This window comes from Camelina sativa, chromosome 16 (assembly GCF_030686135.1).
Source record: "Camelina sativa cultivar CO46 ecotype springtype chromosome 16, ASM3068613v1".
Taxonomy (NCBI): domain Eukaryota; kingdom Viridiplantae; phylum Streptophyta; class Magnoliopsida; order Brassicales; family Brassicaceae; genus Camelina; species Camelina sativa.
Window position 1 is genome coordinate 17,270,354 of NC_141895.1, and position 70,849 is coordinate 17,341,202.

The 70,849-nt window shown below is 34.5% G+C and overlaps 7 protein-coding genes and 2 long non-coding RNA genes across 18 annotated transcripts; 3 read left to right on the forward strand and 6 right to left on the reverse strand.

The window, feature by feature from the left end:
- The first annotated feature begins 8,505 nt into the window (after positions 1-8,505).
- Positions 8,506-9,429, forward strand: LOC104750490 (zinc finger protein 6). The gene has a single exon (XM_010472290.2). It carries the CDS (start codon positions 8,611-8,613, stop codon positions 9,208-9,210), a length of 600 nt encoding a protein of 199 aa, XP_010470592.1. The 5' UTR covers positions 8,506-8,610; the 3' UTR covers positions 9,211-9,429.
- Positions 9,430-9,884: 455 nt separating this feature from the next.
- LOC104750491 (uncharacterized) lies at positions 9,885-12,350 on the forward strand. 4 transcript variants are annotated; one of them, XM_087491487.1, is made up of 6 exons: positions 9,885-10,216; positions 10,569-10,783; positions 10,872-10,998; positions 11,090-11,293; positions 11,404-11,625; positions 11,754-12,350. In XM_087491487.1, the coding sequence occupies exons 1-6, from the start codon at positions 10,085-10,087 to the stop codon at positions 12,045-12,047; spliced, it is 1,194 nt and encodes a 397-aa protein (XP_087347613.1). In that variant the 5' UTR covers positions 9,885-10,084; the 3' UTR covers positions 12,048-12,350. The 4 variants fall into 4 exon arrangements, with proteins under 4 accessions (XP_087347613.1, XP_010470593.1, XP_010470594.1 ...); XM_010472291.3 differs by having other exon boundaries at positions 10,591-10,783; positions 11,401-11,625; XM_010472292.3 differs by having other exon boundaries at positions 10,591-10,783.
- Positions 12,351-15,731: 3,381 nt separating this feature from the next.
- On the forward strand, positions 15,732-16,745 carry LOC104750492 (uncharacterized). The gene has a single exon (XM_010472293.3). The coding sequence runs from the start codon at positions 15,869-15,871 to the stop codon at positions 16,517-16,519; it is 651 nt and encodes a 216-aa protein (XP_010470595.3). The 5' UTR covers positions 15,732-15,868; the 3' UTR covers positions 16,520-16,745.
- A 52-nt stretch (positions 16,746-16,797) lies between these two features.
- Positions 16,798-20,501, reverse strand: LOC104750493 (uncharacterized). The gene is made up of 5 exons (XM_010472294.3): positions 19,606-20,501; positions 19,412-19,473; positions 17,801-19,315; positions 17,616-17,721; positions 16,798-17,539 (listed from the first exon to the last, which is right to left on the reverse strand). Exons 1-5 carry the CDS (start codon positions 19,763-19,765, stop codon positions 16,917-16,919), a joined length of 2,466 nt encoding a protein of 821 aa, XP_010470596.1. The 5' UTR covers positions 19,766-20,501; the 3' UTR covers positions 16,798-16,916.
- An 18,232-nt stretch (positions 20,502-38,733) lies between these two features.
- Positions 38,734-43,300, reverse strand: LOC104753646 (disease resistance-like protein DSC2). Its single transcript, XM_087492708.1, has 11 exons — positions 43,063-43,300; positions 42,708-42,981; positions 42,473-42,585; positions 42,041-42,417; positions 41,524-41,940; positions 41,122-41,421; positions 40,394-40,917; positions 40,196-40,331; positions 39,315-40,134; positions 38,963-39,050; positions 38,734-38,893 (listed from the first exon to the last, which is right to left on the reverse strand). The coding sequence occupies exons 1-11, from the start codon at positions 43,298-43,300 to the stop codon at positions 38,734-38,736; spliced, it is 3,447 nt and encodes a 1,148-aa protein (XP_087348834.1).
- Positions 43,301-47,596: 4,296 nt separating this feature from the next.
- On the reverse strand, positions 47,597-50,879 carry LOC104750497 (uncharacterized). Of its 2 annotated transcripts, XR_015584521.1 has the most exons (5): positions 50,555-50,879; positions 49,743-50,017; positions 49,151-49,648; positions 48,652-48,942; positions 47,597-48,288 (listed from the first exon to the last, which is right to left on the reverse strand). It is a non-coding gene; the product is annotated as an uncharacterized LOC104750497 (long non-coding RNA). The 2 variants fall into 2 exon arrangements; XR_761639.2 differs by lacking the exon at positions 47,597-48,288 and having other exon boundaries at positions 48,475-48,942.
- Positions 50,880-54,618: 3,739 nt separating this feature from the next.
- LOC104750498 (uncharacterized) lies at positions 54,619-56,211 on the reverse strand. 4 transcript variants are annotated; one of them, XR_761640.3, is made up of 4 exons: positions 55,937-56,211; positions 55,618-55,705; positions 55,473-55,554; positions 54,619-55,319 (listed from the first exon to the last, which is right to left on the reverse strand). It is a non-coding gene; the product is annotated as an uncharacterized LOC104750498 (long non-coding RNA). The 4 variants fall into 4 exon arrangements; XR_761641.3 differs by having other exon boundaries at positions 54,853-55,188; XR_015584523.1 differs by having other exon boundaries at positions 54,853-55,235.
- Positions 56,212-56,537: 326 nt separating this feature from the next.
- On the reverse strand, positions 56,538-57,916 carry LOC104750499 (putative calcium-binding protein At1g02270). Of its 3 annotated transcripts, none has more exons than XR_015584524.1 (5): positions 57,688-57,916; positions 57,496-57,600; positions 57,308-57,413; positions 57,051-57,212; positions 56,538-56,847 (listed from the first exon to the last, which is right to left on the reverse strand). XR_015584524.1 is itself a non-coding variant. In XM_087491488.1 (5 exons), exons 1-5 carry the CDS (start codon positions 57,766-57,768, stop codon positions 56,728-56,730), a joined length of 531 nt encoding a protein of 176 aa, XP_087347614.1. In that variant the 5' UTR covers positions 57,769-57,865; the 3' UTR covers positions 56,538-56,727. The 3 variants fall into 3 exon arrangements, 1 of the variants encoding a protein (XP_087347614.1); XR_015584525.1 differs by having other exon boundaries at positions 57,051-57,200; positions 57,688-57,864; XM_087491488.1 differs by having other exon boundaries at positions 57,051-57,169; positions 57,688-57,865.
- A 9,605-nt stretch (positions 57,917-67,521) lies between these two features.
- Positions 67,522-68,879, reverse strand: LOC104750500 (uncharacterized). The gene has a single exon (XM_010472295.2). It carries the CDS (start codon positions 68,610-68,612, stop codon positions 67,776-67,778), a length of 837 nt encoding a protein of 278 aa, XP_010470597.2. The 5' UTR covers positions 68,613-68,879; the 3' UTR covers positions 67,522-67,775.
- Positions 68,880-70,849: the final 1,970 nt, after the last annotated feature.

Consider the following 70,849-nt stretch of genomic DNA (forward strand, 5'->3'; position numbering starts at 1 on the left):
GATCCGATAAATAACCTGCATCAGCAAAACCAACTAAACCTTCTTTACTATGTTTAGTATAATATAAACCCAAATCAAGTGTTCCTTGTAGGTAACGCAACACATGTTTGATACCGTTCCAGTGTCTTTGGGTTGGACAAGAGCTAAATCTAGCTAGGAGGTTCACGGCAAAACATATGTCTGGTCTAGTGTGGCTAGCAAAGAACATTAACGCTCTTATTGCACTGAGGTATGACACTTCGGGACCGAGAATCTCTTCATCATCCTTCTTTGGACCAGATGGTTCATTATCCAAATTTAAACTTCTCACAACCATTGGGCTAGGCAATGGGTGAGCTTGGTCCATATTAAATTTCTTGAGTACCTTTTCAGTATATGCCATTTGATGCACAAGGATTCCTTCATTTATGTACTCAAGTTGCAATCCCAAACAGAATTTAGTCTTGCCTAGGTCTTTCATCTCGAATTCTTTCTTTAGATATTCGACTGTTTGAGCGATTTCCCCAAAAGTTCCTAGGATATTCAAATCATCCACATATACTGCTATTATTACAAACCCTTTGTTTGCAAACTTCTTTATAAAAATACATGGACTGATGGGATCATTCTTATAGTCTTCTTTGGCTAGGTACTCACTTAATCTATTGTACCACATACGCCCACTTTGTTTCAGTCCATAGAGAGAGTTGTTTAGCCTTATGCAGTATTGTTCTCGAGAACCGCTCTTATCTTTGAGCTCAATACCCTCTGGTAATCTCATATATATTTCATTATCCAGTGGACCATATAAATATGCGGTTACAACATCCATTAACCGCAAATCCAGTTTTTCTTTTATAGCCAGACTTATTAGAAATCTAAAAGTCATTGCATCCATCACAGGGAGTATGTCTCCTCATAATATATTCCTGGTCTTTGAGAGAATCCTTGTGCTACAAGTCGTGCCTTATATCTCACGATTTCATTATTCTCATTTCTCTTCCTTACAAAGACTAACTTATGTCCTACTGGCTTTATATCGAATAGTGTCCTTAAGATCAGACCAAACACATTCCTTTTCTTTAATGAACTTAACTCCACGTCAATGGCTTCTTTCCATTTTAACCAATATTTACTTTGAGTGCAGTCTAATATAGACGTGGGTTCATGATCCTCATTTATCTCAATTGTTACCTTGTATGCAAATATTTCATCAATGTCGACATCTTTTTTGTTCCATTGTATTCCATACATGATATAATTGATTAAGATCTCATTATTATCAATACCTTCAGGACCTGGAGGTTCAGCGTCCCAAACCTCATTTGGTGCCTTAGCATTTGCCGTGGCCATGTCTATAATTTCCTTAATTTCGGTTTTACTTGCACCTTTCTTAGATTTCTGAGGGTCTACCTCGTTTTAAACGGGCCTTAGACTCTGTAGCAACTTTGTTATTGTGTTCCTTTTGAACATCAATAAGTACTGGTGCATTACAAGCTGGTATGTACAATTTTGTTACTCTCTTTGGGGGAGCAAAGGAATCCTGCAATTGAATAGCTAGCTTTTGCAAATGTATAATCTTTTGGACCTCTGCATCACAGGCTAGAGTCCGAGGATCTTGCCAATTTAAGGATGTTTGATTCCATGATATTTCTTTAACCAGTTTGTTATTCTCTCCACCCAACATAGGAAATTCGGATTCAGCAAACTTACAATCGTATCTGGCCTTAAATAAATCACCCGTAGTTGGCTCAAGATACTTAATAATGGTGGGAGAATCATATCCAACATATATTCCCATCCTCCTTTGATGTCCCATCTTAGTTCTCTGTGGTGGAGCAATTGGTACATAAACGGCACACCCGAATGTTTTTAGATCGGATATGTCTGGCTTATGACCTGTTAGTAATTGGGATGGTGAATATTTATGTTCACTAGATGGCCTGATGCGTATTAACTCAGCTGCATGTAATATTGCGTGTCCCCAAGCCGACACAGGAAGCTTCGACCTCATAAGTAATGGCCGAGCAATCAATTGAATACGTTTAATGAAGGATTCATCTAATCCATTTTGTGTATGGACATGTGCCACAGGATGTTCCACACTCACCCCCATGGACATACAGTATTCATTAAACGCTTGGGATGTAAATTCACCAGCATTTTCTAGACGTATAGTCTTTAGTGGAAAATCTGGACAGTGGGCTCGCAGACGTATAATTTGGGCCAGCAATCTAGTAAACGCAAGGTTTCTATTTGACAATAAACAAACATGCGACCATCTGGTCAATGCATCAATTAGGACCATAAAATATATAAACGTCTCACAAGGTGGGTGTATTGGTCCACATATATCTCCTTGTATTCTTTCCAGAAAGTTTAAAGTCTCTTTAATGACTTTCACTGGTGATGACCTTATAATAAGTTTCCTTTGTGCACATGCTACACACGTGAGATGTTTAGGGATAACTTTTCTCTCTTTAAGAGTGTGCCCATTTGAATTCATTATTAGCTTACGCATCATGTTAGAACCCGGATGGCCAAGCCGGTCATGCCATATAGTGAATTTTTCATTGAACATCTTGTTCATTGCCAAATTAGCTTCTATCCTATTAATCTTAGCATGATAGAGACCAGTGTCTAGTGCGGGTATAGTCTCTAGGACCTTCTTATGTCCGTGGGTGATTTCAGTAATATATAGGAATTCTTTGTTTCCTTCACCCTTTGTTTCGACATGGAAACCATTCAAACGAATGTCCTTAAAGCTCAATAAGCTTCTCTTTGAGCTGGGTGAATATAATGCATCACTTATTTCAAGATGGGTGCCATTAGGAAATAAAATATGATCATGGTTGTAGCCTTCAACTAGGCTTTCTATACCCACAATTGTACTAATATTGGCAGTTTTCATTATGAGATTAACAAAATATCTCTTATCCTTCAAAATCGTGTGGCTTGATCCACTATCAACCACAAGTATATTCTTTTCCTCAGCCTTTTCTGATATAGACAAGAATTTATGTTTTAAACTTTAAAGTAATAAAACAAGAAAATATATATTGAAGGAAATAATTGAATTTAAACCAAAAATAATAATCCAAAACAAGAATCCAATCGAATGCAAAGCATAAAGTATAAAATTAAATCAAGACCAAATTTGAGTTTTAATTATCCTCTCTTAAACAATCAGAGGTTTCATAATCCAATAGGTCATCCTTCTCATGGTCGAAATCACTTTCACCATCGAGATGAACCAGATTAGCTTCTAGATCCTTTTTCAAATTCTCTTGATAGAGATCAACAAGGTGCTTAGGAGTTCTGCATGTCTCTCCATACCACATCTATGGCAAGTGGACTTGTTCTTATGTTTCGGCTTAAATATCCCGCGGCCTTTACCCCGACCACGGCCGAAGCCGAATCGGTTTCCACGGCCTTGACCACCAAAATTGTGTCCTTGGTAACTACCACGACCATGACCACCACGTCCACTTCTCCCACGGCAACGACCAAACTTGTCCCTATGGACATAGTTAGACTCTTTGGTCTCTTTCGGCTCTTTAGGCTCTTTAAGATTTTTCTTTGCCATGTCAACCTTGTGAGCTTCCGGTAATGGAGTTGTACCCGGAGGTCTCAAATCACTATTCATCATCAATAGCTCATTGTTCTGCTCAGCAAGCAATAAACAAGAGATGAAGCTTGCAAACATCTTTAACCCCTTTTCACGATACTGTTGTTGAATCAGTACGTTATTGGAGTGAAAGGTAGAGAATGTCTTCTCTAGCAAGTCCTCCTCAATAACCTCAATACCACATAACTTCAAAATCGAGACTATCTTAATTAGCTCTGAGTTATACTCATCCTCATCCACGGATTTAAAATCCTGTATCCTTAGGTTTTTCCAATCAAATTGAGCCTTTGGTAGGAGCACCGTCTTTTGGTGTCCATATCTGTTTTTCAACGCTGTCCAAAGGTCAAGAGGATCTTCAATAGTGAGGTACTGGTTTTTGAGACTCTCAGCAAGGTGATGCCGTATATGCATAATTGCCTTGTACTTGTTCTTTTCAGAACAGTCATTTTTCATCCTCAATGCACTCGCAAAGATCTTTTGATTTCAGATTGATCTTATTGTCCAATGCCCCTTGCAAGTAATTATCTCCAGAAACATTAAGGGCAGCATAGGATAGATTGTTGAGCTTTGTCATCTACACAATAAAACATGCATCCGATTATTAGCATGCGGTATTTAAGACCGAACCATGCCATGCTATTACACTCAAATTTTCGTTGTTTAGTATGCATGAAAATAATCCTAGACAAAAATAATCTAGCATGCAAAGTTTTCCTTTTTCTAAATTTTCCTTTTCCTTTAATTTTCCTTTTTCTAGATTAGGATTAAGACAAAAGTTTTAGGGAATGTTTTCTAGGATTTTAGGATAATGTCTAGAATTAATTTGGGATTTACCCTAATTTTGTTTTGACCTTTCATGCAAAACATAGAACAATTCTGATTTTAAGTTCTTAGTATTAGGGTTTGATTTTAAATAAACAATATTAATCGGATTTAAACCTTAGAACAAACAGTTTAAAATTTCCTCTATGAATTTCGATTTTAGGTTTCTAGTTCCAAGGTTCTCATGCAACAAGCAAACAATCAAACATAACCGGATTTTAGGTTTTAACATATTTAGTTTAATTGCAAACATACTAAGCAATCCTAAACCATAACAATCGGATTTTAGAGTTTTAGGGTTTTAGGGTTTTAGGGTTTTAGGAATTCAAAGCTTAGGGTTTTGTTTGTTGATTGTTTACTTGTATATTTTAGGATTCCATTAGATTTAAGAGATCAGGTTCGATTCATAGGTTCTAAGGGGGTTTAGATTTATTTACCTTCCACCGTTTGTAGGTTGACTGGATTTGAATCGGGAGCTAAAGACCTCGGTTTTACCTTTAGCTTGATCACGAACCTCGGCCTAGGTAGGAAGAAGAACTGATCACGAACACAGGTTGCTCACGAACGGTACCCAATCACGAACACGAACGGAAGCTGGTTGTTGGGTTGGAACGAACAGGAACTTTGTGTGCGGCGGCGGTTTAGGTTTTTAGGGTTTTTCTCAGTTGGACTTTTAGAACAAGTCGTACTGATAACGTGTTGTAAACTAGAGAAACTCGAAGGAGAATTTCTCTTCTTATTCTTATTCATTATGTTCGATAATCATACATATATATAGTGAAGGACACAGCCTTATCACTTTAGGAAACACTAAACCGACTTAATACAAAGGAGGTGGCCGATGGGCCTTATGGGCTTAGACGTACATGGGTCGTGTATGGAAATCAACCATCCGTGTTTTACAACATGTTTTATTATTTTATTAATTAATTATGAATGGTTTTGAATATAAGAACCCATGATCTCTTAGTTAAAATTTAATCCTCCAATGGTAGGTTCTAATTTTGGGTCTCTTATTTTTGAAAATATTGTTTTTTTTTAATAAAAAATTGTAAATTAAATATAAGTTGTATAAATGTGTAACCTTTTAAGAATTTATAAAAATAGAAAATATTGCATTTAATTAATTTTTAACATACAAAACATAATAAAAACATTAATACATATTACAATAAAAGTGCAATTCCTAAATGGAGAAAATAATAAATTATAATACTGATTTGCTCCAAATTTTGCCCAAATATTCTCAACCAAATCATCTTGTAATCGTTTATGTTTTTCTCGATCACGAACATCCATTCGAATCTTGAGCATAGTTTCGACACATGAAGGCATGGTTGTTGGAAGCATGTAGTCAACTTCTAAAGCTCTATTTGACTGCAATTGTGCGAATTCATTTTCATCAAACAGAGTGTACTCATCTCGTTCGTCTTCTACTATCATATTATGCACTATGATAGACACTCTCATTATTTTCTCAATTTTTACCTTATCCCAAATAAGAGCCAGGTTTTTGCACCAAAACTCTAAGAATTTAGATATGAACCCCCAATGGGAAAGGTGTAAGCCTACTAAAACTGATATGTACTTCAGTACTTGAACAAATATGGATTTAATAATTATTAAGTGGGTGACAAGAACGATCTATTTGGAAGAAAAGACATACCAAGTTAGCCTACTTATAATAGCCATGATTCTAATTTTCAACAAATGAGTTGAGAAGAATAGTTCCATAAATATTGCTAGTCCAAATTTTAGGTGTCAATATCAACTATAAACTTTCTTTCAGTAATAAGCTAGAGTGAAGAAATATATGCATTTTCATAAAGTCGCAAGTTTCAAGGTAGAGGAGAGAAGCCAAAAGCATAAATGTTCAAACTAAAAGCTCTAACAATGTCATTTTTCAAAGATAGGTAATCAAATTATCCTTTTAGCGTGATAATTTTAATCACGCATATTTTGTACGTGATTCAAATATAACTCGGTATATTTGATTCAAATATAACTCGGTATAACTCGTTCATGGTCACTACGATCATCAGAGAACAACTACATATTCTGAGTAAGGTTCTGAGTTTTCGAGTAAGGTTGTCTACCAATAGACACGAAAACCGGCCTTCAATAATAAAAATAAGCAGAAATATTTGTAACATTTTAAGATGCTTTGCAAGGTAGACAAAAAGAGGCTTGTCAAACAAAAAGTGGACATAACGGATGAAATAATTAGAGTCATGAAGTGTGTCTAGAACGTGAACAACTTTCTTCTCTACTTAAAATTCTTTAGCGAAAGAGACATAAACGAAACACTAATTACAAAAGTAAAAGAAACCAAATATTGAGACAAAATCTTGTTAAAGTGTAGATTAGGTAAGATATTCACTGCAAGAAGCCAAATAAGACATTGCAATGTAAAGGGTTCTGATATTTGTTTCAACACTATCTCATAGTTTTCCAGCGTTGAACTTAAAAAAAAAAAGAAAAAGAAAAAAACACAAAAGTTAACAAATCCCTGACGATGTTTACTGTCAGTATTTGCATAATGTCAGTAAGTTTACTTGATATTAGTTACAATTTTACCCTTTCTAAAACATTTTTTTAGAAAAAGCGTTGTTGTTTTGTTTTTCGATCCAATTTTTGAAACTAAATATTTTCTTTATAACTATTATTTCAGTTTATAATTTAGAAAAATACATTTATGTAGTGGATTTGTAAAAGATAAAAGAAAACAACTTCAATAATTCCTTAATTTTTGTGAAATATATCAAAATAACATTTTTGTGAAACATAGAGAATATTAGCTATTGTTAACAAAATATAAATTGTAACAAATTAATAGCAAAGCGAGTTACAATTTCATCTCTATAATTCGTTAGAAAATCAAATACTACAGAATTGCCGACTACTGCAAACACTTGTAAGAATTAACTTTTCATTCAGAAAATATAATAGAATTCTATGCAACTGTGTTTATGGGTTGTGTCAATTTCATATACATCTAAACTGCAAACATATAGCATATGGGGACGGTTGCATGAGCGCCCATCAAACTCCGATAGTTATTAATAAACATGTATCATAAATTTATGCTTGAAAACCGTATAGTAAATTTGGAAGTACCATGAAAAATAAATAGGAAAAAAATAACAAGGTAGCTGTAATTTATAAACAATCAATTGTATTGTAGGTGTTAAGGAAAAGATAATGATTTAGGTTAATTCAATTGTCAACTAAACACAAACTCGCTAAGTGTGAAGAGGACAAAGATGGTGACAAGTAAAGTTTTTCAAATATCCTAAAAGCAAAGGTCATGCATGAGTTCAGGGGGGTAAGGAAGTATAGGCTTAGTTAATTAATCATGTATTTTACATAATTTAAAAGGGTTTAATCAAATATAAAGTGGTAATAGCATTTTAAAATGTTTAATGATCTAATCACGGTTGTAGTTAGTAAGATTCGGGAAGATCTTGCCATGTCTAAACAAATACTTAATTTCAACGTCAATCACGCCAACACTTTAAACTTGATGTTAATCTATTTTTTAGTATTAAACTATTTTTTGGTAGGACCTCAATTATAACCCGATTTTAATCATTCATAAATGCATTGATCATTATATAAATTAAGGGGGTAGATCAAAGATCTATTCAATAAATTTGTAATCTTATAATTATTTCTACAAAACTAGAAAATTCCTGTATGTCCAATCAACTAATTGAATGGTTCAAATCTCGTGACATAGTTGAAACTTTTAAAAATGATGAGATTATGTATATGCTTATCTTTTAAACTATATAATATACGATCAATGCTTTACGAGGTATGTAGACCTCCTAGCTTTTATATTATTGTTATGTCTATTATGTGTACACGCACACATATGTGGTACATATCATTTTCTAAAGAATTATTAAAAAACCATAAAACTCGGAACTTAACTATTAACCCTATTGTAAACTATGTAGAAACATGCCATAAGCACTCCATAACAAAGTGAGTGGACCAACCTAGACTCCATAATTATTTTTAAATCTCATCTTAATTATAAATATATGCACATGCAAACTCAGGGGTTCATTTTAAGTCTTTAATCTCATTTTTCCATTTTCAAGAAAACTTTTTATATCTGTCTCTCTCTATCTCTCTCTCTTTGTACATAAACATTTATAGATAAACTCGCATATATGGCGACTGAAACATCATCTTCTTTGAAGCTCTTCGGTATAAACCTACTAGAACCGACGACGTCGGATCAAAACCGGTCACCCCAACCAAGACCCGAATCCGGATCCGGATCCGAGTCACGTAAGTACGAGTGTCAATATTGTTGTAGAGAGTTTGCTAACTCTCAAGCTCTTGGTGGTCACCAAAACGCTCACAAGAAAGAGCGTCAGCTTCTAAAACGTGCACAGATGCTAGCCACTCGCGGTTTGCCACGTCATCATAGTTTTCACCCTCACACGAATCCACTTCTCTCCGCCTTTGCACCGTTGCCTCATCTCCTCTCTCAGCCGCATCCTCCGCCGCATATGATGATGTCTTCTTCTTCCTCGAGTGCTAAGTGGCTTTACGGTGAGCACATGCCGTCACAAAACCCCGTTGGTTACTTTCATGGTGGAAGGGGACTTTACGGGGGAGGGACTGAGTCTATGGCTGGAGAAGTTAAAGCTCACGGTGGTTCTTTGCCAGTGATGAGGAGGTTCGCCGGAGAGAGTGATCGTAGTAACGGAGTCAAGTTAGAGAATGGTATTGGGCTGGACCTCCATTTAAGTCTTGGGCCATGAATGACCCAGTCAAAATTAAAATATTACTATTGGGATTTCATTTTTATAGAGTTTTTTTTTTCTTTTCTTAATTTTAGTTGAAATTGGTGATTACTATTTTTTCTCTTACTTTACCAAATCTCATATTCTATGTATGCGTTTGCTTTCGCTTTTTTTTTTTTTAAATATATTCTTCTTGTAAAAATGCAATGTGAATTATTTACCCTATCATTCTGTTAACTTTGGTTTACTTATTTATTAATTTAAGAATATCAATAATGTTGAGAGAAGTTGATTAGCAAGTTAGTAAGACGCACACCAAGTTGATTTCATCAAATAGAGGGTTTACTTGATCAAGGGCTTTCACTTAAGTGGGAGAAAATGAAAATGAAAATGAAAATGTTATGTTTGCAAAGACACTCTAAATTTTACCGCAATTCTTGCTAAGACCTAAGATGTGCATCCGGTATTTGTTACATTGTAGATTGGTACATTGCTATACCAATCAAGGCGACTAGATCCATCAAAAGGTTTTATTTTAAGTTTGAGATGAAGGTGATGATTTGGTTATGTTGCAAACCACTATTAGTTTTACCGCAATGTATGTTATTATGATGTGAACCCGATTGGACAGGACATTTTGTTATGTTGTTGGAGGAATGAATATAAAATAAGAATACTGAAACAGGACATTTGACTCTCTAACATAATTATGAAGAAGATGACGGAACGTGTGTTGCTTACCCCCTTCATATTCAAGAATCAGAATAACTGAATAAGTATGTAATTTTTTTGTGAATAGTATCCTGCAAAGAAATTGTACCCCAAAATAAAATAAACAAATCAGATCTTTAAAAAAAATGACATAGCCACGAAGTAGCCACGGATAAAAATCATGGCTATGGCTCTGTTCTGTGTATATAAATCTGAAGTAACCCTAGTTTCTTCTATCTTCTTCTTCTTTCTTTCTTCACCTGCCGCCTCCTCCGATCTCACCGTCCGCCGACAAGCCACCTTCTGCACCAAGGTTTTCCCGCCGATCTCTCTCTCCCTTTCTGATTCAATCCCTCTTTTTCGTGTTATCTTGAAACTGGAACTTTCAATTTAAGGGCTTTTCGTGCGTTTCTTTTGAGTTTTGGTGCTTAAGCTTGTGAGGATGATTTAACAACAAGCAATTCAGAATTATATATTCTTCGGTTACATATGTAATCAAACTGATTAGAGTTTTTGGTTATAGTTTAAAATTTTATAATTTGTAGGTTCATATAGTACTTTTTTTTCCTTCCAGAAGTTGCCAATATATAGTTTTGATATGTAATTGTCAGAGTTAGTAAATTATTAGGAATATGATATTGGAATGTTAACACAACATTTTATAGTTTTATTACATATCTTTTGCAGATATGAATCGTCGAAGCGCTTCTCATGAAGCCACTCTTTTCTCACAAGGACCTCGTATGCCTCTCAGAGCGACTAGATCGGCTAGTTCTATTGATGCAAAACAACCTCAACCCAACTTAGCAGCTTTGATAGTTTCGCCTGCCAGGCGAAACATGCCACATCTCCATCCACACAAGCTTAATGGAAGTTTATGGTAAATAAATTTGTCTAAATCCAATATTTGAGTTTTCATTAGTAATTCTTATGTTTTTTATGAATTCTTTTTGTTTCTTTTATGACAGGTTTGACGATGATGATTGCATCGACAAAGACATAACAGCAATATGGCAAGCGGATTTTTGGGGACAATGGTGGAACTATAATATGATCCCACAAAGTACTAAAGACGCTTGGTGGTCTAGTTTTGTGGTATATCTTTATGTATTTTGGCACAAAAATTTAGTTTACATATCTTTTGGAGTTACTAACTATAGCTTAAACCTTTTTTTTTTTTTTGCAGCAAAAGTACTATTGGGATAATGAGCACCACGACGAGGTTTTTGCATGTTGGAAGCACTTGTCCGAGGAGTCGATGGGGAAACTATTTAGCAAGAGGAAGAGATCAGGGAAGAAACTCGAGTACACTTGGGAGACAGAGGTGATGGTTAAGAAGAGCAAAACAGAATTGGATTTGGATAAAGAAGAACTTGTCATGCACCTTACGGTACACAAACAAATTGGCAAAATCGCTCATGAGATGGTTAATACATATTTTTTATAAAGTAAGTTTGTATTTAGTATTTTTAACCCCTTAATTTATTTTTTTCTAAGAAGGTTGAGGCTGGTGAGAAATCATCACCAGCAACGGAATTAGTCCGGATGACCAACACCGAGAAAGATGGATCATTAGTCGACAAACGGGCAACTGTCCTCGTAACAGCGACCGAGACTTTGGCTACCCAACAGTCTACTTCAAATGAATCAGATGCTGTTAGCGAAGCTGGCTCGACGGCCACAGGACCTTCCCGCCATCAGCACAACGTTGCACATTTGGTGGTATTCATTTCTAACCTAGCTAATCTCATTTTAACAATAATGTTCATATATTATATATCTATTTTTTACATTACTAAATAGATACTTGTGTATATTGAATGGTTTTTTCTTTAATTTTTTTTTGGTAGAGTGCTACACCACACAAAGTTGATATGAATAAGTTGGATACCACTTCTCACTATCAAAACTTAGACTTTGATATGAGGATGAGCAGGATTGAAGAAAAAATGAGTTCGTTGAAGCTAGACTTAGAGACATTGAAGCTAGACTTAGAGACGTTGAAGCTAGACGTAAAGGCCTTGAAGCAAGGCATAGACGCACTATTACGAGTTTACGGCATAGATCCTGTTACCCTCCAGCCAATGGGGTCGCTTGCTACACCACCCGAGAACTCTATACCCACCACGGGTCCTACGCCATAAACGGGTCAACCTACCCGAGGGAGGCAATCAACCATGCAAACTATACCCACCACGGGTCACTTGTTACGTTTCTTCTTATCCTGACGACGGACGACGGTGATAAGAGCCACTTTAAGTAGAACTATTATTCCTTTTCTGTGGAAAACCCACCGAGACGAAAGGTTTGGTTCACTTAAACCATCGATTTAATTTCCTTTTTTTTTGTTTTTTCTGATAATCCCTTAATCGGAACTAAACGAGTATGTATATTTGTTTCCTTTTCTGAAAGTTAATTACTCAAAAGTCAAAACCATCTGAGACAAACCAAGACCGGTTCAATTAAACTATATTTAATAGGTTTTGTAATTTTTTTTTTTTTTTCATATACAAATTAGAACGCATATACAAACCAGCTAATAAACCAACAAAATGATTAGAACGCATATACAAACCAGCTAATAAACCAACAAAATGACAAGGAGTGAACATCACAGCATTCTCACCAAATGAGAATCAAAATGGTGATTTACTTTTTCTCGTAACTTCTATTATAGTTGAGTTTTATAAATCTTCATGTAACGAATCAGATTAACCATGACATAAATTTTAAAGGATCTCCAACTTTGTTTTGTATCCTTTAATTCTAATTCAAAGGAACTGTGTATCTTCAAACTTTGCAGACCAAAAATGAATCTGCCATATCCAATTAAATGTCCCAAAAATGATGGTTTTAGGATTTATCAAATGTGTGAGTTTTTTGGTAGTTTCTTTCAAAACAAATGTGTTCGTATGATCGTAACCTTGTGCCCTACAATGTTTTTTTTTGTTAAGAATGTAAATATTTCGTTAAAACGAAAAAAGTTTTGATTATAAACCTATACAAATGGTCTCATAGCAAAAAAAAAAAACATGGAAGCATAAATTGTAGTACACAAATTTTGGTCCATCCACTCGACCAAAGCGTTCAAGCCGAAGGAGTTAGATGAAGCGATGACGATTTTGAAGTTCTATCTAGATAAGTAGTTGAAGTAGAAAGTTGACTGCAACTTGAAAACACTAAATTGCGCTCGACTCTTTCCACTAGAAGCCTTTCACTGGAGGTCCAAAGATGGGCCGTCAACGGCAGAAACTCAAAGTCCTCGATCACATACTCCTCCCGGGTCATGTGAGAGCCACTCGTCAATCAAATCCATGTGCCCAACAATGTTGTATAGCTTGTATCAAACATTAACACTCACTATTTAAATCATTTTCTACCTAACTACCTTATGCCCTTTTGTTTTCCTGCACATGAGCACATCCATCTTGTTTGCGCCTCTGTGTCTGTATTAGTGAAAGAGACATCATAATTACATTTTATCCATCTTTTTTACGGTCTGGTCCAATGTTGAATGCCTTGTTGCTGTATATTTTACGCATATACAAAAATTTGTTGCAGGGGGAACACATCATGAGCTCGAGAGTTTCATATAACAAAGAGAAATTTTGTTGGGAAAGAGAGGCAATTTAGTGTAAAATACTCCAGCCCATGATACTGAAATTGCTAGTCTAGAATTCAAACAAGATTAAAAAGTTCAAGTAAAAGATATCTCTCTTTATTAACTTTAGGAAAACTCTCTCCAAAACCTAAAGCTCTCAAACTCTTAATCTCTTAAGTTGTGCAACAAGTCTGCACCTCCTTATATAGAGAACACCTTGACCAAACTTAAACACATTAGGAAATATATTTAGATAACTCCTAAATACAATTATCTCTAGATAACTCCTAAAGACATTGGTCCTTATCTCTTTATTAAACCATAACTTGGTTGGCTTATGACTCAAGCCATTTCAAGCTTATCCAACATTCACCTCCTTAAGCTTAAAATCAATCTTTGACAAATCATGAACTCCAACAAGGTCCCTCATTTCCTTGAACTTGATCCTTCGTAGAGCCTTAGTGAGTATATCAGCTTTTTTCTCACTCCCTGGTACATGTTCCACTTCTATAAAACCATTCTCTACACACTCTCTTATGAAGTGGTACCTGGTGTGTATGTGCTTGCTCCGGCCATGAAATACTGAGTTCTTAAATACAAGTTCCTCTAGATAACTCCTAAAGACATTGGTCCTTATCTCTTTATTAAACCATAACTTGGTTGGCTTATGACTCAAGCCATTTCAAGCTTATCCAACAGCTAGTCCCCATTTTATTAATCCATGTAAATTTTAACTCAAAAATAATTACTATATGAAATATACCTTTATATAGTTATTGACTTAAATTTCTGGCCTTCTATAGTTGTGAAATTTCAGACATAGCCCACACATACAAAAAAAAAAAACTATGGATTAATAAAATTGATTTAATCTATAGTTATTAAAATTGACTTAATCCATAGTTATTGACTATCGATTAATAAAATTGACTTAATCCATAGTTATTGGCTATGGATTAATAATTATATATAATCCTCTTGATATGTTTATATTGCTTTTACAGTTCAATGAATCAGAGTTACAAGACGTTGATTGGATCAGCAAGAATCGCGTCTTCCCACCAAAATTCTAACTTTCATCATCAATCCGAGGAGTCTGATCAAAAATGTAAAGCTGCAACAACACTATCGACAGAGAAGTGACCAAAAATGTGGAAAGTGGCGTGTGAATTAGAAGAAACCGGAGTAGCTATGATTGTAGTCTGAGCGTCGGAGATAAGACAAAGCTCAGAGGCTTTGTTGTAAAGACCCTTACAACGTTTTGAGAAAGCAACCTCTCATGGATCTTTCCTCTCTATCTTCTTCCTTGTATCAATTTTCCTCTTCAACCCACCCATTATGATATTTTTTTTTCTCAAATTCCCAAATCAGAAACGAAGGGAACGAGACAATAAAACAGAGAGTTTTATTGTGTTTGCTTGATGCGAAAGAATGTGAGATATGACACTGTTTCAGAATCAAAATATATATACATATATACTTTTAGTCTGAACTCATTTTCTCCATCCTTGTTATTTTCCTTTTCTGACTCGGCTAATCAATGATTAAACAACCTAGGTAAACCTGTTTTTGCTTTTTTGAAGTCTAATTACTCAATTTTCCCTTTTCTGAAGTCTAATTAATCAAAAATCACGAGAGACGAACATGGTCGGTTCGGTTAAAACATCAATGTAATTTTTTTTTAATGTAACTAAACGAATAAATATTATTTTATGGAAAAAGATTAATAGCTAAATCCTGAATTTGAAACACATATGTTAACCAACTAAACAAAAAGAAAACCGAATTTTGCATGGCTCTCTATATAATACTCCCTCCGTTTCAAAATATAAGATGTTTTAGATAAGTTTTTGTTTTATAATATATGATGTTTTCAAGTTTCTAGGCAACTTTTAGATTAGTTTAGTATTTTATATTATGCAGTATTATTTCTCATTGGTTGAACTTGTTAAAAGTAAAGATTTCTTAATCTGCGTGTTTTAATTAAAACATCATATATTTTGAAACGGAGGGAGTAGAATTTTTGTTTTCTTTGGTGGATTTTTTTTTATATACTGATTTTCTAATAAGTTCAATTAAACCAAATCAAATTATTGTGTACCAAATATGCATAATATTCTCCTTAAACCGATCCGGTCAACGATCAATTAGAATAAGACCGTTAAGAAAGGGTAAAATCGTCAGTACAACAAAACATCTAGGAGCCTCTCCTCTTTGTTTTTCAATCAGACCGTTACGAATCACAAAAAGCAAATTTCAATTTTTTTTTTGGTAAAAAGCAAATTTCAATTTGATAAAAAGTTTCAAACTTTGTGAGGAAGAAGACGAACCCAAGTGATTTACGACACAATCTCAAACCCTAGTATGGAACCTCTGTTTTTTTCTATCGATACAATGTCCGAAACGCAACAAAAACTCAAGCTTTTGGTTGATAACGGCGATTACGGATTCGAAAGAGGACCTAGGTACGGAGAGTACGCGAGACTACGAGAATCGAAGCTTCGGATGAAACGAGACTTCGAGAAGATTCTGAAAGAAGATGACAACGAAATCAGGGTTTTGCCGGAGAAGAAGACGACGACGAGATTTGGGTTTAATCCGAGTTTGAATCAGAGGAAAGCAGCAACGACGTCGTCTTCTTCGTTGGCTCAATCGGTTCCTGATTTCTCTGCTATGATTCGTAAAGAGAATCGTAGACCGGTTAATTCGAATTTGCCTCCTCGGAGAACAGAGCTTACTCCACCGCCGGTTAAGAGTAGAAACGCCGCCGTTTTCGCCGGATCTGCGTTGAGAGGAAGTGTCTCAGCGAGTGCTGGTGAGAAGAAAGGTATTGGGATGATGATGCGTAAAAGCTACGCGACTGTTGAAGATCTTAAGAAAGTTTCCATGGCTGCTGCTTCTGCCATTAACGGTGGCGGAGGAGGAGGAGGAGGAGGAAGGAAATCGATTGGCGGCGGAGGAAGGAAATCAATTGGTGGTGGTCGGACTATTCTAGGTTACAGACAAATTTACTGATTCTTCTGATCTTGTTTGTGTCCAAAAATCTAACATTTGTGGCTTAAAGTTTGGTTTTTTTTTGTCTTTCTACGATTTCTCTATTCTTTTGTGGGTTTTGATTGATGAAAGATTAGTCCTTTTTTCAGATTTTTAGTTGTGTGATTGAAGATTTGTATTAGGGAAGTGAATTCACATTCTCTGTTCAGATTCAGATATATTAAAAAGCTTTGGTTTTTTGAACCAATCATTGTTTTGTTCGAAGAGGAACATCTTCAATTTGTATAACAAGGAAACAGTGATAAAACTTGAGTAGTTATCAGAAAAGCTAAAATAACATACATTGATCAGTGTCGTTGGATAACACAAGAACTGGTGAAACGACACATACTATTGACGAAACATTGTATTGTTGTTTCTAGAAGAGATCAGTTGTTAACTCTCCCACTAGACACTTAAGTATTTCATAAGCAATCTCTGATTCGACTCCAAATAAATGGGTTTCAATATCCATCCATTTCTCCATCTCGATACCAATAACGTCATCCGTACTAATCCGAGCCAATCTTCCCCACTTTGGAACTTCTTCAAGAACACTACGTATCAACTCGTCCGGTTTAGCAATCAAAGGCTTTAATCCTCCACAAGAAATGTTTCTTGTTTCCAAGTGTTCAATCATGGCATCTACAAGGAACCCTCCGGTTAGTCCAGGGAAATTAACTAGATGATCAGAACGAGCAGCGTAGATCATGAGTTCATCGAAGAGTTCTGGACCGATGAAGTAGTTCTCTTGTGTAGCTGTAGTACCAACCAATAGCTCGGTGTGGATTATGACTTCTCTTGCAACTGTGAATCTCTGCTGCGTTAGAATGAGACCCGTGTTGCTTAAACAGCGCAGGACGTTAGAGATATGGCTGACAAGATTGGCGATTGCTTGATAATTACTACCGCTTTCTGAGTTCTTGAATGAAGTCGCAGAGTCTTCAAGAATGTCCCAGTCAGGTTCTGTAGCCTCTAGAGGTAGCCTCATCTGTCCTGGAACTACAAATCATAACACCAGTTTCAGGTTTCAAATACAAGAACTAGACTTTGTTTGCAACTCTCATCAGTTACGTACCTGAGATATTGTCAAAGCTATTAGAAAAGCAACTCTCATTGGAGAAAGATGCATCAAGTACAGAACCTGGGCTCGTGTATTCACTGTATGTTGTTTTGCATTTCCTCTGCAGTAAAACAATAAGCATTATGAATAAATATGAGAATTACTAAAATTGTAAAGTCCTTGCAGATTAATACACATACCCGATAGGCTGTATCTGCGTAAGGCATATCGATATCTCTATTATACCGCTGCTCCAAAGCTAAAGAAGATAGCAATTCATGGAGGATCAAAGATGCTGGTTTATTGGGCAAAACACTTCCTCCCACAGCATTATTATCTTCTTCTTTAGAAGCCAAGTCTTTCAATTTTTGCTGAATCAACCCCAGAGTTCCTACATCAAGCTGTGGTCTCGTAAACGATGTTCTTGGACTTCTTTCCACCATCTGATGTGGCACACGTTGAACTCTTATCCTCTCTTTGGTTTCTTTACAGCCTTGCCTATAGTTTCTATGAGGGGAGCAACCAGGTTTCAATGGAGAAAATGCAGTTTCACTCCTACCGTTGGGGACAGTACTACATGCACAAGAATATTCATCATCTGATCTTCTTGTAACTGGACTCATAAAGCTACTTCCTCGTTCGTGACCACTATCGCAAGCTAGTCTTCTCTTCCGCGCTGGACTGCTTAATCCTGATCTATTACAAGACTCCTCAGCAGACTTTTTTTGGAGCTTCAAATCAGAGTGATGATTCCTACTAGGTGAAGCTCTACTCATGGCTATAAAGTCCTTCTCTTTACAGTTAATTGCATTTGCAGGTAAAGAACAACCTCTTTTGTTCTCTAAGGTAAAACATCTAGCTTCTGGAGGAAACCTTTCCGTCTGCAACACCTTCCAACTGAAGTCATATCGGGAGCGGTATAGTGTATTGTCTTTAGCAGGAACAGATACAGATGATGATTCTTCATTCCTCCAAAACACATTTCTTTTACTCCGTTGAAAAGGAGATGATTCAGACACACATGGCATGTTCTTTACAGTTTCTTCAGCTACAGAACTTGAACCATTCACATCAACCAAGCTACTACCACATGCTTTACAAGAAGCAACAGTACTGTTATAATAGCCACGTTGAAACTCAGGTAAGACAACAACTTCAGCTAGTTCTTTCGCTGCATTGTCACATCTTCTAACACCTGAAGAACCAGGATAAGCAATAGCGCATTTGGCATTTCTCTTCCCAGGTTCCAAAATCCTAGTAGCAGCATCAATCAACCTAGAACTCCTCCTATTAAGCCTCGGGCTTCTAACAGGTGAAGCAAGATTCTGATGCTGATGATGACTGCTATTATTATACTGATGATGTTTCCTAACTCGAGTCAAAACGTTCTTAATCTGCAACGCTTCAGAACCAAACTTCTTAACCGCAACACGCCTATCACAAACTCCTGTTGTTCTCTGCATCTTCTGTGGTCTTAACTTATCAAAACCATTCTCCTCTTCCTCATCATCTTCTCCTAACCCACCAAACACATCACATCTATTGTTATCTTGAATCTTCAGTTTCTTCTTACTCTTTCCTTTGTCTCTATGATTAGATGGCATTGATTCAAGGCCCATCAAACGTGCTACTAAACTAGGAGATCTCATATCATGCTTTTTAATCTCCCCAACTTCATTCCGATTTGGAAAACTTCCTCTGTTCTCATCATCAATCTATCAATCAGTTCAATCAACAGTACTATTAGTTCACTGTAAACAACTGGATCAAACTAAAAGATATAAACTTTGACAAAAATAAGAAACATTCACCAGATTTAGCTTTGATTTGAGCCTTTTCTCATTGCCTCCAAACCGCTTGGAAACTTGTTTCCCTGCCATAGACATAAACTTATTCAGTACACACTAACTCAAGAACATCCATTTTCAGACACAACCTGAGACAGAGAAAGAGAGAGAGACAGAAACAGAGCAGAGAAACAGAGCAGAGAAACAGAGAGACAAACCAGGAAGGAGTGATTTCCGAGAAAAGAGCTTCTTTTTAGCAAATCTTCGGTTCCAATCGAAGAGCTGAAAGAAAACACCGACGCAACCACCGAGTCGACTAGGCCGTTTCTCAGTTATGGCGGCACACGGCGCCGTCGCCTCCTGTAACTCTCCCGTCATTAGGATAACTAAAACAGCAAAACCCTAACAAACCCACAAGTTCAGAGAGATCTCAAACACTGTAATGAAGGAGACACATTGCCTCAAAATCCCAAGACTTTTTATCATATAATCAAGAACGAAGCAAAGACCCAGAGAAAGAACAAAATTATGATTCTTTAATAGAAAAAGTCACTCAGCTTTTGTGAATTTTGGGGAATCTCTCAGTGAGATGATGAATGTACAACAACAATACAACATTATCAATATAGCTTTTAGTTACGAGAATAAGGAAAGAAAGAAGACAGTTGGAAATGAAGAAAACGACAAGTGGTACAGTGGAAGAAGAAAGAAACTGAAGAATCATTACATTTAGAGCTTTTTAGGAAGAAGGAAAGGAAAAAGTTTTTGAGTCAAGAATTATGAACGCAACGGGTAAATATTCGCAATTGGGACTTGGGAGAGTATTAAAAAGTGAAAGGAGACAAAAGCAAAACGATAGTGACGAGAAGTGATTGAAAGAGAGATGAAGGAGGAGGAGATTAGAGAGAGAGACAGAGACTTGTTGTGTAAAAAAATACTTATAATTACTGTGATTCTCTTCTGTTGTCACTCACTGGCAGTGAAAGGGGCTCGAGAGAGATTGTTACAGAAGAGAGAGAGAAGCATGCGCACAAAAGGTTAAGTAGCTGATACAAAGTAGGACTAGAGAAAGTTTAAAGAGCTTCTCGAGGCGAAAAAAAAAAAATACTTATATATATGCAAACGATCAAAATAAAGATTAAAAAATTGTCTTTCTTTATTTTGCATAGACGGGGTCGGTTATTGTTTTGGTTCACTGAATTGAACGATTATCTGAATATGTTAGTATTATTTAAAAAAAAAATCAAACCGAAGTAAATCAAATTTTACTAAAATATATTAAAATTATTCTTACAATTGATGTTAATACCAAACCAAATAGTTGTACGGATTATAAATATATAACTAAATTAAAAGAATGATAACTAAATCGACATGAATCAAATATTTTGTTCAGACGATTATATATTGATATAATTTGTCAAAAACCGATTAACCAGAAACTGTATCACCAAATAAACCAAAGTATCAGGTTTAGAAGCAGTGAACAAATATATATATATATTTTTTTACAACAAAGAAACAAGATTGGCTCAAACAAGCCAAAACGAAGGTACATTGTTAACAAAGGTAGCCAAATGCGAAACTGTGCGAATATGTCACGCCAAATTATCCGCTTTGCTATTTTGAGAACACGGGACGTAGGCTATGGAAAAGGAAGTAAACTCTTCTTTGTCTGCCTCGATGTCCTCCAAATAAGGTGTAAAGGCTGGCCACTCAGAAGGCGAAGACACTATTTTCACTAAGTCGGAGCAGTCGGTAAGGAAAACGACAGATTAGTTATCCGTCCCAATCATACAACGCATAGCCCAAACAAAAGCTTCAATCTCGGCATGAAGAGCGGTGAGACTACGACATGAAGAGCTGTGAACATATATTTTTTAAATAAAATTTGATTTTTTTTAACCGTCTAACCAAAATAAACCGGATTATACAAAAATCTAAAAATATATATATAAATACAAAACCGAATTGATCTGAACTCAATATATATTCGGATTATTTTTGTAGTATGATTATATAAAAAGTTTAAGAATTTTTAAAAAATTAAAATTAAAATAAAAAAAAAAATAAAAAAGGTTTCTCACATATTAGAAGCGTAAAATGTGGTTCCGAAAAACGAACATGACAATAAGGTGAAAGGTTCGAGATTTCTGTTTCTCGTTTTTGGGGAATCCAGCTTCATCTGTAGTCCGTTTCTCAGTTCCAACTTCTTATTGGTTCTTGTTCCATGCTGAAATTAAAAAAAAAAATAAACTAAAAGTCTTCTTTTATAACCAAATCCTGAAAAATAATAATACGATGGCATGATTTTTTTTTGTTGCCAACCAATAAACGACATGTGGACAACCATCTGAGTATAATTATTTTGTAGTACAAAAGAAAGAAACAGAAAAAAAAATTGCCATTTTTGAAGAAGCTAAACAATGACCTGACCTTGTGGGTATGACCACGGTGTGATGGTTTTTTTTAGAGGTTGTGGTACTAGCTTGTCTCCTAGAGCAATAACAATTTAATATAGGGAGGAGCTGCGAGGTTATATAGGTCACGAACAAGTAGATGATTGTCAAGAAAGATAAATTATTATGCATGAGTCTTCTTGAGTCTAGACTTTGTGAAAAGGTCCATTTGTTATGTAGCTTATGTTTAGGTTCATGAACAAAATTTATCATTGTATCGTCATAATAGAACTCAAGAAGATGTGGATTTCAAAAAATATATGTTCATCATGTTTTTTTTATAAATATAACAAAAATGGAAACAAGTATTTAGCTGAAATTATCGTGCAAAGTTGCAAAAGGTTATGAAAAGTCATAAATGGTCATATAAAGTCAGTAATCCTCTCGAGTATGGTGTTAGAGCGAGTAAACTAGTATTTTTTTCTAATGGCGAGACATGAACTCAGAACCTATAGCACAGTCTCCTTTGGAAGGTCCTTGGTTCAACCAGTAAAAGCTACATATATACTGCTAAACTACAAGTGTCCTCTTATCTTACAGCAAATCAAATAAGCTCGATTATCAAATAATCAGACAACTCTAATAATCCACATTTGGGTGAGAGTATGTTCAAGTTTCCTAAAACCTGATACCAAAAAAATAATAATAATTCCTAAACTTTTATCAAGATATCAAACGTTGTTGCGACTTTTGTGCTACAATGACTCAAGAGCTTCATTATTTGTATAGTTTAGTTTCTAGGAAAATAATAGTGAACTATATAAATAAATGGGTATGTGTATAGACTATAGACTATATATATTGGCTGAAAAAAAAAAGTATAGACTATATAGATAGGTGTAAAAAGTTTGAAATGTAATAAGACAGAAAAAAAACAGAGTTGCGTCTTTGTCTCTGTCTGACGAATTCTGAAATGTCACGGACAAGAAACCCATACACGCTAGGAATCTCAAGTATTCCCCCACTTATATTCATATACCACAGTAACAATTATTTTTCTTGTAATTGATATATATATATATATATATATATATATAAGCACATATATACGTTCAATATTTTTAAAAAATATATTTTGTTTAGCTATAAATTGATAATTGTTGATAATACAACTGTTTGAAAATTCCCAACACGAAACGATGCTAAAAAGGAAACAGAAAAAGAAGGGATCAAATTTTGTCAAAAATAAATGAAAAATAGTCTAGCAAATTTTACTATTTGTAAAAAAAGTAACATTTTGACCGAGATGAAGAGACAAAAATTCCTGGTGCATTCTCTCGAATACTGTGGTTTGATTTAACATCAGAGTGAAAAGTTAAACAGTCATGGTGTTTTTTTATTAACGGAATGGTATATGGGATTCTTATGGATTTTGCAACTTCTTCGTTTGAATGTGCCATTTTCTTTTAAATTTTATAGATTTGCTATTTTTCTATTTTCAACATGTGTGTTTTTATAATTTTTTTTGCAAAAGTACATACTTCATATCAAATACTAAACCCTAAAAAAATATAGAACCAAGAAAACCCAAACATAATGTATTAAATTGTGTTTTTGAATCTTAGAAAATGACAAATCTAAAATTTTTAAGATAAAATAGCAAAAACTATAAATGTCATTAAAAGAACTTCCTATCTAGTAATTAACTCTTTTGTTTTAGAGTATGTATCACAAATGACAAATGCATGTTTCTATTGCTTATGTATAACACTAAAATTTGAGAAATTCTTTTAAATACCACTAAAAAAAATTCCAAAAATATCACATTTTAGTTTTTTTTCCAAAAATACCACAAAAGTTTTTTTTCCAAAATTACCATAAACACAAAAAAAATTGATTTTTAAGGATGTAGAATTTTTTTTTTTAGGTTTGGGTTGACACATTTAGTTTTAGGGTATAGTTTTTAAGGGTAGAGTTTAGTATTTAGAATTTATGAATTAGTTTTTAGTATTAGAAATTTAGTTCAATTATGTGGTATTTTTGGAAAAATATACATTTTAGTGGTATTTTTGGATAAAAACTAAATTATGGTATTTTTGGAATAAAAACATATTTTAGTGGTATTTATGACAATTGCCCTTAAAATTTAAATTTAAGAGAACGATTATTAGTGATCGTACACGGAGAAGAAACGCAATTTTTGCCAAAGTGATATTAAACATATGAGATACTCGTAGTCTATGATTAATTAGCATGTTCTTTTAAAATTCTAAATATTTATAAATAAATAAGAAAGGATTTATAATGTTTGTATGCATCACATGAGCCTGAATTATGGATAAATGGGAAAATAAATTCTACAAGATACATATGCATGACGTATGGAATTGTGGATAAATGAAAAATAGTTTGCTATAATATGAATATATATATATAGCATATTATATGAAAGGAATCCCTGCAATTATAAATACATACGTAGCAAGCTTTGCAGTAGTATGTAGTATGATTTCTGAAATATAGGGTCCGAATGGTGACCGCGATTTTGGTTGTGCGGGGAAAGCAGTTTTGGAGTGCGGTACGGTTCAACTGCAGTACGTGCGGTTTGCGGGACAAGTGCGGTTTATACAAAATAAGCGGTACAAAATGATATTTGATTGGTGAAAAAACTATTTGCGGTTCAGTATTAATTGTGTGAATGTAAAAAAAGGAAAAGCGGTGCGGATTACATATATTATAAATAATTTTATTAATAATTAGTATGTTTGTATATTATTGTATGTTATGAATTAATAATAAAAATAACTGTATTTATAAACCTTAAATACTATAGTTGATCAAAAAGTAATTTTTTTTTTGACATATTGATAAAAAGTTCAACTATATAAAGATACAATTTTTTTAAACATATTGTTTTATTTCTAAACTAATTTATATTGTTATCTATACATATACATATACATATATAAATATATTAGTTAGGAAAATAAAATAAAAATGATATGAAACATAATGAAAATATTCAATTGTTATATAATTAAACTAACATGTATAATTTTAAAAAATTAAGTAAACTGGATTACAAATTTTTTAAAAATAACAATATAATGAATACATAAAGACTCTATGATATATGAGTATTTTAATAACCACTATGATATTTAAGTAGTATGGACAATATTATTATTTACTGAATAATAAAATTATTACTTTTATTAATTTTCAACTTAAAACATATATTACAACCCTATTTATTAACATAAAAATTGCACTTTAAATCAGTTTTTATAAATTTAAAATCTAACAAAGCATTTAAAAGTGTACTTTTCATTAATTCATTTTGAAAATATATTAAACAAAACCTATATAAGATTGTGTTTAGGAAAATATGAGAGTAGGTTTTTCAGAAAAAAAAAAAAAAAAATTAAATATGAGAAGTAATTAAAAAACAAAAAAACATTACCAAAATGATGTTGTACTAGATGTTTACCAAAGGATAAAGTATACTACAAATCGAGAGGTAGAGAAAGAGAGAGGATAAAGTATACTAGATGTTTATCAAAGTAAAATCTCGAGAAAGAGAGGAAGGGAGAGAATAAGGGATAGTTGTTTTTTTGGTTTTTGATAACGTAGACACATATGTTTATATAGTACATTTATATATTAAAAAAATTGTTAAATAAAGTATTAATTGGTTGCGGTCCCAGAAACCGCTGGTTATTATCCGTTGTATTTTTGAAAGGCGGTTCATGCCTTTATCTGCTGAATCGATCCGCTTTTTGTTTTTTTTTGTTTTTTTTTTCAAAAAACGCAAATTAAATTTTTTTCTCTTGAATGGCTGTACATGTGCGGTTTTGGTTTTTTTTTTTGAAAACCGTTGTTGTTCCCATTCACTGCCATAAAAGACTGTGATAGACCAACCATTTTCCGAAAGTATATGTAGCAAATTTTACAAAACAAATAATGAAATATATACACGTACGTGGTGTCAATATATATACATGTATTAGATAAGGCCCGCGTTATTACGCGGATAAAAATTAATAAAAAAAAAATATTAAGAATAATGAAGTAGTAATTTACATTTTTTTAGATTTTATCTTGTAACATTTTAATATTGAATATGAACCTCTCATATTTTATTTTCATACTCTCCCAGTTCCATTATATAAGATAGTACCATTTAAATATCTATACCATCATAATAAATAATATTTTACGTTTAATTACGCATTTCATCTTAATGCATAGAACTTTATATTTTATATCAAATACAATTAATACATCATATAGAATCTATATCTTTGTAAGAATTCAAAATAGAAATAAAAATTAACAAAATATAATTCGCAAAAACTGTATCAACATTATTTAAGATATATTTGTTATGTTGTTATCTCATAAATACTAATTTTTAATTCATGTCTTAATCAATTTTAAATGAGTGAAATTCATAAAATAAAAACATATACAAAGATATAAAGACATTATCATCAAATAACTGAAGATTCATTCCTATAAATTATAATTTATTCCAAATTATTTTATGTTTTGACATATGCATTACAAAAATACATGTGCTGAAATTATAAATTCAAACATTTAAAAATTACTAATATCCTTAAATGATATTTTTAAAATGATACATATTAATATTTGAAAATTTTATATTCAAAAATAAATTTTATCGTTAGACATTCACTTTAGTAATCACATTTAACTATCTATATCATCTTAAAACCATAATTCACTAAGATATATTTGTTATGTTGTTATCTCATAAGTACTAATTTTTAATTCATGTCTTAATCAATTTTAAATGAGTGAAATTCATAAAATAAAAACATATACAAAGATATAGAGACATTCTCATCAAATAACTGAAGATTCATTCCTATAAATTATAATTTATTTCGAATTATCTTACGTTTTGACATATGCATTACAAAAATACATGTGTTGAAATTATAAAATCAAACATTTAAAAATTACTAATATTCTTAAATGATTTTTTTCAAAATAATACATATTAATCTTTGAAAATTTTCTATTCTAAAAGAAATTTCATCGCTAGACATTCACTTTAATAATCACATTTAACTATCTATATCATCGTAAAACCATAATTCACTAAGATATATTTGTTATGTTGTTATCTCATAAGTACTAATTTTTAATTCATGTCTTAATCCATTTTAAAGGAGTGATATTCATAAAATTAAAACATATACAAAGATATAGAGACATTCTCATCAAATAACTGAAGATTCATTCCTATAAATTATAATTTATTTCGAATTATCATACGTTTTGACATATGGATTACAAAAATACATGTGTTGAAATTATAAAATCAAACATTTAAAAATTACTAATATTCTTAAATGATTTTTTCAAAATGATAAATATTAATATTTGAAAATTTTCTATTTTAAAATAAATTTCATCGTTAGACATTCACTTTAGTAATCACATTTAACTATCTATATCATCGTAAAACCATAATTCACTTCTTCATGGATTAGAGTTATAATTTTAATAATAAAAATAATATGAGCATCATATGAGATAATATGTATATTGTTGGTTAGTATTTTAAATTTAACAATAAAAATAATCAGTAAAAAAAAGAAGTTAACATCCACAAAATTTTTGGAAATCCAAAAATATCCTACATATTATTATTCTATATCTCATAATTTCATAAGTAATACTTTTGTCAATTTTCATCAATTAACCAAAAATATATTTCTACAAACTCATTTTTTCTATTTTTTTTCTTCAGGTTTCTCATATTACTACATGCATTAAAATCTTTAAAATAAAACATGTAAAAATATATTAATACACATCATGTATTGAATCTTTTTTTTTAAGTTTATTATTCTTTCAAGATTTAGTGTACTTATTTACAATAAAAATTTATATTACAACGATAAATACAATTTATATCCAACTAAAATTATGTTAAATAACTGATATTATTCTTTTTTTTCCCAACCATTAGGCCACAACAGGCCGGCCCATTAGCATAATTTTAATGTAAGGAGCGGGACTCGATCCCTAGTGTGATGGTGCCTTGTGCATTAAAGACTTACCATTGGTCACTTCACTGATGTTATTCTTTTTAACTTTGTTATTTATTGATTAATATACATACTTAATAAATTAAGTTTTTGCTTACACATGTCAAATTGTATTGAGAACACACATATAATATAATTAGCATACATTGGAAAATATATTGATTTTGTTAGTTTTCCTTTTGATTTAGAAAAATAATTTTTTTAAAATATAAACATATAAAATTCTGTAAATATAATTAGATGTCCTATTATATTTATAAAAAAAGAAATTTTTTGACACGTGTCAACATCTAATCAATATATTTGACACATGTCAAGATCTTATTAATGAGTAATTTTGACATCAAACTTTATATAATAAGATATACATACACATACATTCAATATTTTATATGTATATATATATATATATGTGTGTATTTTTTGTTTAGCCACTACAGAAAACCAAGGTATTAATAGCACTGAAATATAGGGTTTTGTTTACTTATGCTATAGTTATATTATGTCTTAATATTTAACAGTGTTTCTTTAAAATAATCTTATTTTGAGCGACAAAAATAATTTAGTCTCGCACTTAGTTGCATCGATTAATAATAGAATTGTCAGGTTATAAACGCTATAATAACATTAACCGTGAAATAGTTTTTTTAGTGCCCGCGACTTGAAATTTTGTTTAGCGGAAAAAATAGATAAAATCGTTTTAGTTGATAAAATCGTTTCTCCTTCTTCTTCAATATTTTTTTTCTCTCTGAACTTCTTATCCATTGGTCTCTTAATCTTTGTCTCGCTTTATCATTCCTCCTTCTTCTTCGTTTTTGTCTCTGTCTCGATCTCTTACTCTCATCAGAATTCTTGCAGCCCCTATGATTTGATCGCGACAAAGTGAGTATAATTTCTTCCTCTCTATCACTCTCAATCTCTAAGATTTATCTATGTCGATCTCTCACTCTAAGATCTGCCAGTATATGTGAAACAATCCGACCCGTTTTTTTTTTATAATAATAATAATATAATTAAATACCCCATAATATTTAATTACAACCCAAACAATAAACCAACAACAATTCAACATGCACAACATAAGACAAACCAAACCATTTCCAATTTAATATAAATACCGTATCAATTATAACCAAATAAAAACCATCAACCTAACATGCTTCTACACAAGATTCCAACATAACTAACATAACTAATAACACACAATCGAGACCTTAGATCATCCTCTTCTTCATCGCCATAATTCCACGCTACACATTATCTGCACCACAAACACAATGAGATGCGTGAGTATTACGAAAAATACCCAATGAGACGATCCTCCCATCTACGAGGTATACACACAAGCAAATTAAGAGTACAACCACAAATAAAACATAACAAACCAGCCATTAAACTGAACACCCAATAACACATTCACCACACCTACACATCATCACACAAAACAAGTTATACAACCCAATCGCTTAGATAAGCTCATGGTCATGCACTCACCTTAATAAGCTGATTCTAACAACAAATATAACCAGGATAGACTCTCCTCGCGTCTGAAACAGTCCAGAAACGTCCTATAACAAGTAACACAACCAAAAACAACCTTGAAGCAAACTAGACAGAAACATCAGAAAAGAACAGTCTCAAAGACGAAACCCTAAAATAAAAACCAACAATTAACTATTAAATCCCTCCGGTGAAAGGCTAGACCTAGACGTCACGAAGCTTCCCACAAAAACTCGTACTGATCAAAAACCATACGAGACCACGATCTCAGTTAAAATCTCCGATGGTCCCAACTCGCGTCTGAGAAAACGTGTCTAACGAAACTGTCAATAACTCATCGAATATAAATCCGAATCCACTTCTGTAAAAAGGATAACGACGATGAAAGATTTTGGAATAACCCTACCAAATTTTGTTACCTTTGACAACGATTTGATATGTCGAAACTGTTTCCTCCCAGACCCTAACGATTCTGCTTCCTCCTTAAATCTCCTTCACACCACAACAAGCTTCTCTCCTTCTCTCTCTATTTCTTTCTCTCAACATCAGCAATGAAGAGCAGCCACGAAGTAAGTGAGAAGAGGCTTCCAAAGCATTACAAAAACCATCACTTAGGGCTTCCTAAAACTGGCCCTAAACCGGATGAACTTAAACCAAACCGGTCAATTTCATGATTTAACATAAATTTATCGGTTCTTCCAGTTTAATTCCGGAACACGGGTGTTACAATATGCATGTGTCAATCTCTCACTCTTAGATCTCTCTGTATATCCATTTGTCGATCTCTCATTCTCAGATATATCTGTTTATGCATGTGTCGATCTCTCACTCTTAGATCTCGTAGCTCTCAATATCTGTATTGTTTGAGCATTTTATTTCTACACTAATCCAGTTTTTTTATGCTCGCAGGTCAGTGAAACTTCATAATTGTTTTGGGTTGTGTCTGATAAAGGTAAAGTTTCATAACTGTTTAAGACTTTAGAATTGTTTGGGTTTTGTCTAGATATTTACTTATCGGTTTCTTTTACTAGGTAAAAGCATCACGGTTTTGGGTCCGGTTGATTTTCATTGTAAGCTGTTATTTTTTGTACTTTTGTTCTAGTTATTTGAGCGTTTGAACTGTGGTGGAGCTGTGGTAATTGTATTGGGGATATATGGACAAGACATAGGTTTGGCTTCCAAGGTATGAGTCTGTTCATATATATGAACTTTGTATATTCCATATGATATGATTTTGAATATTATTGATAGATTTACTTTGAATTTTCTGATTAAACATATAGGGCTAGCCTTGAGTATATGGAAGGGGCAACTAATTTTGTTACATCTTAAGCAAGGAAGAGGGGTAATGTGACTGAAATTATCTTTCCATGCATCGATTGTCGCAATGTTTCCCATCAACTCTTAGAAAAAGTAGTGGAACATCTAGTTATTAAGGGTATGAATAAGAAGTACATGAGGAATAAGTGTTGGATTATGCATGGCGAAAGAAAGGATGAGATGTGCTGATGTGGGATAGTGTTCCAACATCAGAAACTGAAGCTTATGATTTTCTAAGGACGACTTATTTTGCTGATGAACGCAGTCCACAACAATCAAACCCAGGAGAATCTGAGGAGGATGCAACTATTGGAGACTTTGAATTTAGGAAGAGTTTGAGAGAAACTCCATTCTATGCAACATGTTCTAATTACACCAAGGTTTGTGCAATCATGGCCCTCTACCAGAAAAAAGTGAAGAGCGGACTGTCTGAGAACTTCTTCGATCAGCTATTGACGATAGTTCATGACATGCTGTCGAAAGATAATGTGCTGCCAAAGTCTACATATGAAATCAAGAAATTCTTGAAGGTTTTTGGGTTTAGATATGATATCATTCATGCGTGCAAGAATGATTGTATTCTCTACAAAACAGTTTGGTGAGATGGAAAGCTGCCCAAGATGTAGTGCTAATATATCGAAACTCAAAAGCATTAAATTTGACACACTTTTCTTTTCATGAATTGTATTCAAAATTGAATGCGAGATATAGTATAAGATATTTCATAAATTTTTATGACATGAACCATATTTTAATATGTAGTATTCCAAATTTTTTAATATTAAGGGTGATTACAAGATTAGAGAGTAAAAATTGGAGCATATGATAAATCGTGAATACACTTATTAATTATTCAAAATAATCATTGGTGATTCCTCTATTACCTTGTAAAAAATATTTTCTAGATTCATAATCTCATTAGTATAATACAAAATTCAGGTTTTAGAAGTTTAGTTATTAATTGGATGAATTTGAGTTGGTCTGATTTTTTTTCTCACATATCTTATTTTAAAATCATCAAAATCTGATGGAAAAGTCAATATACTTAATTAAAAGAAACATTTAGATGTAAGTTTAAATACCTGAATTTGTAGGCTTAACCCTATATTATAAGTTCAAATATAGTTAATTAAAGGAAACATTTAGATGTAAGTTTAAATAAATTAGAAATGTAGTTATGTCAGAAAATTAATTGGAATATATCTATTGTTGATACCAATTTTTCTGATTTTGGCCCTGTTTGTTTTATGATCGGTCAGCGATCAGTGACGGAAGATTAAACGTTAACAACAACAGAAGAACTGGTTGAGGAATGGAGAAAGTGTTGCTGCGACTACTTTTAAAGGAGATGCCGATAATGTCAATGTCGCTAGGAAAAACGAAGATCGTTTTTCTAGTCGCTGCGGCTACATATAGAGGTGATGTCGGTGTCCTCTATATTACTCCCCACATACAATTTGAGTCAGTGATCGCTAACCCAGCGATCACAAAATGAACACAGCCTTTTTCTTCCCTTCCATCTACACCAATTGACATGTTGGAGAGTTCATTTTTTTTAATAATTAAAAGAACATAGTAATGAATAAGAATAAAGAAAAGGACCAAGAAATAACCCATCCTATAAGTATAACACATTTTAAGCATTCATATAGAGTTTTTAATTCACAAGAAATTTGTTAGGAGACTAATTGAAAAAAATCAAACCATAGCAACATATTGTGGAGACAAAAAGAAAATCAAATATTAAGATTGAGTTAAAGAATATATAAAGTTGTAAAACCAACTTGACTAAAGACATTTCCCAATAAATATTTATCTTTTTGCCCGGGTAGTTCGACTCTATTAAGTCGGATTACCCCTCGTGCCCACTTAAGTGGTTACAACACCACCTCTGCGACCGATCCCACCAAAGTTTGACTCTATTAAGTCGTGTTATCCCGCGTAGTGGGGATTGGCTATGAATCGGGCATGTTGATTCAATGTTGACAAAAATATATATTTATCAATTAATTTTCTTTACGATTGACACTAAAACATAATTTTTATTTATTTATTTTCATGGTTATTGAGTTTCGATAATAATTTTCTGGTTATATAGATCTAGCGAATCATCATATATCGCATCCATATATTAAAGATGTAGGGAAAGATGAGATTTATCTGGTAATATTTGTAAACTATTTTGATACGCCCAAATTCGAGGATCACTCAGCCGGATTAGAAAGGATAGAAACTCGCCAAGTTGCAAGGTGCAACAAGGGAGATTTGATGAATTGAGGGGTCACACAGTAGTTGCGGAAGGCTGCTGATGATATTCCTAACTCCAATCGCTGCTAGATATGACACACTAGTCTAGCAAGAGGAGGTGTTTTTTGGATATTACACACCAAGAAACAAGAAAGTGTTCTAGACAAAGAAAAAAAAGATAGACTCATAAAATGAAAAGGAAATTGGTTGATTATTCTCAAATGAGATTACATGAGTTTATATAGGGATAAGAAACTTGGTAACAAAGCCAAGTATTGATTATTCTTGAAATTAAAAGACAATGAATATAGATAGTTGAATGGAGACCTAACACTTAGAAGTTTTCCTTCCCAAGGTGTCTTTCCAAAGGTGAGTTGAAGTCCATTTCCGTCATCTCTATTTGTCCACAAAATAAAGTGATTATTTTGGGTTTTTTTGGACTTGAATTAGGCTCAAAGTGGGCTGGAGTTGATAAGTATCATCCCCAATAGTTTTTTCCATGCTCTCTTTGGCCATAAGCTTTTGAATAAGCCCATTTAGTGCATTCCTTAGCTTCTTAGCTTTTGCTCTAGTCATTGGTCCTTCAGGTACAAGCAATGGTTCCTCCGGTACAAGCTCCTCGGGTTCAACCTCAGCTACAAGTTCCTCAGGTTCAAGCTCAGCTACAAGCTCATCCTCCTTAGCTCCATCCATGATCACATCATCCCCCTCCTCTTTAAATGGATTTAAGCCTTTCAAAAAGCTCTGAATCTAGTGGGACAGTCGGCGGCCTCCCCACTTGACCAGACCTCAAATCTGAATCATCTGCCACAAAAGGAACTAAATCATAAACATTAAAGCTTGAACTCACATTGTACTTACCTTGAAGATCAAGTTGGTAGGCATTGTCTTTGATCTTTCTTTTTGATCTCAAAGGGTCCATCAATTATAGGCATGATTTTTTGACATCCTTTCAGCTGGAAACCGTTCTTTCCTCAAGTGAACACACTTGGTCTCCGGGTTTAAATACCATCTTGCGCCTTCCTTTGTTAGCTTGTTTTGCATACTGCTTGTTCTTCTCCTTGATGTTTATTCTTGCTTTCTCATGGATCTGTTTGACAAGGTCAGCTTTCTTTTTCCCATCCAAACTATCTCTTTCACTCAAAGGTAGAGGGGTTAGATCCAATGGACATAAAGGATTAAAGCCATAAACGATTTGGAACGGAGAAAACTTTGGTCTTAGTTTAGACCAAAGCATTTTCCATAAGTAACTCAAAAACTTTGTATCCCTATTAGAAACAATTGACTTAGGCACTCCATGCAAACAAACAATTTTCTTGAAGAACAACTCAGAAACATGCAAGGCATTATCTGTTTTGTGACAAGGTATGAAATGCGCCATTTTTGAAAATCGATCAATGACCACAAAACTGAATTTTTACCAGTCCTAGTTCTAGGCAAACCAAGCACAAAATTCATAGAAATATCATGCCAAGTCTGTGTAGGAATAGGACGTCGATACTTTACTATGATGTTGTTGATGGCTCTACAATCAACACACATGCACCAACTTCCATCTTTTTTAAGCACAAGGAGAACAGGTACAGCACATGGGCTTACGCTCTCCCTGATGTAACTTTTTTCAAGAAGCTCTCCAATCTGCTTTTGAAGTTCCTTTGTTTCCAACGAATTAGTTTGATAAGCCGGCCGGTTTGGAAGTGACATACCTGAGACAAAGTCAATTTGGTGTTCTATACCTCCTGTTGGCGGCAAACCGTTGGGGCTCTCTTCTAGAAAGATATCTGAGAATTCCTGCAAAACATCTATCAAATCACTCGGGAGCTCCAGTGCAAGGTCAGGAAATCCTATTAGTGTTTCTTTATACACAAGCAAAAGCAATGGCTGTTGAGAGTAGAAAGATTTCCTTACTTGATTTTTTTTGACAAAGAAGTTGGATTTCTTAGGAGATACCTCAGGTTTTGCTGGTTTAATTTCTTTGTCTTGGCTTTTCTTCAACTGGATCTGGTCTTGATGGACCTCCAACAGAGTTAAAGGAACCAGAGTGATCTTCTTTCCTTTATGTTCAAAGGAATGTCGGTTGGTGTAGCCATCATGTATCGCCCTCATGTCAAACTACCAAGGTCGTCCTAGAAGGATATGGCTTGCATCCATGGGAAGGACATTGCACAGGATCTCGTCTTCATATCAGCCAATGGTAAGAGGAACCATGACTTGCTCCCTGACGTACTGTTCACCCGTTTCATTCAACCATTCCAGTTTAAAGGGCCGCAGATGAGGCCTGGTCTCAAATCCAAGCTTCCTAACAAGAGTATCACTAGCAACATTAGTACAACTTCCGCCGTCAATGATTAAAGAACAAACTTTATTGTAAACTAAACATCTAGAGTGAAAGAGATTCTCCCTTTGTTCTTGGTCATTGGACTTAGGCTGAACACTCAATGATCTCCTAGTGACCAGAAGTGTCCCTTGAGTTAGATATTCAAACTGTTATTCCTCTTCGTCAAAGATTGGACCGAGATCTTCCTCTTTTTCTTTATCATCCTCGGACTCCACTTCACCGTTGTCTAGGAGGATCATTACCTTTTAATTCGGACATTTGTTGGCATCATGTCCAAGTCCTTGACATTTGAAACACCGAATATCCCTTGCTCGATTGTTGGTCTCGACTGCCTTTCCTTTATCAAGACGAGTAGGCGCATTAGTCTTAAAAACTGAATTTGATGGGGTTGGAGACTTACCTCTATCTTGAAACTTGGTTTTGGAGCAAAGGAAGGTTTAGAGAAACCCTTCCTCTTGGTTTGTTGTTCGATTAGAACCGCCTTGTCCAACATTTCCTCCAAGCCTTCATATTCTTAAAGCTTCATTCTGTCCTGAATGTCCCGGTTGAGGCCTGCAAGGAATCTGGCCATGGTAGCTTCTAAGGTTTCATCTACGTCCGCCTTGATCATTAAGCTTTCTATTTCCTGTAAATAGTCCTCCACAAATTTGGTCCTCCACAGATTTACGTCCGCTTTGATCAGCAAGCGTCTGAGTTTTTGGTGGAGATCTCTGTGGGAATGAACCGACACAAACCGTTTACTCATCAATGTAGTGAGCTCATCCCATGAAGATATTGGTCTTCCACCTGTCCTTCTCCTGTGAGTCACAACTTGATCATACCATTTAATAGCATAGCCTATAAACTTAATGCTGCTAACCTAACCTTCTTGAGTTCAGAAATTTTTTTACAATCGAACACTAACTCCATTTTCCTTTCCCATTCTAGGTAAACATTCAGATCATTTTTACCTTCAAAGGTTGGAATTTTAAGTTTTAAACCACCTAAATTGTCATTTCTTGTACCAAAAGGATTAACATCACCTTGATCACGGTTTCTCTGACTTCTTCTAGGTCGGTTGATGGATCGATCATCTTCTTAATGGAACTCATCTTCTTCAATTTCCTCCTCGGGCCGGTAAGTCCTCCTTGAACGTTCTCTCCTGGCTGCGGGTCTAGAACGGGTTTGTTGGCTGTTCTGAAACTCGTCGAGCCTCTGGTGTAGTTCTTCTAGACCTGTATTCATAAGGTATAGTGTCATTCAATGCCCTCATTTGCAAGTTAGATATCCCGGCGACAGAATTTCCTGGCCGATCTCTTTCTCCATCAATTTCCATGGTTTCTTGAAAACTTAACACCAAAAGTTAGTAGATAAAAAATCCTCACACACTCAAGTGTTTCTCTCGTTTTGGTAGGTCACTTAAGAGCTTTCTCCCTAAGTTCTAAGAGAACAAATCCAAGCAACCCAATGGAATTCCCAAGCAACAAGGGAAGAAGGAAGATAGAAATACAAGAGGAATTTGTGAAATCTGTTTTAATCACTCTAAGGCTGGATTTCTCCTAAGCCAACTGCAAATCTTTTCTTTTTTTAATTAGGATTTTTTTTTTGCTTTTTTTTTCTTTTTTTGAAAATAGAAATGGCCTAGGTAAGGAGATGACCCAAATTTAAGATAGAAAGAAGAATAAGTATTTAGAAATGGAAGATGAGAAGATGAACATGCAAGTACAGGTTGAGTGGCTTTGATACCACTTGATACACACAAATTCGAGGATCACTCAGCCGAATTAGAAAGGATAGAAACTCGCCAAGGTGCAAGGTGCAACAAGGGATATTTGATGGATTGAGGGGTCGCACAACAGTTGCGGAAGGCTGCTGATGATATTCCTAACTCCAATCGCTGCTAGATATGACACACTAGTCTAGCAAGACTAGGTGTTTTTTGGATATTACACACCAAGAAACAAGAAAGTGTTCTAGACAAAGAAAAAAAAGATAGACTCATAAAATGAAAAGGAAATTGATTGATTATTCTCAAATGAGATTACATGAGTTTATTTAGGGATAAGAAACTTGGTAACGAAGCCAAGTATTGATTATTCTTGAAACTAAAAGACAATGAATATAGATAGTTGAATGGAGACCTAACACTTAGAAGTTTTCCTTCCCAAGGTGTCCTTCCAAAGGTGATTTGAACTCCATTTTCGTTATCTCTCTTTGACCACAAAATAAAGTGATAATTTTGGGCTTTCTTGGACTTGAATTAGGCTCAAAGTAGGCTGGACTTGATAGGTATCATCCCCAATAGTTTTTCTCATGCTCTCTTTGGCCATAAGCTTTTGAATAAGCTCATTTAGTGCATTCCTTAGCTTCTTAGCTTTTGCTCTAGTCATTGGTCCTTCAGGTATAAGCAATGGTTCCTCCGCTACAAGTTCCTCGGGTTCATGCTCAGCTACAAGTTCTCTTGATAGGTATCATCCTCAATAGTTTTTTCCATGCTCTCTTTGGCCATAAGCTTTTGAATAAGTCCATTTAGTGCATTCCTTAGCTTCTTAGCTTCTTAGCTTTTGCTCTAGTCATTGGTCCTTCAAGTATAAGCAATGGTTCCTCCGCTACAAGCTCCTCGAGTTCATGCTCAGCTACAAGTTCCTCAGGTTCAAGCTCAGCTACAAGCTCCTCTTCCTTAGCTCCATCCATGATCAAATCATATTTTCAATCGTTTTGAAAATGTCTGATATATGGTCTCTACACAAACCTCATGTGTGCTAAGATTATTTCCAATATATATATCTTTTTTTTTACTGTAAAATAGAGCATAATTTTTCTCAATTATCAATCTATTTTATACTCTAAAATAGAGTTACTGTAAAAAAGTAAAATTGCCTATAGATTATTACTATCATTTACTCTATTTTAGAGTAAGATATAGAGTAGAGTTAGAGTAAATATTACACTATAAAAGAGTATTGACTTTAAAATAAAATGGGGTTAGAGATGCACTAAAAACCTAACAATTTATCACAAAACAATAAAACCCAAAACAACAAAACTTTGAGAGATTTAATTATTACAATCAAAAAATTCCGATATGTTTTGTTTATTTTATTTTGCATCCAAACATTAAACATTTCAACTAAAGATTTTAAAAATAAAATTTTCATATTAAAAAAATATATTTCTAAATTTAAGATAAATCATAATTAATAATAAATAAAATTAAATATGCCTATTTCTAGTGTATATATATATGTACGTTCCCATCCGTTCTTGATGTGTTTAATCGACCCATAACAGATTTGAACAACCATCGCAAAGTATTTTACACATCAGCCACACCATTTAGACTGGAATAAGTGAATGTTAGCGATGAGGAACGAGATCTAGAAAGTTCTAGAGAAAACGATTACAAATTCAGATAAGCATAAAATGAAAAATGTGAGCTAACAAGTGACACACAGCCGACAAACAGTGCCAACAAACTTATTCCTTTTCCGTTAACCACCTGATTCCCTCCGTTACTTCGTCATCCTTAATCACACGTGCTTGGTCATGTTTCTTCTTATCCTGACTTTTCTTGACCACATCTTGACGCTCCAGGTGTGAACCATCGCATCCTACATCAGTGAATAAAGCCATAAACCTGACAATTGACGTATATAACAATCGAAATCATTGAAATTACTTCAGAAGTCGTATAAGATTCAAGTACCCGCGGGGTAAGATTCTAGTCTTCTTAGGCACTAAATGACACTCTTGTGTAGTCTTCTTCATCATTATACATTTGGTCATCCGGAAGCCTGAATTGGGTAAATCACAAACATTGTTAGGGTCCAAATTAACGTTAGAGAAAACGAGAAAAGCCCCAGTATCATGTGGGAATGTTGAAAACGTACTGTTATATATAGAGAAATAAATCATAATTTTGACTTTTGAGATTCTTATGCAAAGCTTACCTGAGATTGCATCTTCTTCTCTTCGTCTGTGCATGTAAGTTTTCTCCTATCGTGAAACTGCAGATTTGTCATCACAAACACCACAGCGTTGTATTTTCCAGTACTTACCAGTGACCTTGAACTGAAACTCAAGCTCGATATGATTCACATGATCTGTTTCAGGAAAGTTTAGAGGGATGGAAGATTCGCAGAAATAAAGATGCTCCTTAGATCCAAGCAGAGCTGGTAGATCGTACTTGCATAATTCAGATCCAATAACGTTGTCATTCTGAATGTACAAGACGCGACAGGAAAACGCTTTGGCACCCGTGAAGAAATCGACATCAGAATCGTACGAAAATTTTTCGTCATAAAAGCAGCCATGAAGCAGCAACAAACAAGCCTTAAATCTCAAGAACAAAGGAAGAGGTCTCTGATCCAATTTGACTGTTAGGAAATACCCTTTTGATTGGTGATCAAAACGTGCAGGTAGTTCTTCACCAGGTAAAAGCTTAAATTTACAATCTGATATCTCGATGAGTTCTCTAGCTTCTTGACTCAGGTTGAAACAGTTGGCAAAGTTGAGACTGATCTGCGGGTTTTTAAAAGATCCTTGTATTCTCTCGAGCGACTCACAGTTAGCTGCGTTAAGGATTGAGATAGAATCCGGTAGTTGGGGCAGTGATAAGAGATTCTTGCACCCACTAAGGTGAAGTTGTAATAATCGAGGGAATTGTTCCTTGCACCTCAACTCCAACCCTTGGACGCTATTAGAGAAAGGTGGGAACACCTTGAGGCTTTTGCAATCATTCAAGTTCAGTTCAAGAAGACGGAACCGAGACCAAATGTATGAAGGCACTTCTTCAATTGCAGTATCCCTCAGATTCCCAAGAAATTCTTCGCTTTCTTCCGGAAGCAGATGATTATTCATCCGGAAACGTTTGCAATCCTGTGCATTGACTAAGATCAAGTTTAGAGAGAGATTCCATGTTGATGTTGGTTGGAAGTACCTTTAGGTTGGATCCCACCATGTCTAGCTTAGTGAGACGTGAGAGATTCTGGATGGACGGAGGAACTTCTTCTATATCCGTAAAGCTCAAATCCAATTCTTCAATGCTGTCCGGAACAGGTGGGAACACTTTGAGGCTATTGCAAGAGTTCATATCGAGCGTCCGAAGACGGGACAAATGCATGGTTGATAAAGGAACTTTTCTATTCCGGTAAAGCTCAAATCCAATTCTTCGATGCTATCAGGAACAAGTGGGAACACCTTGAGGCTAAAGCAACGATGCATGTCAAGCTTCTGAAGACTGGACCAATACATGATTGATGAAGGAACCTCTTCTATCTCTGTAGCACAAAGAACAATTTTTCTAATGTTTGTGGAAATCTCAGGAAACCTCTTCAATTGTGAGTCTGTGACAGTAAGATCAGACAGAGAGTTCAAGTTAATGTTGGTCGGAAAAGCCGTGAGATTTGAGCATCCAATCATTCTCAATGTCTCTAGCTTATGGAGTTTCCCTATAGAAAATGGGAGCTTCACCAAACTCAAGCAAGCTGTGAGATACATTATGCTTAGATTAGTGGCATTCCCAATAGAGGATGGGATCTCCACAAGACTTTCGCAAAAATCTAGCTCCAATCTCTTGAGACTAGAGGCATTTGACAGATTAGGAATTTCTTTTAGGTTCATGGATCCCGCCAGATTGATCTCCTTGAGATTTCCAAGAGGCTGCACAGTTGAAACAAAGGCAGTAGACATAAATTGTTGTTAGTTAACTGTTATGTGGAAGAAAAAACTGTACGTGGATTTAATACTACTCAAAGCACACATTACCATTTCAATTAACGAAGAAGTAACTCGCACGTACAATGAAAACATTTATTTAAACCGAAAAATTTGCAATGAATTTTCAGAACAAAACCAAAGACTTACCGGGTTTCCTTCCCACAATTTCTCAATTTTACTCTGCTTCATGTCAAGTTTAACAAGAACCTCAGGATGAAACTTAGAAGGCATTGCTCTCATCGGAAATCTATCCCAATATAGCAATTTAAGTTTGTAGGGTAGAAACTTAAGACCTTTCCGTAAATGCAGCTTTGTCTTAACGGAAACCTCATCGTATATTTTTAAGTATTCGAGACTAAGCATCCTTTCGAAGGTCGTCTCGTCTATTTCTAGTTCGTGTCTGATCTCAGATAAATTTAAATTTATGCCTCTAATGGGTAGAGTCTCCTGAAAGAAGAAGACACGAAATGAAGAGGCAACTGCTGATTAGCTTAACGAAATTAATGGTGGTGATTAACATTAGGATGGGATATATATGTCAAAACTTACTTTATTGTAGGCAAGTGCATTGCAAATTCTCTGAGCATCCACCACTACCGTACATCCGTGTACCTCTTCCCTAACCAATTTTGCTAGCAATGTATGAATTTCCACCATTCCGCCGTATGTATATATGAGAGATTTCTCCTCTAAAACTCTAAGCCTTCGACTGAAGCCATCCCCAATAATTTCTTCCACTCTATTTATCATTTCACCATTGAAAAAGCAGGCTATGTCATTGAATAAATCTTTCTCTTCTACATTTAAGGCATCGTAGCTGAATTTCAAAATGTCCATAATATCTTTGTGAAGCCTACTCTTCTTAAGATTTTCCAGTCCCATTTTCCACACCTCCTTGGACATTTGCTTAAAATGGGAGCCCATAACCTGTAGTGCCAAAGGGAGATTGCTGGCAAGCTTCGTAACCTGCTCAGCAAGATGCTCAAAGCCATGATGTGGGTACTTTCTGATCAAAGGCATACATGCAGAATATTTGAAGAGCGTCATCGTTATTTGGATAATTCACCTTGTAAATATCTTCATCTTTGATCCCATGTTTCTCCAAAACTCTTTTATCTTCAGTTGTGATGATAATCCGACTTCCACTACCAAACCATCCAGGACAATTCACTGTTGCCTGTAGTTGCCATAACTCATTCACATCATCAAGAATGACGAGCACTTTCTTGTCCTTAAACCTTTCTTTTGTAACACCCAAATGGGAAATGTCGATACTTTCATGCTTGAGTAGTTTACAAAACAATTCCTTCTGTAACTCAATCTTCGCATCGTACACATCATGTCGATTCAAATGTCGTCTCTTGATATCCCCTATACGTGCAGTTAGTTTGAACTGATGGAGTTCGTTAAGTAAAACTCTGGAGATGGTAGTCTTACCAATACCTGATGGACCCCAAATTCCTATCATCCGTGTGTAAGCACAACAATGAATAGATACTTGTCATATGAGCTTGAAGGCCAACATAGGCATCAAAATCCCTCGAGGGTGTTGTTTGCAACTCACCCAACACATCTATGGCAATGGTAGCGATCATATCCGCTTCACTTTTCCTAAAAATGAACAGTATTGATCAATTACAAAGAAACGAACATACTTTGGATTGTAATTATTGTTGCATATATATCAGAAAAGTATGACTATGAATGGGTTAGAAAAGGTAATACTCGACTACCATTTGTCAGATTCCACCCCGTCCCCGTGTATATTTGCCGCATCGGTCAAAGCTTTCCTCCATAGCCGCTTTACCTCCTCTGATTTCCAAACACATGTTTTTTTAAAGGCCTTGCCAAAATCTCCTCTATGATGACTCACATCAGCTGGTTTAACTTGATGGAAAATGGTCATCACTTTTTGACCCAACTCATCTATACACTTCATAACCTCCACCAATTCGTTTAGACCAACTCGAAGAAGCATAGTTCCTCGAGAATATGACAATCGTGATCCTGTCATATTTTATAGCGCGTAAAAGCTCAGAACCAATAGAGACTCCTCTCTCCATCTCATTTCAGTGAATGGTGTGATACCCTTTCTTTGAAACTCCCCCAAAATATGAGTGAGAAGGTTTTTGCGGACGTCCACTCCATGGAAGCTCAAGAAGACTTGGTGTGTCAATGTACGAGACACAGAAGGTGGACCAGATGAAGGAGACAAAGAAGCAGCCAATTCCTTTCTTTTTTTGTCTACTGCGAATATCCTATTGCCAATATAAATTAGTATACCGAGAGCAGTAACACCGGTTCCAAGGAGAAATGAAGAACCCATAAGTATTTTAAGATCACAGAGTTTTTTGTCAAAGAAAGAGAACAATGTGGCGTAAAGCTTTTACAAAGAGGCTTGTAAATCTTTTGTCTTATAATGCTACTGCATATAACACTAGCCGAACAGTGCCGTGCTTAATAAGGGAGAAAAAGGACATTTACCCTCAGCCACACAAATATTAAAAAAATTAAAGGCTACTTTTTTAAAAATTTAGCTTTAAAATTTACTTTTAAATAGTGATTTTGGACTTTTTCTTTGAAAAAAAATTCATAAAATTAACTTTTATTAAAATATTTTTTAGCTTTTTATAATATTAACACACTAAATCTCATTTTAATGAAAATATTTGGCAATCTACAACTAGTAACCTCATTAAATTACTCAATTACTTTCACATACTTTTAATCACAGTCTAAGAGCAAGAGTATTGGTAGGGACTAGAGACGGTATGAGCTCTCAGTAATATTCTTTCGGTCTCTAATAGATTAATGTTGTAGGATTTATATTTGTTTTTGAAAAATTGATTTAGTAGATTTAAAAATTAAAACAATTTTTCTACTTTATACTTTTTTCACATATGGCATTTATCTAATGGTTTATAGTTTTTTTATCTATCAAAAACTAATTATAAATTAATGTAGAAATAAAAATTTAACTTTTTCTTAATATGTATGATAGTGTAAAAATATTAATCTATTAGGACCTAAAGAATATTATTTTAAGATTTTTAATATAATTTATTCGTGATTTTCAATTAAAAATTAGAAAAACCAAAAAAAAATTGACATGTGTACAAGGAGTCTCTCAAATAGTTCTCGTGAATTTCCAAATGAGAATCGATTCTCCTTCCTCTCTTCTCCTTTTTTTTTATTTTCATTTTAATATTAGTTAAAAATTTGGGGAGATATTCTTACTATGGATGCTCTAATAGTCTAATGATTGTATACATTTTATAAATTTGCAAATTAAACATTATAAATATTATAAGGGAAAAAGCTAGATTGACCCAAATTATGGGGTTTATTACCTAAGTAACTCATAAAATATTATGGTTATTTAAGTTATTTTTTCTAAAATACCATTTTCGTTTTGATAGGAAAAAAATACCAAAATATCCCTCCAATATTTTTTCGGTAGGAAGAGGAAATTTTGCATTTTTTTTTTCTTTTAAAGTCTGGCGTTCGGTTGTCATAGATTTTTTATATGTGGCAGATTTCCTTATTTACGACAGATTTCCACGGCAGATTTATTTTATTTGACAATTTTTTTGTAGTTCGTTACGAGAGATTTAATTTTAGTGATAAATTTTTTTTCTACGATAGACTTATTGTTGTTGTTACCATAGACTTTCATATTATATGACAGATTTTTTTTATTAGTCGTTATAGTTTTGTTTAAGAGACTATAAGTTTGTCGCCACATGGCCGATTTGTTGACGAGAAAATAATTACTAGATTGACATTAAGTGATAAAATATTTTTATACTAAAACTCTGCGCAATGGTAGCAGATTTTTAATTAAAAAGACATGCTGGAATAACCCACAGTCGAATTATTGGTGTTTCATGTTATGGCAGATTTGGTTTATGTTATGACAGTATTTTTTTTTAATCTGAGGTTTAATAACAGATTTATTAAAGAAAAACACAATTGCTAAAATGATTTTAAGAGTGTTTACAGATTTAATTAAGTTATGACAGATTTTATTTAAGTTATGACAGATTTGTTTTAAAAATCATATGATGACAGATTTAATTTATGTCATGACAGATTTGTTTTTAAAATCGTATAATGACAGATTTATTGTTTTGTTTTGGTGGCCAATATTTCTTGAATAAACTAATATTAAAAGCTATTGTCTTTTCTTAAGTTTTCACTAGGTTCGTATGTGCGGGTTATGTTTATAAACAAATTTATTTTTGTAGATAAACTTATACTAACTTATACTAATTATATATCTCTTCAAAATTAATTCTATTTTCCTAAATCAATTTTTGTTTATGCTTATAAAATCTTTACATTTAGCATCATATTCCTAAATTGACATCTTGAATCTGGTTAAATAAGGTTTAATTCGATGTCAAAATACGGGTTAAATTCTCAGTTAATTATTTGGTTAACACTACAAATATTAGAGAATTAGACATATCAAATTAAGGTAATTTAACTAAATTCTGTAAAAAATTAAATTACTAGCAAAATTGTTTCTTAATCAGATAATATCTTATAAATTACTTATTATGTATTTTATTATTTATACTAATAATGAACGATCCAAATACTACTTAACTAAATATAACACACAAATAGAAGTTAAAATTCTATTATATTAAAAAAATTCTAGTATACTAAAAATTTCATTCAAACTTACCCTTTATAAAACTCTACCTTGCTAAATATTTTTTTTCGGATTGAAATATTTTAGCACTCAAATCCACCCACCCGAAAATTTTGGTTATATTGAGAGGCTTCAAGATGGATAATAATTTAGAATGTTATTGGACAAAAATGGGGAAATAAGTGATATATCCACCACCCACAATTCTTTGTAATTGAATTCGAATCGCATAGTTATTCCTAAAGACTTGTTTAGTTGTAGAAAGAGGAGTTTAGAATGAGTGAGCTAGTATATATAGTTATCTCTTTAGTATGGTAATAAGACTCCATTAATGATTCAAAGGTCAGAATTCCAAGATTATACATGTACTTTGCAATTGAGGGTTACGTAAGAATTTTAAGCATGTACTCTCAAATATTGTTAAACAATGTAGATGGTAGGATTTCATGTATCTTATACTAATCGTTTTTTTCATTTGCCTTTGTTTGACATGTCCAATTATCAATGTTTTCAGTTTTTGTTATGTACATAATCAAAAAAACTGATATGACAGAGAAGCTAGAGCTAGAAAAAAAAGAGATAAGAATAACAATATATGACCACTTCTCCATTACTTTTTCCAAAATTCATTGTGCTATTAGTTATAAATTTCTAAATTACAGGTACATAAAGAGCATGATGACCAAAAAATACAAAAAAAGGCCACATAAAGTCGTTCATGTCATTAGAAAAATAAACTGAGATTGGTTGGCTAGAATCTTGCATAAGTGAAGCCAAATCTTTCGATGTTTTTCCATTCTCATTGGACCACCAGCTTTTCCTTTCTTACTGTAGAACCCTCACTTAAACTATGTCATGATGTGTTGTACCGTTTGACATATCTATGGAATACAAAGGAAGCATTTTGGTAGAGTCGAATAAAGATAGTAATGATGTAAAAATATATATTTGCTTGATGAGTCTCAAAGTTGAGTAAAGATTGGTATTTATAAAGAAGGTAGGCGTCGAATTTATTGTTGAGGTGATCTTAGAAAGTAAGTAAAAGTTACATATACGATAAAGGGAAAATATTTTTTTAGCTCAATCAAAATGAATGATAGTAATATTTAAGGGAAGATTAGGAACTCATGATATAACAAATTTGATTTGTAGAAGATTGTAAATGATTTTGTTTAGGTATTAATATTATGTTCGAATATTTGGAGAATATGCCACTTAGAGGATTCCAATTTCTAATTGTATTAATTTCATAAGGTAACTATATTTTAGCTACAATATATTACTGTTCCACTTTTTATGGTATGTACTATATAGGATTCGAGAATATTTTTATTTGAATGATGAACTAAGATTATTCACTCCAATTTTCATGGTAAGTAGCTTGTAATGGTTTAATTATTTCCTAATCGGACGTTTTTTTTGTTTTTAATTTTGTTAGATAACTAATCCAAAGAATAAGCATTAAAATTAGGATATGCGTCTTTCCCAGTCCAAATCCGAATGGGTTATCCTTGATCCGGATAGCTTTCTATATGATCGCTTAAATATCCGAGCTTTTAGCCCTTAACTTAATATATTCAAAATTAATTATTTATGCTTTATACCCATATCCAAATATATATATATATATATATATGAAATCTAAGAATCTATCGTTATAAATTATAACCAATTATTAAAAAAATTAGTCATTTATTTATTTATTTATTTATTTAATAATTGTTACCATTGTTTTAGGGAAGTTTATTTTATTTTTATTTTATTTTCATTTTATTTTTTATTTTTTTATGTAGGCAATTGGACCTGTTTGGTAACATGGATATATGATATGATTTTTTTCTCTTAAATATCTGATTTGTACTCTCCATTTAATAGTATAGATTATATTTGCATTCTTTGTTTTCTGGATATACAGGTCGTACTTGATAACATGACATATATAACTTGAATAAATCAAACATAAATCCACAACAAAAAACTAGTTCATTAATAAAAAACAAAAGTACTAGTACATAATTCCGAGATGAAAAAGACTAGTACATAAGAAGAAAATGATAGTACATGAAAAAGCTACTATATGATTACATCAAACGAAAACAATCTATTCTCCCTCATCAATAAGGTGAGGGACTTCTATGTTCCCAACACAAAAGTAAGGATCAGGATCCTTTGGTAAGACTAGCTCTCCCACTTCGTCATAAATCTCTGCAGCTAGTTTTGTCCGAATGGATGGTATGTTTCTATCGCTAAGGCCGTCGAATGTTTTCCCAAGAGTTAAACATTTTATATACGTCAGAGCGTACACTCCACAATCTCATGGATTTTCATTCAATGGAACATTTCTTTTCACTCTTCTCACCTCTAACATCGCAAATTTTTTCTTTCAGATATCCTCAAGAACAAAAGCACTTAACATTGCAGGGATCATTTGTTTTAAAGGCATGCAACATTTAACCATGTCTGAATCTATCACCAAACTGGGGATGCTATCATAAGCATTAATTTTCCTACTCCGCAAGTCAATATGCAGAGCCACACAATGATTGTCATTGACAAGAAGACAAGCGTATAAGTGATCAACATCAATGAACCACTTCTTGTTTCTTACTGAATCAATGGGAGCTGTTCCGTTGAAGTTCTCTTGATAGGATTTCCTGAACAAGAAATTCCTAGGTTCATCAGCAAACTGATTGTAATCTTTTCCTAACTTCGTGATAAAATCTTGATTCAAGAAGGCTATGCGTTGCATAGGTTACAAACATGGATCACGCATCAACCGTTTTTGAAACATAGCCATTGCAGGAACCATGTGCTACATTATAACCGTTTTCCTAGTTTCATGTGCTACATCTGAAATATTCTCATTCAGTTTTCCAACAGCTTCCAAATATCCAACAAGGTTTTCTGGCAATCCACAACATCATGCAGGCGTTTATATGTAAAAAAAATCATACAAACTTACTTCTAGTAACATTAACATTTGTGTTCACAAATCAGCAAATGAAACAATATCTAACCTTCATATGTTATTTGCGTAACTTCTCCTTCATGTCTTGAACTTCTGCTCCTTCCTCATCACAAGAGTGAACCTCTTTCAACTTCTTTTCCTTCTAATCTCACCATCTTCAACATCTTTTACTTTTCGTTTCTTCTTCCTCACATTGACTGTTTTCAATCCTTCCCAAGCATTGGCTCTTAAACAATTATGAAAAATATCTTCAATTAGGTTTTCTAGGTCTGGATCATTGTTGTCATCAGTGTCGCACCATGTAGGATACATGTTATCCTTTGAAACTGGAAGCATATGCCTAACACGGACGTACAATAAAAAAGGCAACAAGTATTTGTACTTTAAATGGGATTAAAAAATCAGATGCAACATTGACAACCAGATGCAATTTTAAACTGCCACCAAAGTTGTGACACTATAAATAAAACTGCAACATATGACTCTTATAAACATGCTACAACAACAAAATATAAAAATGTTGCAATAATAAAATCTTTTAAAATAACCTGTCCATGCTCTTTCTTCTCCTTTTCATGAATTCTTTAAAGTTAATACGTTTCCGAGAAGATTGCCAATTCGGTAGTGGAACACCAGCGGTTTCTAACCTTCTCAAACCATAAGCTTCTCCAATGCCTAGAACACTCTCTTATAACCAAATCAACAAAGCATGAACACATCCTTGTATCGTGTATGATGATTTGTCAAAGTCAGCTATCTTGACAAAATTAACTAAACTAGTAAACGCCACTCGACCCGACAGATATTTCTCAAAAGCAACCGGATCCAACACTTTTTTAGCGGATGCCAACGGGATGCTAGATCCACTATGTAGACCATGTACACAAACAGATAGTAAACATAACCTACCAACCATAATCCTCTCCTCAGTAGTCCATGTCTTGCAAAAATCAATCACCTTTAGCAATTCATTAAACTTCGGACCTTCAGTGTGTTTTCTATTTTCATTTTTGCCCAAAACTCATGGTGATCACCATCGAAGTTTTCTGAGACGTCAAATGGATCACAGTTCAAACATGTTATATACGTAAATTCATTTAAATAAAATATGATGGGCCTATCATCAATCAACGACCAAACCTCAAGGAAGTTGTTGACTCTAAGCTGATGCGTGAGCAAGTAATGAACATACTTTGTGCACCATGTGTATTCCAATTCATTAAGATTTAAAAACACTCCAAGGTATGATTTCTCCAAAGAATCCCACACATCCGAGCCTAATCCTTCTTTCAAGGGTCCTATTTTTGATTACAAAAAAACCAATTGTGGTTCATGATCCTATTCTGAAAAGGCGATTTCCCATTTTCATATAGTCTGAGGAGGATATTTGGGGACTTTACTGGATAATGTCATTCCTAAAAAAAACAAAACAATACTTTGGTAAATAATATAACATGGAAACACAGCAGCAAACTTATATGCAAACAAGCAATTGAGGTTTAAGAGAGTGTCAAAAAATTTAGTGTTATTACTTATCCCTTGTTTTCAAAAGCACTAAAAAGTATTGCTTAATCGTGAGTCAAAAACGGTGACATCCACTCTTGGTTTTCTAAGTAATACCATCTGAACATATATACCAACTGAACATATATACCATCTGAAAATCATTTTGGGGTTTAATTCTACGGGTAAATTGAAGATATTATAAATATTGTAATTAGGATTATGAAATTTTTCTTCAAATCCCCTTTTAGACATTTTTTTACTTCTAATTGCAAAGAAACTCAAAAAATCCGATGTGACTTCAACAATAAAAATTTATTTCAGACAATATCGCTTTCACGGAATATAATTTCTCCAAAAAAAAACCCGATAAAATTGATAAAATAGGAAAATCAGTGTTTGACAATTGGCATGACAATTTTAAGCCTAGGAATTAAGAATAAACTCACCAATGGTCTAAATTGACAGTAATGGAAGAAAGAAGTTGCGGCTGGAAGAAGAACAGTACCGGTCAGAGATGCCAACAGAGCCGAATATGCTGCTGGAAATTCTGGTCACCAACGGAAAATACAAAGATACTCGTAAACTTAGAACCACTTGACTCGCAAACCCAGACCCATAGAGACCCACCCGATGTAGATATATTAATCTCCAACACCGAACACTCAAAATAGACCACAATGAAGAAAACAATGTTGAAGTATTTTCTGGTTCTGAAAACTCTTAAAGGCCAAATAATTCTTTTTAAAAAAAAGATAAATTTGGATTTAATTCAAATTAAAATTAACAAACCAACAAAACTTTAAAAGGTTAAGGTTTTTTGGACTTTTAACATAATATTTGTGTCAATCTAGGTCCTGAAGTATTAATATTGAATATTTTGAGTTTTGATACATGTAATTAAGATTGAATTGCATCAACTATATGCAACCGATATTATTATGAAATACATGTATTTATTTAATTTTGAATCGAATATGTGTTAATTAGCATTATTTTATTATTAAGATCAATTATGTATCATTTATTTAATTGATATTTAATTTGTATCATTACATTAAGTGATGTAAATTTATATTTTCTATTAAATATTTTTGAAGTGATGCAAACTAAAATAAAATTGTGTTAGTTATATTGAGCCGTCAAATTATTCGATTACCATATCAATAATTACATTACAACTGATGCTAAACCACATATATTGCATCAGTTATCAGTAAGTCATTTAAATTAATATCATTTACTTTTGAGATACTATTTAAGTAAATCAGTTCGTAAAAAATATGAATAAAATCAGTTTGTTCCATATCACTGTATAATTAGTAAAAATGGAAACATATCTATCTTATTAAAACTAGATTCTAATATGATTTTATAAAGATATTTATTATTATTTTGTATATTGAAAAAATATATGAAATATAAATTTTATAATGAACCGAAAAGAACGATGGATGAAAACAAGAGATAGCTTACTCAAAGGTCAAGAACAAATGGGTTAGTCACAATGATGGTAGAGTTGGTTTCTGGAGTCTGAGAACGATACTAAGAAAGCTAGTCTGAATGCGATAATGTCTGAATGGGATAGTGCCGTTCCAACTCCACAACATATAAGAGATGTATGTAGAATTTTTTGACTTTGTCGGTCAAACAACATAGTCTTGATTAAAATAAGTGGTAAAGATAGGATCTATAATTCAGAAAGGTGGAGAAACAAAATCTTTATGTAATCTAAAAGAAAAGTTCACACATGGTAGAGAAACAAAAAAAAAGACAAATGTTTTGAATTTTCATTGTGAAATAGCTTGATTAACTAATTAACGCAAAAATAAATTAGAGAATTCGGTGAATATCAAATTTGGCGGATATTTTTCAAGATTTTAGAGTATTCTTAAAATTCATTGTTATTGAATTAGAAATTTATAGGAATCATTTAAAATCATTCACATGTATTATTGAATCAATATTTATAAATCTCACTTAAAATCTTTTGTTATTCAAAATATCATAATTTTTTTTTAAAGGATTTTAAGTGATTCTAGGAGACTTTTTCAAACATTTTTAGTTGAAAAATATGAGTGATAAAATCACACCCTCAAAAATAAGACTTTAAAGGATTTCAAACAAAAAAAAAAAAGAAAAAAAAAAGAGTACGAAACCAAGTGCATAATTTATCTCCATGTCTTCAACTTACATTCATTCTCTCTCTCGTCGACTCTCACGTGCGGCTGTGGGATATGAAAACGCCGATCGTCAGGAAGGGAAAACGATCGCCGGACAACAAGGCGCAAACCAGGCGGCGTATCCTACTTACTTTGTTGGTCGTATGGGTGAGGATGTGTATGGGAAGCTTATTGCCGAGGCGTTGGTGTTCCCGGGTTCATCTGAATTATGTGACATCTGTGAATGATGGACCAATGGGACTCGTCGTGGTCATGTTTCAGTCGGATAGTTAGAATTCGATAATCATTGTTGGTGTTGCTACCGTGCTAATATGAAAGCTTGGCTTGAGAAGATGAGTAGTGATGATAGTGAGATCGTGAATGCTTGTGTTTTCATGCTTCCAAGAGAGATTCCAAATGCTAAGGTCACATTAAAAAATCAATTTTGAATTACTTGTGCGAGTTGGTGTAGTAATATTAGGGAAGCTCTCTTGAAATTGAAATGATGCCAGTGATATCTTGACAACGATGCCAACATTTAGACTAGATATATAGGTACAGTTGATCATATGTTTGGATCATGTTGATGGGATCACTTAGCTTGTTCACTTGTCTCCTTCAAGACTTTAATTGAAATAGAAAAAAGAACAAGAGAACAAATCACATATAATAATGATGCTTTCCTTATCCTAGAATCCTCCAAAATACAATTATAAAATCTCAGCAAATCACAAATCATTTTTCCTTTCCTAATCTCTAACAAACAACCAAAAATCTCTTAAAATATACTCAAATCTCTCAAAATTTTGAAATATTAAAATCCCACTAAATCTCCTAAAATATCAAGTTCAATACACCGCTCTAAAATTAGGGTCATAGTGGGTTGAAAATAGATCGGGAACAAGCTAAGAGAAGATCTTAGAGTTGTGTAAAGCCGAGATTGAACACTGACTATTATTGTGTTCAAGAAATATTTACAAGAAAGTTTGAGGATGTAGGCATTGGTTGAACCTCGTTAAAAGAAAAATTGTATGTGTCTCTTCTGCACTTACAAGTGGTTCTTATTAAAAGAAAGCTATCATCTTATCTCTGGTAGAGATTTCACATACCAAGGAATATATAAAGAAATAATCAATGATGAAATATTACTCCTGAAAGATGGAGAAATCATATTGTATAAGATCATATATTTCATGAAATTTCTTGAGGTTACAGATTTGACATCTGATGAAAGAGATGTTATCTCAAGATGCTTACATCATTTTACATAGAAAAATGGTGTTGTAGTATCATACTAAGAAGAAGAGTTGAAAGAGAAAGTTTTACAAGGAGATTATGAATAACTCCTATGTATAATATGATTGTTTGGAAGATTGTATGTAAAAGAATATTTGAGCTTAAAGTTCAAATAGATCTTCTATATGAAAGGGGTTCAAATGACTTGAAGTTCAATGACCCACGAGAATATATGATGATCATATGAGTTTGTACCTAAAAGCGTTGTTTGTAACAATTCAGAAAATTGATATATACGATCATAATACATAACCTAAAGATTATGGTTTTTATCCCATTGGGTTTTTTCTATGAAAGGTTTTTAATGAGATAAATAAAAGAACACGCGAAAAATAAACACCTAAAAATGAATATTATGATTCCAATGTTGGTTCGATCATCTCGAAGATCTCAAGTGATGTACTCAAAAGAGGAAGTAAAAGCGCGCTGCACTATTTTTCTCTTAACCTTGGTTTTTCCCACTAGATTTTCCTAGCAAGGTTTTTAACGAGTCAACATTTCATATGCGCATTTGGTACTACATTTTTATAATGGTCATCCAAGGGAGAGTGTTATGAATGATTATATTGTTGTATGGATAATCATTATCGGCCCATTAGTATAAACCCTAAATTTTAATATTGTATCCCTATATATATATTGTTTCCTCTATAATAAAGTAATATAGAACAGAACAATTCCCTAAATTTTTGTTTTAACAAAAAAAGGGTTTTTGGAAATATGTATTCTTTAAATCTCGTCTATAATAATTGGAGTCTGAATTCCCAAATAATAAACGTTTGACGGACCTTTGTTTTTTTTCCTGCTATACACATCCCGAAAGATGTTGGGCTTTGATTTCACAAAACAAGATTTTCATGGCTCAAAGTAAATGAGAAATACTTAAACATAAACATAAATGAGAAATTGTTAGAAATATTCTCTTTATAACCAAATCGACATTTTTGATTGAATGTCATGCCATTATCACCTTAAGAGTTACAATATTTTTTGACCCAGAAAATTTATTTGTTTGTTAAAAATTGTCATAATTTTGAAGATGGATTAGACAAAAATAGCTTAAAAAGATTTGTATTTATAACAAGATTGGACCACATGCTTTTTTCAAGTACGTGTGCCATAGAAACAAACTCAAGTTTTAGGCCAACCTAATAACATATATTTATTTTTTGGCATAACCGAGTAACTGACCTAAGACCATCTCCACTAGAGCAACTCGATATGAGTTGCTCAAAATTAAACTAATTCTATTATAGATATTAACCTAATCAAAAGAACTCACTAACAACTTTAACTAAAATAACCCTTCCACTGGAGAACTCTATCAAGTTGCTTAAGTCAAAACAAGAAGCTTTTTGTTTGTTGCAGCCAAAAACAAAGCACAGAGGGATTAGAGAAAAGAGTAGAGAAGAAGATGGGAGCACACACATTTAAAGAGTTCAGTAGTGTCAATGTGACACCACCTATGAACACTCTTTGTATCAACCTAAGTTCTAATGAGAAAAACACTCCCCAAAGCTATAAAGCTTTTACATGTTTTCACTCACCCTTCTAGCTACATTGTGTGCTACATAATGCGGCTCCATATGGCTCCAACTCTCTCTCACGACCTCATCTTCAATTTACTTGAATCATATGCAGAAAAAAAAACAGAATCATCTTGGCTTCTAACCTGAAGCACTTTGATTCAACTTGTAGTGAATCTCATTAACAGTTTATACCATTGTAGACTCACCACAATAACCTGTTTAAACAACTGGAACCAGAACAAAAAAAAAAAAAAAAAAAAAAAAGAGACTCACAAAGATATTGACAAATGCCTGCACTAGATACAAAAACAGAGTCTGAGACTAGAAGAAGAGCCTAGCAATCACCAACATTATAGGTAATCTAACAAAGATAGAAGTACCTGATTGGCACCAGCAGTAACCATCACAGCTGATTTGGTTAGCTTGTTTTCTTCACGGAGTAGGAAAGTTACAAAGTCACACCTGGAATGAAGCAGAAGCAATCATTATTGTGTGCACAGGAAAACAACATGTTATTGAACTTACCTGATGTGTGAATGCATAAGCTAATGCTCTCTCTTCTCATTGTTGCCTCGTACTTGTGCAACATACCCGCTTCGACTTGTGCTTTGGACTGATCAAAAAAGAAAAAGACTAGGTATAATCAAAAAAGGATCACAAGCTACTGCATTCTGGAGATATGCTGAACTAAGCAAGAGAAGCCGCAGGTTTCGTAGAACCAATTTTATGAGTTAAGCACTAATAAGGCAGTATAATGTTATTACCGCCTCTAACCAAACTTGTGGGTGGAAAGCTACACAAGTTCTAATCAAGAAAAACCTGGATCAAGAATATCAAAACATACCAAATAGCCCCTAAATGTAGTCTGAATTAATATGGTAGAAGCTTCTTCCTTTGACATCCCTGCAAACCGTTCATCAACTATGGCTTGATGAACATATTCAGGAGAAGATTGAGGTGAATCGATTGAAAAACTGTGGATTTGAGGTGTGAATCGATTGAAAAACTATGGATTTGAGATGGATTTGAGGTTTGTCTCGCGGGTTCCGTCGAGAGAGAGAGAGTCGCGAGAAAGGAGAAGAGAATGGGAGAAAAGAAATAATTATTTTTCTATTTTCTGATTACCCAATTAAAATTTGACACGTGTCGTGTCTTAAGAGTTGCTTCCCGTTGCTTCCGATGCCTTACTGAGAAACGATTCTCTAATAAATGACCTTTTTTTATTTATTTTTGAACCTTAAAATTAGTGAGCAACGCCTTGAGTACCTCCAGTGGAGATGCCCTAAGAACAAACCCATTGCACATCCTTAAATTAGTGTTTCTAACTTTTAAAAATATTAAAAATAATATTAATCTAAGTTTACATTTTCATCCTATTATTTTTAGTTTTTATCTTCCCATTAGTCATCCTTAAATATGGGTGTCTTCCAAACTCAATACAAAACTGCACACAAAACTGAACATTGATTTCTTGCTCTATGTTGAGTTTTGTTGAGTTTGTACTATGTTACAACATTAGTACCTTCAGATCATTTATAGCTTCAACTTGATTTTTTCAAACGAAACTAAAGATACAAAGATGACAATGTAGAACAGAGGGTTACATACAAGTGAAAAGAAAACTGAGGTTCCTTGTCAATTGTCTAGCTCCATAGCTTGAGCAGCTTTAGCTTTAGGAGCTGGAGTCAGTTTCGTTTTCAATTTCTTCTTGCCAACAGAAAACCCACCTGCCTTCTTCTTCCCACTTCCATCAACCTTGACAACAAAATCAACCAGCACACATAAATAATTAACTACAAAATCCAAGACATAGTAAGATGCACATTACAATATAACCATTCCGTAACAACATTTCTAAGTAAGTTCATCTTCCAGCATTTCATTCCTAAATCTAGATGAAGAATCAATCGGAAATCAACTACTAAACCCGCAACTTGTAAAAAGCTTTGTAACGTTACCTTCTCTGAGAAACAGCGATGGTGGCACCGATAAGCAGAGCTCCAACCACTAAACCCGCAACTTCGTTTGATGTTAAGCTCTGCATCTTCTCTTCTTCCTCCTTCCTTCTGATAAGATTCTACATACTCTAAAATAATCCTTATGAACAGCTGTAAGCAAACCTATCATCATCACCAAATCACAAATGAAAACGCCACATACACATGGAAACAACAAACATCAATGCCAAGAAGATTTGTCATCAAAGTTTTAATACCATGGCCACGGTTATTAGTACGGCCAAGCTTGTAACTGAGATAACCAGCGTCACCAAGTCTCTTCTCATACATATTAACAAGCTTTTCGTTCCCTACCCAAAACTCCTTTAGAACAAAAAAATCAGAAACAGAGCATCAAAAAAAAAAAAAAAGAGTTTCCTTTCATAGAGGCAATTCGTCGAACAACCTGTAAACAAATGATGGAAGACCTCTCATATAATAACCAATCAATGATTCTATGATTCCTTCCAAGCCAATACGTTCGATTATCACTTTCACGAAGACTCTGATCCTACATTTCCAACAACACACACATAATTCAAAAATTTACCAAAAAGAATAAAAAAAAAAATCAAAATTGATGAAAAAGAAACAAAACCTTGGGAGAGAGACGTTTATAGATGGGAGCAAGGATATTGAAAGTAGTACAAGAGATACAAGGTTGCTGATGAGATTGCATAGCTTCCTATTTTTGATCGATTTGTGTTTCTGTTGGAATCGAAAGAGAGAGAAGCAAAGAGATAGAAAAAAAATCAAAAAAAAAAAAAAAAATTGTAACCTCTAGATAAATGACACGTGCGTGTCTGTGGGTATCTAAAATACTCTCCGCAGAGGCACAGGTCTCTGACAATTACAGATTAAAACTTTATTTTTCAATCACTTAATTATTAAATAAATGAAACACATCCCCAAAGACCAATGGGAGTGCTCTAACATCTTTAAAAATATTGAAAAGTCTAGTACTCGTTATTGCATGAATTTGAATAATTAAAAGTTTATATAGTATGTGTACTTATTTCTGGTTTAGTTTGCACGTGTTGGACTTAATATATCTGGTTAAATACCTGTGCATGCATGAATATTGTTAATCATAATTTAACTCAACTAGGCTATCTCTATATCGGTTTGTCCCTTGCGTAGTTGCATGATTGAGGTTTTAATTATTTCTTCATCATATATTGTAACCGAACCAAACTATGATGACTTTTTTTTTTGGTCAAAGCCAAACTATGATGACTTGAACAAAACCACCAATTAATTGGTGTATAACCAAACCAATCCAAACTATATATATATATCTCGGTTTTGATAATAACCACAATGCATTCAAATGTAAAAATACATTAAACATAAAACATACAAATTTTTATAACAGAACATTTATTTTTGGTTTACTTTTTTAAAAACAGAATCAAATCTGGATGGAACCAAATAAAACCAGAATAAAAATGTTCTAGTTCGGACATTTTAATTTTCTCCAAAACTGAAAACTCTAAAATCCAAACCGACCGAAGGAAAAAACCGAATGCCCCAAAAAAAAAAAAGCTTTGTATTTTTATGACTATGAAATATTTTCATGCAGTTGTGTCGAGCTCGAGCCACAGATTTCCTCCGTTTATTTTGCATAAATTAAAACATTATTCGTTACTCCATATTATTCTTGTTTCAAATGCATGAATCGAACCTAACTAGCTAGCGTCATATTATTCGTAATCCATGTGCATCGATCGGTTTTAACTTTTAAAGAACCGTTGCCAAAAATGTTTTCTGAAAGAGAAACCAACTTAATTATTTGAAATAAACTAATTAAGAAATCAAATGATTAAAACTTCCCCTCAAATGATTAAGAAATCAATTACGTCTTGCTGGCTTGATTTAACAAAATTACTTAGGGGTTATTATCATATTCTCGAATGAGTATGTGTGCAATTTAATTAACTAGAAGTGAGTAAAACCACAACAGTTTACAATTAAGTTTATTTTGTTAGTACGTAATATGCATGATGTGCACATAGTAATGGAGACGGGAGGTTTCTTGTCATATAGTAACGTTTTCCATCATGATCGTTACAATGAAGCTCTCAAAAGTAAGTAGGATCGTACATAGGCGTAGAGAATGATAATTGGTCTTGAATCTGGATAATGACATAGTAATAACATTAATATACCAACCGCTAAAGCATATATGTTTTAGCTACAAACAAACTTAGTTTAGTGTGTGCGTGTAATGGAAAATTAACATAAATATATGGTTTTTAAAAAACATAACCAGAGGATGATTCGAGTTTTTAACATTCTACTAATTTTTTTAAAGTGAGTGTAGTCGTCGAGTAGTCCATTCACCAACTTTTATAAATGTAACATAAAAATGGCGTCATTTCGATTGGCTAGATTGAATGATTTAGTAAATTCTTTGCTTAAAAAGAATTTGTTCATAGCCTAAATCTATAGGACAACTCTTCCTTAAAGAAAACCATTGCCCCCTTTCTTTATGTGGTTACATCCCATACATATTAAAAAGAATTAAAATGTTGATTTGACGTTTTTAACCAACATTCAAGTATTTCATCGTACTAAGGACATCTCCACTGGAGATTGCTTTAGGGAATGCTTAATATTTGTGGTTCTTACTATTTATTACTTATGTACCAATCAAAATCAGCTGCACCACTTTTATTGCAAGAGGTTTATTTTAGTACCAAAGTAAAACATAAATTACTCACAAATTTTCATTTATGAATTTTGTTGAAAGATACACAAAATGAAATATGTTATCTCTTATAAAGAAAACCAAGTTTCTTATATATGAAAAAAAAAAAAGCAAATTTAGTGACAACCAGAAGAGAATAGGATTAAAGTGTTTTTAGTGCCCTACGCCATGTGGCGGTTGACATCTTCCCGGATTATAATTGTCATCCATACTTCCTTGTCTTAAAAGTGATCCAGTAACAGTTTCACAATGATAACTTCATCTTCTTTTAAATATATTTAGGACAACTACGAACAAATTTCCCAATTTTGTTATACATGTTCATGGATTAGTTTCGATTTCTAGAAAAAAAAATGAAAGGACTTTGAAGCTTGAAAATGTCTAATCAACACCGGTCGCGTGACAAGCTAGAAAAATAATTGAAAATTTTGTCAATAAGAATAACCCTTGCATGTAATTGAGATTCTGATAAGAATAAATATAAGTGCATGTCTTCAAAAAATAAGTTCTTTCTATAAACTTGTGACTTATGAGAGACCTTTTTTTTCCAATCATGTTAACAACAACAACTAAAAAGGTTATAAAGAAAATATGACTGGACTATTAAATAGTTATCGACTTTTTCAGTTATGGCTAAATGTTCTATCCTTTAACATGAAAAAAAAGTCTAAAAATTTTCAATGTGTATATATACACATGTGTTTTGAGTTTTTATCGAATTATATATATACTTCTTAGATATAAAAATCACAATATCAAAAAAATAAAGGAAAAATTTGTGCTACTATCAAGAGCGAAAGAAGTAACGACGCGCCTCACGCGCCAAGAGACTTTCTCTCCCAAAACACGTGATCCCACTCCTTTCACCCCCACCTTCGCCGATCTCGGCGTTGGCTCCCGCCGGTCCTCATGGCCAAGAAAAAACCTAAAAAACCACCCAGGGACCTCCCCACTGGAGTAGCCTCTCTTTCGTCCCCACCTACCACCCCAGCATCGCCTACGTCCCCAACAGCAGCTGGTGTCCCCGTCTCCTCTAGATCTACGGAGTTACCTGCGACCTCTTCGGTCTCGGCTAACGGCAATACTACCGATTTGACAGCCGGAGTTGGATCTCGAACTGTCGTAGCTCCAGCTACTGTGGATGAAATCTCCTCAACAGTACCTGTAAGTGAGTCAGAACCCAACAGTGGAAACCCGGCCGACGAGGCGACCTCAGATCCGTCGACGGTAAACCTTCCCCCGAAGGCTACAGACAACCCCACCAGCAAACCCGACCTTCCATGGAAGAATCTTGTCAATGGAAGCTCGATTAAGATGCACAAACAAGGTACTCCTTTCACCCTTGAATCTGGCGAGGCGTGTGTTACAATACCGAACGCAGTGATTGAAAGGAACAAGAAAGCTTGGGATAGCTTCATTTTAGGTCAATTTTATGAAGAACCTCCTTCGCGAGGCGCCGTACAAGCAATAGTAAATGGTATTTGGAGCCGCCAACGTAAAGACATCTCGGTTTCAAAAATGGAAGGAAATTCGTTCCTCTTCAAAGTGTCGTGCCCAAATGCTCGACGGAGAATCCTCAGTCAAAGCCTTTGGCAAATCGATGGCCAAACCATGTTCGTGGCTAAATGGTCCCCTGAGGTTCAACCCTCAAAGCCGGAACTAACAATGGTACCTGTTTGGCTAGAATTCGCGGGTGTCCCGCTACAGTTCTTCAATAGAGAGGGTCTTCAACACATTGCTGGTCTTGTGGGGAACCCAATTTGCCTTCACCCCCACACAGAGAATCTGATAAACATCGAAGTAGCAAAGGTCTACACAGTGATAGACCCTAGAAAACCCCTGCCTGAGGCGGTGAATGCACGTTTCGAATCAGGCCAGATAAAGCGTATCCAGGTCTCTAGCCCTTGGCTGCCTTCCCTTTGCAGTCATTGCAAACAAGTTGGCCATACAGTGTCTAGATGCTCAAAAGCTCCTCCTACGTGCACCGCATGTGGATCGGTGAAGCATCCAACCTCAGACTGTCCTCGAGCAAAGAAGGATAAGCAAGCTGGCAAACGGCCCATCCAAAGCCAACTTCCCATAGTCGGTAAGGTTGTCATGCCTACATTAACAACCACAAGTGCATCAGAAGACTCGCGTAACCAAAGGACTGAGGCCCACACACCTTCATCTACCCGCACCCTAACAGCTCTGGAAGGACATAGGGTCAGTGCTGACCCCAATGACGGAGGCCAACACGGCTCCCAGTCACAAGCTAAAGCCTCCAATAAAGCTTACCCCCTAGGTTTTGATGATGGACAGCTCTGTATAGACCTTCGTGACAACCTTTTCGCGCATCTGTCCCTAAAACCAATGGTGCAGGAAAAGGAAAGGAAAATCAGAATTTGTCTGAAAACGATGTCTCCTCGGGCAGCCTATCTGAAGAGGAGGACAATCCAGAAGCGGACCCAGACCGTTTTTTGAAGGTAGTGTCTAAAAAAATGCTGCGAAGGAATCACCGAGGAGCTAGGGCTAGAGGCCCTCTAATCCTCTAATATCCCTCTTTCTTTATGGATATTTTTTGCTGGAATATAAGAGGTATTAACGATAAAATAAAGCGTAGGAGTTTACGGAAGTGGTTGAGGAATAATCAACCGGTTTTTGGTGGGATTATAGAAACCCACGTCAGTCAGGCGAACTCACAAGCTATAGTATCTAGTGTGTTCCCGGGCTGGAATTTTGTAGGAAACTATGAGTTTTCAGATCTTGGTAAGATTTGGTTAACATGGCACCCCTCTGTTCAGGTTACTATCATCTGCAAATCTCTCCAGATGATCACCTGCCTAGTCAAGCTGCCTTTTGTTGCTGAACAGTTAGTCGTCTCTGTGGTCTATGCATCCTCCACCTGTAGTGCTTCAAGGAGAACATTGTGGGCTGAGATAGTAGACCTTTCCCAGAATACTTCTATCTCAACAAAACCGTGGACCGTATTGGTGGACTTCAACCAAGTTTTGCTGCCTCATGAACACTCTAACCATGAAGTGCACACAATTCCTCCAGGTATACGCGACCTAAGTCAGTGCTTGATCACCTCTTCTCTGACTGACCTCCCTTATTGTGGTAGCACCTTCACCTGGACGAACAAGCATAGTACTGGTCATGTCGCTAAAAAGCTGGACAGAGTTGTGATAAACGACGCATGGATGGCTGCTTTTCCCACATCCCTAGCTGTCTTTGGTGAGCCCGCTTTTTCGGATCATAGCCCTGGATGCCTCTTCCTTGACTGTCAAAGGCAGAAGCGTAAGAAGCCATTCAATTTCATGTCTCTACTAAACCAAAATCCGGATTTTGGGCCACTTATCAAGGTCTGGTGGGATGCTCTTCGCCTCGATGGGACTGAAATGTTCAAAATTTCAAAGAAACTGAAACTTCTGAAGAATGTGATAAAAGACTTTAGCAAGGAGAATTATTCAGGAATAGAAAAGAGGGTGCAAGAAGCTTATGCAAACCTGCTTGCTTGCCAGCAAGAGCTCCTAGCGGCACCATCTTCTGTGAGCGTTGAAAAAGAAAAAGAAGCACATAGGATTTGGAGTACCCTTGCTCTAGCAGAAGAATCCTTTCTACGGCAGAGAGCGTGTATCTGCTGGCTAGAAGAAGGAGACAAAAACTCCAAATTTTTTCACAGGTCTATTCTCACAAGGCAGAGTCTCAATGAGATAATTTTCCTCTTAGACGACAATGACCAGGTCGTGGACTCCAGACAGGGAATTCAAAACCTTGTCGTAAATTTCTACAAGGGTCTGTTTGGTGGTCAAAGTGCGCGTTCCTCAGTCACAGTTTCAGAAATATCAGCCCTTGTCACCAAACGCTGCTCTTCAAGCGCTCTCCAGATTCTAAATGCGCCTTACTCACCACAGGAGATCAAGAGAGCAACTTTCTCGCTTCCCAGAAACAAGGCCCCAGGACCAGACGGCTATTGTGTCGAGTTCTTCACTGCGCAGTGGGAAACAGTTGGAAGCTCAGTGATCGAGGCTGTCACTGAATTTTTCAGGTCAGGGAAGATGCTCAAGCAGTGGAATGAAACAATCATCACGCTCATACCAAAAACCCCAAACGCTCAACGGATGGGGGAGTTCCGTCCCATTGCTTGATGCAACACTCTTTACAAGATAGTGTCTAAGCTTTTGGCAAACAGACTAAAGAGGGTCATCCCGGATCTGGTCTCCAACTCCCAATCTGCGTTCATCCCGGGCAGACTTTTGGTGGAGAATGTTCTGCTGGCCACTGAATTAGTGCAGGGTTACAACCATAAAAACATATCGCAAAGGGGAATGCTCAAAGTCGATCTTAAGAAGGCTTTTGATTCGGTATTATGGGAGTTTATCATCAACACCCTAAAGGCAATGGAGTTTCCAGCGCACTTCATCTCACTGATTGAGCAGTGTATATCTACAGCAAGGTTCTCTATTGCCATCAATGGGGAATTGTGCGACCATTTCACAGCCTTAAAGGGGTTGAGACAAGGTGACTCCATCTCACCCTATCTATTTGTATTGGTCATGGAAGTTTTCTCGCAGATGCTAAGGAAGGCATACAACAACAACCTCATAGGAGCTCACAATAGCACCTCGAACCCCCAAGTTACCCATCTAGCGTTTGCCGATGACATCATGGTTTTCTTCGACGGGAAACTAATTTCCCTATCAAACATTACTGGGGTTCTCCAGGAGTTCTCAGACGCCTCAGGTCTTCAAATGAATAAGAGCAAGACAAACTTATACCTAGCGGGAGTGAACCAGGTGGAAACCTCCCAGATGGCTTCCCTTGGCTTCAACATCGGATCACTACCAGTAAGGTACTTAGGACTTCCTCTCATGCACAGAAAACTCAGGATATCAGAATACAGGCCCTTGTTGGATGCCTTAACAAAGTGATTCAGCTCGTGGGCAACTAGAGCTCTTTCTTATGCGGGCAGGCTGCAACTCCTATCCTCCGTGATCCATGGTACACTTAACTTCTGGATGTCGGCTTTTATACTCCCTAAAGGTTGCATCAAGAAGATTGAGAGTCTATGCAAGAACTTCCTGTGGAATGGTGATATAACCAAGCGAGGGTCAGCAAAAGTCGCTTGGAGTAGTGTTTGTCTCCCAAAAGAAGAAGGGGGATTGGGACTGAGAAACCTAAGCATTTGGAACAGAACACTCTGCCTCAAATTAATTTGGAGACTGTTTGATGCCCCCGACTCGTTGTGGGCTATGTGGTTGCGCAATACCAAGATAAAGGATGGATCATTCTGGGCTATGGATGCAAAGAAACAATCCTCATGGACTTGGAAGGCCTTGTTGAACCTTAGACACACTGCAAGACGCTTCCTAAAGGCAAGGCTCGGTAACGGTCAGCAGATAAATTTCTGGTACGATTGGTGGACGCCTTTTGGCCCCTTAATAGACTACCTTGGTCCTTCCGGCCCATATCAAATGGGTATCCCTCCGCAAGGTAAAGTGGCCGACGTTTGCTCGACAACAGGATGGATCCTTAGGCCTGCTCGCTCAAATCAAGCTTTGGACCTCCATATGTACCTTACTACGATACAGAGCCCACTACTCGCGTTGGAACAAGATAGCTTCCTCTGGATGACAGGTCAGGTCGAGTCTCAAACGTTCTCAACAAAGAGGACCTGGGAGGAGGTCAGACAGCGAGAGAACCCCCTACCTTGGACTTCTCAGGTTTGGTTTAAGGGAGCAATTCCTAGACACGCGTTCGTGATGTGGCTTCTGCACTTGGACAGGCTACCTACAAAAGCGAGACTGGCTAGATGGGACACACATATCGACGCAACTTGCTGCCTCTGTGGTCGGTACCAGGAAACCCGTGATCACCTATTCCTCCACTGTGAGGTCAGCGAGGAACTCTGGTCGGAAGTAACTAGAAGACTTGGATACCGGTCATTCTCCTTTCACACTTGGGAAGCATTCATCAGCTGGTTGGACATGAAGGATAAAACATCCACACGTCCCCTACGCAGGCTAGTGGCTCAAGCCGTTGTCTACGCATTATGGTGGGAACGTAACACCAGACACCACCTCAACATGTCCACTGAGACTACTATCTTATTCAAAGGTCTTGACAGACAGATTAGGGACGCTATCCTGGCGAAGAAGAATAGGAAGTGTTTTAGGACCGCTATGCGGATGTGGTTAAAGTTCGTTTAGAAGTATTATATCTCTCTTTTGGTTTCTTCCTTGTTTTTAGTTTTTTTTTGGCAAAAAGTAACCTCTGTATCCAGCTTTTGTAAGTTCCTCGAACTATTAGTTCAATGAAATTCACATATTTATCACAAAAAAAAAAATAAAGAACGAAACATCATGACACGTAGAAGTTCACCCTCTCATGTAAAGAAGGACTGGTCCATGGAAGTCGCTTCCAAGCGATCCATGGTTTGTTGTGTTGTGTAACCCTCATTAACACACACACGTATGTGTTGTTCAAATAACGAAGTCCGTCAGGACTACACCTATGTTTTTCGTGAAAACCATCCAATGCCCCCTTCAACACTAGAAGCACATGGTGTATCATATTGAAATAACAGTTGGATGGTGACATCATTGTTTACTTGAATCTTGACTATACCTTTCAAACATTACTAAGCCTCAGAGAAAAAATCAGATTCATCGCGATCAGATTTGGTATTGAAGATCAAATCATTTCATATCAAAACTCGTTTTCTAAAAACTACTTACAAATATCGTTGGGTTGAAAATTAGTAATTATGTTAGTTTTGAAAATTTGATTTGAATTCTTGACGTTTGATATGAATCGTGTGACCTAAAATATGATTGTTAAGGCAGGTAAAGTATAAAAAATAATATTCATTTTTAGCAAAACCGTAGAATAGAAGAGGAACAAAAACGTAGAAAATAATAAAGGAATAATTGGCACGACGTTAGGCTTAACTTTACATGGGAATGATAGGAAAAAGTAGAGATTTCACATCAATTATTTCAATTTTTCCCTTTTTCTTTTGCATTGCTTTAGTGATAATTCACATTAATTGGTAATACACACCATGTGAGAAATATTCAAAAAGAAACAGAATAGGACAAGCTCCAAAGATAATTGTTTACCTGTCACTTGTCTTGTCGCACTTTCTTAAATTGTTAGTATTTGATGACTCTATCATTGTTGTTTCCTATACAGTTTTTATCCTTAATTAGTCGCTATTTCATTACCAAAAAAATTTAAGTAATAGACTAAGTCAATCAAGGTTTTATATATCTAAGGTCTTCTTCTTTTTCTTAATATATATTTCAACTAATAACTGTACAATATCTGATTATTCAAGTAAACGAATCAATTAAGAATCATTGATCACAAGAACACGGCGGCTGAAACCTACCCCTACTTGATCCACAAATTTTCCCGAACAAAATAATGCTATACAAGTTTGATCAAAACCACACGAAAAAGACTAATTAATCTGGTTTTCGGTAATTAAAGATAGAAATCAAAGAATAATATAAGGCTATACTATTTTTTTACTTATGCCGAAGTTTTATATCATCAATGTTACAATGTACAACTAAAACTCACTTTTTTGCCTTACCATTATCGCTCTAATTGTAAAATAGTACTCATATTAAACAAATATTCACACATAATATCTTGATGGGGATTGGTGATGAACGAATAAATTAATAAAAATATCTGAAATTAGCAGCCTCATATTAAAAAATGCAAATCTAGTTTTTAAAACATTGATAAAGACAAACTAATAAATCAAACAAACACAATTACATCACAACAATCAAAACAAAATATAAGTAAAAAATCTATAAAAAAAAAAAAAAAAAAAAAAACTCAAAAGGGTTTGTCATGGAACCCACAAAACACACTGTCAGAAAATCTTCAGAGCTTCAGAGAAGAAGATGAAGAAGAAGAACAAATCAGAATAAAACAGTAAAATCCAGACACAAAAATATAACTAATTTCTTACATATTTATCTCTTCTTGTTCTTGTCTCTTCCATTACCAGAAGAAAACATGGAACCAAAACCAAACAAGTTACCAGAAGGAACAACGTTTATAACCGGACTCACTCTAATCCCACCACCTCCATGATGGCTACCATAACTATAACCTCCATAGCTTTTCTTCAACGGCGGTTTCGACAACCCACCACTATTACTCAACGAAGACGAAGCAGAAGATGAAGAAGACAACGACGAAGATTGCTGTAACTTCACATGCTCTGTATTATGTTTCCTCGAACTGCTCTGTTTCGGTTTACTCGATGTCGAACCGGTTGAGTTACTCCGGTTTAACAACGGCAAAGGACATAGACTCCTTCCGTAGCTACTCCCACAGTTTAAACTACTGCTTCTCTTAAACCCCCAAAACGACTTCGTATTCGTCTTCTCCTCCGTTGTGCTTATCACGTCCTCTTCTTTTTCCTCCTCGTTCTGTTTCCTCTGTTTTCTTGAATTCGGTTTACTCTTAACCGGTTTCGGTTCGGGTTGACGCGAGTCTTTATGATGATGATGATGATGATGATCCGGTTCTGGTTTTTTCTTGATTTCGGTTGGTAAGATTTTGCCGTTGGAGAAGAGCTCGTCGGCTGACCAAGAACCTTGATCGAAGCTTTCGCCGGAAGTAACGCCGCCGGGAATGCAGAAATCGAAATCTATGCTTGAGTTGAGGCTTGAAGGTTTCGAGTTTGATGATGGTGATCTCAAGGGACGTTTCTCGATTGGTATTGCGTCCGATTGACAGAAGTCACGTGAGAATGAGATTCTTGGACTCATATTAGAATTTTCCGATAAAAGATCCACCGCCATTTTTGTTTTCTTGAAGAAATGATGAGAATTTATAGTAGTAATGAGAAATTGGTGAAAATGATGAGAATTTTTTTTGTCGAGAATTGTTTTGAATAATTTCTGGAGAAAAAAGAGGAGAAAGAAATATTTCCGAGGGAGAGAGAGAGAGATTTGAGGAAGAACCGAAGAAGGTGAAGAAGGATTAAGTTTTAATTATTTTTATAGGTAATTTTTTAGAAAACTGAATTTTGTAATTAAATCGAGAAAATAAATAAATAACTTTTTTTGTGAAAATGAAGAATAAAATGGGTAATATATGAGAAAAGAGGGGGACAGAGAAGCGTGTCGTTTGCTACATATTCACATGCATGGGCCAAAAAAGGATATATGTTGGTTCTTCACTTTCGTACCTTTTTTTATTTTTTATTTTTCTCTATGGTATAACTTTTATATATACATTGAAACTTTTGATAAAGATTTATTGAAACTTCTGTAAAAAAAATTTTATCGAAGTCAAAAGGCATGTGCGAGACTGCCATGTTTGAAATGTTTAGATGGTCGATGTTCGGATTCGGGTTGACAATTTTGATGGAGCAGTGAACATAGACCAATGGTGTAAAGTTCACCGACCCGATCAAGACTTTAGCAAACTATTAGATTTTGTCAAGAACTTTGTGAAACTAAGGATAAGTTTGTGTTAAGTTGTAGTAATTGTTTAGGTATTTAGGGAGAGAGAAAAGCTAAATTGTTTGGAAACTATTGTTTGCGCAATATTTTTTTTATATCGTCATTATGTGGATTTTATTTTTAGTTTTATTGTGGAATGTTTTTTTATTTTTGTGGGTAAGATTATTGTGGATTCTCTCTGTTGGCGACACAAATAAATTTGTACCACAAAAAAAAAAATTACAATCAAAGTCATTTGGTACACTTGTGCAATGGTTTATGGACATTTTTCGACGTTTAATTTATTCAAACTTTGGAAAATAATATTTTTAAGTAGTTCTCCTTCTTTAGTTTTTTTTTATAGTTGAATTCGCCATCCTCTTTAGGTCGAATCATCATAAAGGAAAATATTTGTAGAGTTTACCAAGTTTGGATATATATTTTGCGTAGTTAATGACTTAATTACACAAGTTAGAGGGGTTATTGATTTTATCATTTTAATGAATTTGGAAATCCAAACAAAAATGATGTGTTATTCAATCATTGATTTTAAAATACTTATCAAAATTATGTGTTATTAGTACTATGATTTACAAATACTTATTAAAATCTCATGTTATTCATTTAATGATTTGTTTTTGGATTTCAAAATCCACGTTATGTTTGAAATGGATTTGAGTGGATTTAAAAGTGTAAAATAGAAGGATTCAAATCCAAGGATAAAACATGTTACTTCAAAATCTATGTATTTTGATTTTTAGAATTTACAATTCCATATGGATTTAGAAATCACCTCTTCGATAACAGCCCCTTACAAAACACACATGTTCAAAAGTTAGGGTGATGATAGCACCCATATTGGTTACTAGGGACGGATCTAGGCAATAAGCAGGTGGGGCACGTGCCCCATACTACTTTTTAAAAATTAGTCAGTGATAATGTGAAGTTATATCTTTCAGCTCATTTGGCAAATAGGCACCCATGAGAATTACTTTGGTGGTGAGTTCAAACCCTATATGTTCTATCTTATTTTTTCTTTTTTGTGGGTTACAATTTTATACTTGTTCTATGTCTTTGTTAGTCATTTCCTATTAATTCTTTTTTTGCCTACTAGATGCATTGTGCATTTTCTTTATTCTATTTAATTTTATTTTTCTTTAATAATTTTATATGATTTTAGTTTTGTTTAATTTTCCTATTTCCAATTTGATTTTTAAATGAATTGTTTTTATTGTACTATATATATATCTTAATTAAATAAATTCATAGAAAAACTAGCAAAGTTTTAAAAATATTAAATTTGTGAGATATGGTTAGATAAGTAAATCTAAATGTTTATTTTATACGGAATTGTAAGTTTGTAATTGTGTATTTTCTAGTTAACACTTTTAAAAGATATTTCTATACCAATAGAAAAAATACTTTTAAAACTTTGGCTCATTAAAGATGCAAATTCAAGTTATCAAAAATATATTTTTAAATATGTTTTATTATATAGTTTTAACATTCTAAATATATATGTTTTGTGCCCCAGTCAAAATGTATTTGTCTGGATCCGCCAGTGTTGGTTAGTGGTTACTGTTTAGGTAAAC

What these genes read in the sequence shown, in the direction of transcription:
- LOC104750490 (XM_010472290.2), top strand. Translation starts at nt 8,611, where the DNA reads ATGGCGACTGAAACATCATCTTCTTTGAAGCTCTTCGGTATAAACCTA.
- LOC104750491 (XM_087491486.1), top strand. Translation starts at nt 10,085, where the DNA reads ATGGCTATGGCTCTGTTCTGTGTATATAAATCTGAAGTAACCCTAGTT. An exon ending in AAGCTTAATGGAAGTTTATG is followed by an intron (nt 10,784 to 10,871) that starts GTAAATAAATTT and finishes CTTTTATGACAG; the next exon opens with GTTTGACGATGATGATTGCA. An exon ending in AACTTGTCATGCACCTTACG is followed by an intron (nt 11,294 to 11,400) that starts GTACACAAACAA and finishes TTTTTTTCTAAG; the next exon opens with AAGGTTGAGGCTGGTGAGAA.
- LOC104750492 (XM_010472293.3), top strand. Translation starts at nt 15,869, where the DNA reads ATGGAACCTCTGTTTTTTTCTATCGATACAATGTCCGAAACGCAACAA.
- LOC104750493 (XM_010472294.3), bottom strand. Translation starts at nt 19,765, where the DNA reads ATGACGGGAGAGTTACAGGAGGCGACGGCGCCGTGTGCCGCCATAACT. An exon ending in TCGGAAATCACTCCTTCCTG is followed by an intron (nt 19,474 to 19,605) that starts GTTTGTCTCTCT and finishes TGTCTATGGCAG; the next exon opens with GGAAACAAGTTTCCAAGCGG. An exon ending in TAGCTTTGACAATATCTCAG is followed by an intron (nt 17,540 to 17,615) that starts GTACGTAACTGA and finishes TATGATTTGTAG; the next exon opens with TTCCAGGACAGATGAGGCTA.
- LOC104753646 (XM_087492708.1), bottom strand. Translation starts at nt 43,300, where the DNA reads ATGGGTTCTTCATTTCTCCTTGGAACCGGTGTTACTGCTCTCGGTATA. An exon ending in AAGATGAAGATATTTACAAG is followed by an intron (nt 41,941 to 42,040) that starts GTGAATTATCCA and finishes CTTGCTGAGCAG; the next exon opens with GTTACGAAGCTTGCCAGCAA. An exon ending in AATTGTGGGAAGGAAACCCG is followed by an intron (nt 40,918 to 41,121) that starts GTAAGTCTTTGG and finishes TCAACTGTGCAG; the next exon opens with CCTCTTGGAAATCTCAAGGA.
- LOC104750499 (XM_087491488.1), bottom strand. Translation starts at nt 57,768, where the DNA reads ATGCAATCTCATCAGCAACCTTGTATCTCTTGTACTACTTTCAATATC. An exon ending in CTTCCATCATTTGTTTACAG is followed by an intron (nt 57,414 to 57,495) that starts GTTGTTCGACGA and finishes TTTGTTCTAAAG; the next exon opens with GAGTTTTGGGTAGGGAACGA. An exon ending in TACTAATAACCGTGGCCATG is followed by an intron (nt 57,170 to 57,307) that starts GTATTAAAACTT and finishes TAGAGTATGTAG; the next exon opens with AATCTTATCAGAAGGAAGGA.
- LOC104750500 (XM_010472295.2), bottom strand. Translation starts at nt 68,612, where the DNA reads ATGGCGGTGGATCTTTTATCGGAAAATTCTAATATGAGTCCAAGAATC.